Raw genomic sequence first — 72,089 nt, forward strand, 5'->3', positions numbered from 1 at the left:
AGGTGAGATAAGGGAGGTAAAGGCAAAAAAGGCCATGGTGGCGAAGTAAATACAATATAGCAAGTAAAACAGTGTTAATGTTGCGACAGTTTGTTTCTGGTAACAGAACAAAATAGTCAGCACATAGTAACTTCTGATTTAGCTGTACTTTAATTAATGCAAACACGTGTGTGGTATATGTGTGGTTCGTATATATACGGTCTCGCTGTTATACCTCGCAGGGCAAAACAGAGAAGAGAACGACACATCCTATTGTTCTCTCTTTTATACTGACAGAGATAGTTCCCGCTCAATGCTGGCCTGTCAGAGGGAGGAGGAGCGTGGTTTAAACTTGCTCCTCCTAACGTCGGCGTGTAGGCTGATCCCAGCGTCGTGACGCACTTCCTGTTGCCGGTTGTAGTTCTTGTCTTCAACAGTTAATTTACCCTTAGTTTATATACTTAATATTGTAGCATAGCTTCCCCGGTATATTATAAAGGTTATGCATAAAAATAGCCAGTTCAACCCTAACAACTGGAATGGTAGATTTGCAGTGGAAGAAAGTGCAAAGTAGAAATAATGGGGTGCAAAGGAGCAAAATAAATAAATACAGTAGGGGAAGGGGTAGTTGTTTGGGCTAAATTATAGATGGGCTATGTACAGGTGCCGTAATCTGTGAGCTGCTCTGACAGCTGGTGCTTAAAGCTAGTGAGGGAGATAAGTGTTTCCAGTTTCAGAGATTTTCGTTCCAGTCATTGGCAGCAGAGAACTGGAAGGAGAGGCAGCCAAAGGAGGAATTGGCTTTGGGGGTGACCAGAGAGATATATCTGCTGGAGCGCGTGCTACAGGTGGGTGCTGCTATGGTGACCAGCGAGCTGAGATAAGGGGGAACTTTACCTAGCAGGGTCTTGTAGATGACCTGGAGCCAGTGGGTTTGGTGACGAGTATGAAGCGAGGGCCAGCCAACGAGAGCGTACAGGTCGCAGTTGTGGGTAGTATATGGGGCTTTGGTGACAAAATGGATGGCACTGTGATAGACTGCATCCAATTTATTGAGTAGGGTATTGGAGACTATTTTGTAAATGACGTCGCCGAAGTCGAGGATCGGTAGGATGGTCAGTTTTAGGAGGGTATGTTTGGCAGCATGAGTAAAAGATGCTTTGTCGAGAAATAGGAAGCCAATTCTAGATTTAACTTTGGATTAGAGATGTTTGATGTGAGTCTGGAAGGAGAGTTTACAGTCTAACCAGACACCTAGGTATTTGTAGATGTCCACATATTCTAAGTCAGAACCGTCCAGAGTAGTGATGCTGGACGGGCGGGCAGGTAGCGATTGGTTGAAGAGCATGCATTTAGTTTTACTTGTATTTAAGAGCAGTTGGAGGCCACGGAAGGAGAGTTGTATGGCATTGAAGCTCGTCTGGAGGGTAGTTAACACAGTGTCCAAAGGGCCAGAAGTATACAGAATGGTGTCGTCTGCGTAGAGGTGGATCAGAGACTCACCAGCAGCAAGAGCGACATCATTGATGTATACAGAGAAAAGAGTCGGCCCAAGAATTGAGCCCTGTGGGACCCCCATAGAGACTGCCAGAGGCCCGGACAACAGGCCCTCCGATTTGACACACTGAACTCTATCAGAGAAGTAGTTGGTGAACCAGGCGAGGCAATCATTTGAGAAACCAAGGCTATTGAGTCTGCCGATGAGGATGTGGTGATAGACAGAGTCGAAAGCCTTGGCCAGGTCAATGAATACGGCTGCACAGTATTGTTTCTTATCGATGGCGGTTAAGATATTGTTTAGGACCTTGAGCGTGGCTGAGGTGCACCCATGACCAGCTCTGAAACCAGATTGCGTAGCGGAGAAGGTGCGGTGGGATTTGAAATGGTCGGTAATCTGTTTGTTGACTTGGCTTTCGAAGACTTTAGAAAGGCAGGGTAGGATAGATATAGATCTGTAGCAGCTTGGGTCAAGAGTGTCCCCCCCTTTGAAGAGGGGGATGACCGCAGCTGCTTTCCAATCTTTGGGAATCTCAGACGACACGAAAGAGGTTGAACAGGCTAGTAATAGGGGTTGCAACAATTTCGGCAGATCATTTTAGAAAGAAAGGGTCCAGATTGTTTAGCCCGGCTGATTTGTAGGGGTCCAGATTTTGCAGCTCTTTCAGAACATCAGCTGACTGGATTTGGGAGAAGGAGAAATGGGGAAGATTTGGGCGAGTTGCTGTGGGGGGTGCAGTGCTGTTGACCGGGGCAGGGGTAGCCAGGTGGAAAGCATGGCCAGCCGTAGAATAATGCTTATTGAAATTCTCAATTATAGTGGATTTATCAGTGGTGACAGTGTTTCCTATCCTCAGTGCAGTGGGCAGCTGGGAGGAGGTGCTCTTATTCTCCAAGGACTTTAGTGTCCCAGAACTTTTTTGAGTTTGTTGCAGGAAGTACATTTCTGCTTGAAAAAGCTAGCCTTTGCTTTTCAAACTGCTTGTGTATATTGGTTTCTAACTTCCCTCAAAAGTTGCATATCACGGGGGCTGTTCGATGCTAATGCAGAACACCACAGGATGTTTTTGTGTTGGTTAAGGGCAGTCAGGTCTGGAGAGAACCAAGAGCTATATCTGTTCCTGGTTCTAAATTTCTTGAATGGGGCATGCTTATTTAAGATGGTGAGGAAGGCATTTAAAAAAAATAACCAGGCATCCTCTACTGAAGGGATGAGGTCAATATCCTTCCAGGATACCCGGGCCAGGTCAATTAGAAAGGCCTACTCGCTGAAGTGTTTCAGGGAGCGTTTGACAGAGTGAGTGGAGGTCGTTTGACCGCTGACCCATTACGGATGCAGGCAATGAGGCAGTGATCGCTGAGATCTTGGTTGAAAACAGCAGAGGTGTATTTAGAGGGCAAGTTGGTTAGGATGAAATCTATGAGGGTGCCCGTGTTTACGGCTTTGGGGTGGTACCTGGTAGGTTCATTGATAATTTGTGAGATTGAGGGCATCAAGCTTAGATTGTAGGGTGGCTGGGGTGTTAAGCATGTCCCAGTTTAGGTCACCAATCAGTTCACATTTTGTGTCCAAAGCACAGCTGGGGGCAGATGGTGGTCTATAGTAGGCGTCAACGGTGAGAGACTTGTTTTTAAAGAGGTGGGTTTTTAAAAGTAGAAGTTCAAATTGTTTGGGTACAGACCTGGATAGTAGGACAGAACTCTGCAGGCTATCTCTGCATTAGATTGCAACACCGCCCCCTTTGGCCGTTCTAGCTTATCTGAAAATGTTGTAGTTAGGGATGGAGATTTCAAAAAAGTCGTAAAGTCGTTTTTGACTAAAATTAAAACGTGTGTCTGTCACTCACGAGGTTAGAGTAATAGCAAGCTCAATTACTTTAAACATTGGCTCGAATCTAGGTTTCACTTCTCTCATTTACTTCCCAAACCCCGGACTGGCCTGCTTGGGGTCTGTTTCGCAAGCGTTCCCAGAAGTCTCGCGATGTTGCGCCTCTGGGTTTAGAAAGTATTAACAATTGGGTGGCTGCTAAAATGTTTCGCTCGTAATTTGGTGATGAGTTGTTGTTTTTTGTGGCCCCTACCACCATCAAAGTTGTCCATCCCTGCCCTCCAGCAAAGCTTATATCCATCCGTAGCATAGACCATATAAAACCAAAGATTAGCTACATTCAAAAGTAAACAGATCTGTAGCTAGTCTCAGATTGTATGTATGGTCACGTGACCATACGTTCATAAACAAACCATGACACGCAAAAAAAAAAAAACAGTGACACAGTTTGCTAGCTAACGTTAGCTAATAGCCGCCTTTGCCAAATAACCGAACATGAAGACTGCATACCCGTAACGTTTACGAGAAGCAACGAAGAGTGTCAGACCGTATACCAGTAGTTATGTAGCTAGTTAGTTAGAGTAGCAGTCATTTAGCTAGGTTAGCTAGCGCTTGAACGGCAGTTCCATGGCATCCTCAGCGGGAAGCGAAGTCCGAGTCCTCGGCCCTAGCGAAAGGACTTTGGGAGCACTGCCCGGTGCTCGGCCACCACTTCGCTCGCACCACCTACACACCACAACCACCGCAGGTTCCCCTGGATCTCTGATGGTGGAGTCGGTGGACGACGCGGAGGGTCTGTATGTCGCGGTGGAGAGATGTCCTCTCTGCAACACCGCCAGGCGCAGACTGACTTGTGCCCGATGCATTCAGGCAGGGGATTTCGTGTACTTCGACGGTAGAAACCCCGAACGGTGCGTGTTAACATTTAGCTAACTTCATAACACGGCTCTAAGTGATGACAATTTATGCGGCATCATCAGCTAAGATTGATTTTAGTACTCAACAATCGAACAAACATGATAGCTGGCTAGCTGTATTTACAAGAAGCTAGCATTGCCATAAAGAAAACGTTAGCTCTTAGCACTAGGTTGTTGTTAGTTGGCTAGCTAGCAAGGTAGTTTGTTTACAAGAGAACCATGGAAGGTAACACCCAGTAGGGCTGTTTGGGGTACATAACACTAGCTAGCTATATGTTATGAATAATCAAGCCATTTGAGCACAAACCTTCTCACACTAAACCGTGTAGCTTGCTAGCTTCCTAACTTTCTAGTGTAGTGAAACTAAAAATAACTCATGACATGTGGTGTCATGGCTCTTTGTTAGTGAAGTCGTGAAGGGCCATTGGCCTAATACTTTACTTACATTGGCATGTTCTATCATGCTTTTGTGAGTTTTCAGAATTCAATGACTAGCTAGTAGTCTAATGGCAGTTCATTTAGTTGTTCTATAGTTAAATTAATCTCAACTTGTTTTTGTAAAGTAGCTAGTTCTAAGCCACTCTTTCTCGCTCATTCTGCTGAGCTGCAGTCAGAGAAAAAAATGAACATGCCATTGGGTTATTAATGAAGTCTTTTCTCTCTCTTTTTTGTTTTATAGATACACAGAAAAATTGATAAGACTTAAAATGCTGAAGGAGGAGAAAGAACTTCTTGAACAGAGGTAAAGACCAGTTGCAGTTAAAAGATAATGAATATGTTGAATAATATCTTACTACTTTGCTGTTATGTTCTCAACCGTTTCTGCATACAGGAATATCTTATTATATTAATCATATGAATAAATCTACACACTCTTTTCCCAGTGTCATTACTGCCATGGATAAGAAGGTCCAGGCAGATCAGCTGGTAAGTTAAGTTATGACAACACACGAGAACATGATAAACTTAATTTACTCTGCCCTACGCGATGTAGCCTCTGTCTGTCTGTGTGTTTCTATGTGTCAATATCCTGCCTATTCTTTTCAAATCTAATGTGTTCGGTTTCATTCAGAAATGGAAGATGATGTCATGCAAGATGAAGATTGAGCAGCTCAAGGAGGCCATTGGCTGTGGGAACGAAGAGGTGAAGAGTGGTGAGTTACATGGCCCCAACGGACATTCAAATCAGTGACGAGTGATACTAGATGTTTACATTTTAATGTATTGTCTTCTTTATACTTTCCGCGTTATGTCTTTATGAAACCTGGCATTTGAAATAGTGGAAGACATTGGATGCTTCCCAAATGGCATTATATTCCATATATAGTCCATGACTTTTGCCATTTGGGATGCGTCCATTAAACATATCAATCAACATAGTATCCGTCCCTCTCCCCCGCAGGTAAGGACCTGCTGCTTCGCTCCCAGGAGGAGAGCCAGAGGCTGCAGCGGCGGGCCAGCCGCCACCAGGAGAAGAGGGACAAGATAGAGAGGCACAACCAGCGGCTGGGAGAACTGCTGGAGAAGAAGGGCAAGGAGCTGCAGGGTCGTCAAGATCGCCTGGCTGAGGTCCGCAAGGGACACATCCTGGAGCTCACTGCTCACATCTTCCCCACACAGGAGGAGAAACAGGGCAGCAGGTCAGTGACGCTGTACCTCATGCAGCATATGTAAATATATTTCATAAAGGATTCCCAATTTCTTTTCTCAAGTTGAAAAATAATAATTAGTCACCTATTGGCTCTGCAATGTTGAAAATCCAATTTTATTTTTGTAAACTTAAGTTTACAAATTTTGTTTAAAAAATAAAGACAAATGCTTGGACAATTATTGGCACCCAGAGCTAGTACCCAGAGCTAGTACTTGGTTGTACACAGCCTTTGGCCAAGATAACTGCAGACAAACGCTTCTTGTAGCCATCCATTGAGCTTGTTACACCTTCCTACTGGCACACTGCTCTAATTATTCAATGTTTGAGGAGTGCCCTCCACCAACTGCTGGGTAAATAGAATACCCTGACATAATCCTTTGAGGGTTGAGAATTCTGACCACTGTTAAAGTGCTCACAATCTCAGAGGACCTGAGGAGGGGTTCGAGATCAGGGGTTAGGAGAAAGCCAATTCCTGCTTTGGCCGTCTCTCCTTCCAGTTCTCTGCTGCCAATGACTGGAACGAACTACAAAAATCTCAAACTGGAAACACTTATCTCCCTCACTAGCTTTAAGCACCAGCTGTCAGAGCAGCTCACAGATCACTGCACCTGTACATAGCCCATCTATAATTTAGCCTAAAAAACTACCTCTTTCCCTACTATATTTATTTTGCTGCTTTGCACCCCATTATTTCTACTTTGTACTTTCTTCCACTACAAATCTACCATTCCAGTATTTTACTTGCTATATTGTATTTACTTCGCCACCATGGCCTTTTTTGCCTTTACCTCATCTCACCTCATTTGCTCACTTTGTATATAGACTTATCTTTCTACTGTATTATTGACTGTATGTTTGTTTTACTCCATGTGTAACTCTGTGTTGTTGTATGTGTCGAACTGCTTTTCTTTATCTTGGCCAGGTCGCAATTGTAAATGAGAACTTGTTCTCAACTTGCCTACCTGGTTAAATAAAAATAAAAAGGTTGTGAGGGAGGGGGAAGTGGTAAAGGAAGTGATCCTGCGATTCCTCATCAGCAACATGGTTTCCCTCACTCCCCAAAAATAAGTGTGCAAGTGCATATGGCGACAGACACATACACAGCCCTAAAAAGAAAGGAATGCACAGAAGTCAAGTCAGTTATCCTCCCATTGTCTGTACCACTACTCCTCAGAGACCTCCCTGGGTTTCTTATAAACTCAGCAAAAAAAGAAACGTCCCCTTTTCAGGACCCTGTCTTTTGAAAGATAATTTGTAAAAATCCAAATAACTTCAGATCTTCATTGTAAAGGGTTTAAACACTGCTTGTTCAATGAACCATAAATAATGAATGAACATGCACCTGTGGAACGGTCGTTAAGACACTAACAGCTTACAGACGGTAGGCAATTCATGTCACAGTTATTAAAACTTAGGACACTAAAGAGGCCTTTCTACTGACTCTGAAAACACCAAAAGAAAGACGCCCAGGGTCCCTGCTCATCTGTGTGAACGTGCCTTAGGCATGCTGCAAGGAGGCATGAGGACTGCAGATGTGGCCAGGGCAATAAATTGCAATGTCCGTACTGTGAGACGCCTGAGATAGGACGGACAGCTGATGCTCAGACTGTCCACAATAGGCTGAGAGAGGCTGGACTGAGGGTTTGTAGGCCTGTTGTAAGGCAGGTCCTCACCAGACATCACCGGCAACAACATCGCCTATCGGCACAAACCCATCGTCGCTGGACCAGACAGAACTAGCAAAAAGTACTCTTCACTGACGAGTCGCGGTTTTGTCTCACCAGGGGTGATGGTCGAATTTGCGTTTATTGTTGAAGGAACGAGCGTTACACCGAGGCCTGTACTCTGGAGCAGGATTGAGGTGGAAGGTCCGTCATGGTCTGGGGCGGTATGTCACAGCATTGTCGGACTGAGCTTGTTGTCATTGCAGGCAGTCTCAATGCTGTGAGTTACAAGGAAGACATCCTCCTCCCTCATGTGGTACCCTTCCTGCAGGCTCATCCTGACAGGACCCTCCAGCATGACAATGCCACCAGCCATACTGCTCGTTCTGTGCGTGATTTCCTGCAAGACAGGAATGTCAGTGTTCTGCCATGGCCAGTGAAGAGCCTAGATCTCAATCCCATTGAGCACGTCTGGGACCTGTTAGGTTGGAGGGTGAGGGCTAGGGCCATTTCCCCCACCAGAAATATCAGGGAACTTGCAGGTGCCTTGGTAGAAGAGTGGGGTAACATCTCACAGCAAGAACTGGCAAATCTGGTGCAGTCCATGAGGAGGAGATGCACTGCAGTACTTAATGCAGTGGCCACAAGATACTGACTGTTACTTTTGATTTTGACCCCCCCCCCCCCCTTTGTTCAGAGACACATTATTCAATTTCTGTTAGTCACATGTCTGTGGAAATTGTTCAGTTTATGTCTCAGGTGTTGAATCTTATGTTCATCCAAATATTTACACATGTTAAGTTTGCTGAAAATAAATGCAGTTGACAGTGAGAGGACGTTTCTTTTTTTGCTGAGTTTAGTTTATATACTGTATTACTCCATGGCTGGCCGGAATATGACTCAGGGCTTTTAGTTTTCTTCAAGGACTGGACCAATAGTCTCTGTCCAGGGATTTGATGCTTTAACAATAGACATCAAGTATAGGCCTACATTAATTTATACTGCCCTCTCATCTACTGGTTGAAGAGTTTTAGAGATGTTCCTCTCTGCTCCTCTGTCTCTCAGGGACCCAGCGGACATGTTGTCAGAGTGTGACCTGGCTCTGACCTCCAGCACGGTGAGTGAGCTGGCTGAGGCCCGTCGCACCACCTACCTGTCAGGACGCTGGATCTGGGACGACCAGAATGGAGAAACCAGCATTAGCATCACGGGACCCAGGGTCACGCTGCCTAGCAACGGGGACTGCTCCCCCTATTACAGCTGGGTGGAAGACAAGAGCACCAATGAGGGGCCAGGTAGGACTTTTTAGCAAAATATGTTGTATTAATGATTACATTTGCCATTTAGTGCACGTTTTTATTCAAAGTGACCTACAGTACAGTTAGTGCACACATTTTAATATATATTAGTATACTTTTGTGGCGCCACACACTTACCAAAAAAAAAAATACTAGCTGATTGAGAGGAACATCTTGTCCTTAGAGATTGACAATATTTACTTGTACTGTGCCAAGGCTATTTGTGATCATTAAGAGCTTTCATTTCCAGAGCTGGACCACATCAACCCAGCCCACACCATCAGTGCAGCTCTCTGCTATGCTACCCAGCTCATCAACATCCTCTCTCATATCCTGGATGTCAATCTGCCCAAGAAGTTGTGCAACAGTGAGTTCTGTGGTGACAGCCTGAGCAGGTACAGGTTCACCCGTGCTGTCACCAAGCTCAACACCAACATCCTTCACCTCTGCTTCTCACAGGTACTACAGAGCATGGTTCCTCTACTTTTTTCCCCTTGCCATTGTTCCGCTGCTGCTCTTCTGAGTTCTAAGCAGTGTTCGGGATAGTTCACCCAAATTTACAAAATGACACATTGGTTTCCTTACTGTGTAAGCACTCTATGGACAAGGTATGACAGAAATCCATGCTTTGGTTTATTTTCCCTGGCATGGTTTCTTCATGCTAAAGTTTTAGCATTCGTGGCACAAATCCTATTCAACTCATGGGGACCGATATTAGCATCTTTTGCTCATGTCCAAACAATCCTAAAGTATCTATAAAAAAATATATATATTGTGAAACTCTACAAAGTCACTTATAGATGTTTTGAACGTGTGAAAACTGTAAATATCGGTCCTAAGACTTGAATGCGATTTGTGCCACAAATGCTAAAATGTCAAGAGGTAAGATGGGTATTGATTTTGAGACATGACCTAGTATTTTACTATACGTGTTTGATTTCATTATACCTTTTTATACATGCATACATAATGTGAAATTCCTGTTCTTATTTAGATTTCAAACAAAAACAAGCGTATCTCTGTGAAATAAGTGTACTGCAAGCTTTTTTACATTAATTCAGTGAGTTCATTTGGCTTTTTGCGATCTGCGGAAACAACTTTGCAGACGACCACCACAGCCATGTAAAATCCTCAAGTTGCTGCAAGAAAGCACACTGCTATGTCAACAGAGCTCAGCGCTTATTATCAGATGTATTAGGCCACGAAATCCAACTTTTGGGATATAATGGTAATATGTTATAGAAAGACCCTACAGAACCATTCAGAACATGAAGAATCATGTGTCTTTGTACAATGTATTTTATGACAAGGACGTGAGATTACATCACCAATGCATGTTTTCACCCACTCTGGGCTGAGTCGGTGGACACCCTGGACTAACCAGTTGTGTGTGTGTGTGTGTGTTCTCCTGCAGCATGTTGAGAGTGAGCTGCTGCACCCTCACCACACCCTGAGGAATATCATGTTCCTGGTCTCTCCCGACAACAAGAACCTGGGCAGGTAAGAAAATCCCTGGTCAAAAGTAGTGCATTCTATGTTGAATAGGGTGCCATTTGGGACGCAGACTATCTCCTCCCTCTGTGCAGGACGGGTCCATACGAGGTGACTGCAGACCTGGAGGACTCCATGGAGCTTGTTGAGCCGGAGGCGGCTGGCTCGGCGGAGGAGAGCGGGGACGAGATGGTGACGGACGAGGAGACAGACCTGGGGACAGACTGGGAGACGGTCCCCAGCCCACGCTTCTGTGACATCCCCTCCCAGCCCATGGACCTGTCCCAGAGCATGGCCATGCAGGTGTCTCAGCCTGTGGGCCAGGCCGGGGGCATGATATCCTCAGCAGCTGCCTCCGTCACCTCCTGGTTCTGGGCCTACACCGGCCAGCGCTGAGGGAGAGAAGCCTGGAGGCTCACTGGCCAGGGTTGTATTCATTAGTGCAAAAATATATATAAATAAATGTTTTGTAATGTAGAATAAAAACTAGGGTTTCTTATTGGACATGTTAATTGAGTCCCTCCTTGTTTTAGTCCATTTGGTTTCTAATGAATACACCCCAGGACAGGCTGGACTGCTGGAGCTATACAGAATACCACATACCCAAACACAGAGATGGTTCTGTTCCATTCTCTGCCTGTAGTCAACTCCTGCCCTGCTCTGCAACCACCAAGAAGGGATCTTTTTTTTTTTTTTACTAGAAAAGTTGTCATTGAAATAGCAGCAGTGATTCTTCTGGTGAAAATGTTTATAGTGAGAAAGACTGACTTTTGGGGAGGTTGTTGTTCAATGACTATTCAAAGAGAGACTGGACTGGCAGTTGCATTAACTTACGTTGATTCAAAATGTCAAGACTGAGGAATGCCACAGCATTGCACTGGATATGGGACATACAAATGTGGCTTCATTCTATCCTGTTATTTTCCTCCTGAGATCTGGACTGTCCTGTGTACCCATCCTTATTGTCAGTTCTTAATGTTTATTTTTTTTAATCAAAAGTAGTGCAGCATCTCAGTGCTAGAGGCGTCACTACAGACCCTGGTTCGATTCCAGGCGCCGGCCTATGAGACTCCCAATTGGCCCGGCGACGTTAGGGTTTGGCCGGGGTAGGCCGTCATTGTAAACAAGAATTTGTTCTTAACTGATTTGCCTGGTTATTCCCTATGTTTTCATTTATTTAGAGTGCCATTTGGGATGCAGTTGACTACCTTCATGCTGCATTAAACAAAATGGTTCATGTAAGGGTTGTGTTTGAGTACTGACAAATGCCAAACAAGGGGCATGACCTTCGTGTTCTTCTTAAAATTATGACACACTTTCTTTGTTTTACTTCAATTGCTATTTACTTACCGGTCGGGTCTGTGTGATGGCAGGAGAATGGGGCAAAGAACCCCACGGAAGCAGTTCACCCCCCCCATAAGAAGTACAGTTGACCTAGTGGTATCTTGTTTATTTTGTTATTTAGGGCTCTATTCAATCCATTTTGTGGAAATTTGGCACCACAGCCCAATATAAATTTTATAGGCAATGTTCTAGCATTGGCGGAGACTACATTCATGGTAAATGCTGCATATGTTGGCTCATTCAGACATTACCTTTAAATAATTTAAATCATGAAATCTGTATCGCTTCATTTGATATGGATTGAATGGAGCCCTTATTCTTTTTATAGTAATGTTGTGTTTGTGTGGGTCTTTTCTACTACAGGTGGACAATGACATAGGTGGCATAAATTAGAAGGATATCAAGGGACACCTCTTTGGCTTACTTCATTTGTACACTGAACAAAAAATAAACTCAACATGTAAAGTGTTGGTTTCATGAGCTGAAATATAAGATCCCAGAAATGTTACATATGAACAAAAAGCTTATTTCTCTCAAATGTTGTGCACAAATCTGTTTACATCCCTGTTAGTGAGCATTTCTCCTTTGCCAAGATAATCCATCCACTTGACAGGTGTGGTATGTCAAGAAACTGATTAAACAGAATGACATTACACAGGTGCACCTTGTGCTGGGGGACAAAAGGCCACTAAAATGTGCAGTTTTGTCACGACACAATGCCACAGATGTCTCAAGTTGAGGGCGCATGCAATTGCAAATTGAATGTTCATTTCTCTACCAAATGCTGCCTCTGTTTTAGAGAATTTGGCAGTATGTCCATCTGGCCTCAACCAAAGACCACGTGTATGGCGTCATGTGTGTTTGCTGATGGCAACGTTGTGCCCGTGGTGGTGGGGTTATGGTGTGGGTAGGCATAAGCTATGGACAACGAACACAATTGCATTTTATTGATGGCAATTTGAACGCACAGAGATACTGTAACTAGATCCTGAGGCCCATTGTCGTGCCATTCATCTGCCACCATGTTTCAGCATGATAATGCACGGCCCCATGTCGCAAGGATCTGTACACAATTGCTGGAAACTGAAAATGTCCCAGTTTTTCTATGGCCTGCATACTCACAAATGTCACCCATTGAGCATGTTCGGGATCGACATGTACGATATCGTGTTCCAGTTCCTACCAATATAAAGCAATTTTGCACAGCTATTGTAGAGGAGTGGGACAACCTTCTACATGCCACAAACAGCCTGATCATCTTGATATTAACGAGATGTGTCACATGAGGGAAATGGTCACCAGATACTGACTTTTTCTGATCCACGCCCCTACCTATTTTTAAAGGTATGTGTTCCCAGTCATGTGAAATCCATAGATTAGGGCCTAATGAATTTATTTCAATTGACCGATTTCCATATGAACTTTAACTCAGTAAAGTCTTGTTGCGTTTATATTTTTGATCAGTATAGAACCTGATAGCTGTATTCTACTACTGCCTGTTCTGTATTGGGAGACAATCTCTCTCCTATAGACGTCCATCATCCGTCTGTAAATCCATGTCTTAAGCGGTTGGTTTATTTTGTTTTTGGGGCTTGTGGAACATAATTTGGAAATCAACGGTAAAACATTATGCAAAAACGTCACAATAAGCACCACTTCCCTAGACAATTTGAATGAAGATCTCTAATGACATTTATAACATACTAGAGACAAAATAGGTTGTGTAAAAAAAAGGATTGTGATCTCTTCCATAAAAAGTCTGATTTGAACCAGAAGCATGTGTTAAGTGGAGTCAAGTGTGTTGTATAACTATGTTCAGATGGGCATAAGTGTTAGCTGCACTGCAAACCCCAAACTATTGTAACCAGTTGCTTTACAGAAAAACAGGTTCCACCGTTGACGAAGGCTACGTTTACACAGGCAACTCAACCTTTGCTTGCTGGTAAATCTATTTTGTATGGCAGGCAGGCAGACTACGGTGTACATGAAATACACAAGGCCTGCTAGTACTCAGATTTAAGAGAGCGCTAACAAGTTTGGATTTAGATGATCAGCATCAAAACCACTGGCAACAAGGATATTTTAATGCATTTTATTGCCAAGCCTTATTCATCCCCTAGTTGTTACTTAAGGGCACCTGAAATAAAATAAACAATTATTTCAGGAGGCAGACAAATCCAACCCTGGTTCATATGAGCACCCTTTGTTTGGTACATTGCTTACTCAGCTCACCTTCCCTTTTAAAATGCACAGTCCAGACCCTTTGAGAAAGCAATTTTTATATTAAATTATAAAATTGACAAGCAGTAAATCTCCCTCAACTGTTTGACATGACTAAATATCAACTTCCAGAAATTAATTTTCACAGCAAGGCAGATTTAGCTTTCATAATTGTGTTGTGCTGTTTTCCAACACACCTGGACCCTAACCAATTCCCCTCGCCCCAGTGAAAGGCAAGCATACCAACCAGCTCTACAGTACAGACCTTAAGTTGTGAAGAACACAACGTTGACAATTGAAGAGTGACATGTAAGGCTGGAGTCCCTCCATATATTCAGTAAAGAAAATTACATTTTGTTGTAACAGTTACACTTCCTTTGTTTAAAAGAGACAATGAAAAGGTAGGGAATGACAGTTAAAACCTCCGAATGAATGCGCTTTATTGGAAGTAAAATGCATTTACAGAGAATACAGCAGGAATATACAACAAAGTAAAAAATAAAAAAAAATCTGGGAGCAAACTACTTTTGGAGACCATTATTTTTCCCATTTGTCATCAATCCTGATTCTTTTTCTTTTAGATCATGTCCAGTTAAAGTCATTGTAAAGAACAGAGACACTGAGGTGACATTTCCCATGTTTCCCTTCAAGAAGTTATAGCAATATAAAAAGAGGGATATTAATAACAAACTCGTCCCAAATGGCACTCTTTTCCCTATATAATAACGCACTACTTTTGACCAGAGCCTTATGGGCCCTAGTCAAAAGTAGTGCATTATATAGGGAATAGTGTGCTATTTCCAACACACAAAAATAAAAATAAATGGTAGAGAAAAAAAACTGAGCGGCTAATAAGCATATGGGTTACAGACTGGGTTATACATCTGGGACCCGCTGCAAAAAAAAAAAAACACCCAATAATAATTCAGCAATATACACATGACAGGGTAAATACCTTTTTCTTTTTACCAAACTGAAGCTAATAAATGCATTCAAGTCAAGTCATAGATACTCGTGCTGCTTGTCACTCTTATTCTCCCTGTTTTTGATATAGGACTCTGTAGGACTATGTACAATGTAAACACAACCGGGCACAGAACAAACTAGTTTCAATCAGATCCAAAACCGACAACAAAGCCTCTCTGACCCGGAGCCTGATACAGTGGAGTGGGGATATAGATTCCGTTAACCAAATGGCACCCTATTCCCTATATAGTGCACTACCTTTGACCAGAGCCCTGTGGGTGCCTTATATAGGGAATAGAGTGCCATTTGGGAAGCAACCAGGATATGGAATAGGGTTGATTCACATTTTGCATAAACCGAGGACCTGCAGCCATGTATGTATTCACTTAGACAACATAATACACACACTGAGTAAATCACTTGTGGGTGGGATACACTACATAACGTTGATAGGCTTTACCTTGACTAAAGTATCTATTTCATGTAACGGTCAGTTGATGCATAAGGAAAGAGTTACGGTAAGGAAGGACACATTAAGCATCAACACTGAAGAGAAAGATTAATTAAAGCTCTTCTCTTCAACACACTTATCAGAACCAGAGTTTATGCTTCAACCCAAAACATTGAAGCAAGTAAATAGAATACCCTGACAGAATCCTTTGAGGGTTGAGAATTCTGACCACGGTTAAAGTGCTCACAATCTCAGAGGACCTGAGGGGTTAGAGATCAGGGGTCAGAGGTCAGGGGAAAAGGAAGAGATCCAGCGATTCCTCATCAGTATCAGCAACATGGTTTCCCTCAGACTCCCCACAAATAAATGCACATGCACATATGGCGACAGACAGACATCAGCCCTCAGACAAAATAAAGCACACAGAAGTCAAGTCACTTCTCCTCCCATTGTCTGTACCACTACTCCTCAGAGACCTCCCTGGGTTTCTTATAGATTGGCATGTTGATACTATGGAAGGCGGGCACCCAGCGGTTGTCATGGAGACCGACGTTGCAGCCGGGCGTGTCTTTGTGGGAGCCGTGGCAACACATCCAGTACCCGGGGCCGTAGGGCAGCGCCTGGCAGTAGGGCTTGTGGTGCCAGCGGCAGAGGGACACGTCTCCGCGCCCATACCGCTTTTTACACTGCTTGCAGGGATCGTCTTTGTAGCGGGGGTCGCACACCCAGCGGGAGTCCGCGGGGCGCACGCCGTAGCTCTCGATGAGGAACTTGAAATAGTGGCAGGTGCACTTGAGTGCGGCCAGGCTCTCTGTGGGCAGCAGGCAGAAGATCTTGATGATGATGTGGTGAGGCAGGAAGGACATGTACTGCTGGGGTTCCAGGAGCAGTTGGATCTTAAAGCGCATCTCCAGGAACTCGTGAGACACCAGGCGGCGCAGGGGGAAAGGCACGGTCTCACACCGGCTAACATCACTCCCCTCTCCCTCACTCACTGCCTCTTCCTCCTCTTTGGCCCAGTTCTCACTGTGTGATATGGGTTCAGGGAGGAGAGAAGTGATAGAAGGGTCACGGGGCTGAATCTTGGAGGGTTCTGCTGAGTCTCTGGTGGGTTTAGGGCTGGATTCCATGTCCTGGGGGGTGTGGGTGGGAGAATTGTCTGTGTGTGGGAGTGTGTGTTCAAGCACCACCTGTGAGGGCAGAGGGTGTGAGAAGAAGAGCATGCCTGGGAGGGGCTCCTCATACTGTAGTTTACTACTGCTCTCTGTTCTGCTGGCCCTGGCCTGCTCTGACAGGAGCTGGAAGTGCAGGTTCTGCCCAGACTCCACAGCCCTGTTCTTCTTCTGCTGCCCCAGGCCCTGGGCCTCACAGCTCTCCTCTGTCTCTCTGACGACAGAGGCGCCACACCCAGAGTCCACGCTGTGAGACGGAGAGGCTGAATCAGAGGTGCTGGAAGCCAACTGGGCAGCTTCACAGCAGCTGCTGGGAGCTAGTTTCTCCGTGTGGCTGGTGCTAGCAGAGGGATAGCCAGTAGAGGGACTAGCGTGGCGGTGCGGCACCCTGGTCGTCGTCTCTAGTCCATGGTGGGGCCCGGTGGGAGACTGAGGTGGAGGTGGCTGGGCTGAGATGGAGAAGGCATCTGCTCCTGCCAGTAGTACCCGGCCCACCCTCCTCCGCAGGCTGTTGTTGCGAGTGAGGCTGTTGTTGCGCGAGAGGCTGTTGTTGCGCGAGAGGCTGTTGTTGCGCGAGAGGCTGTTGCGTGAGAGCTCTCCCCCAGATCTGGACCCTTCCCTTCTAACACTCTGGTGCTTCAGGCACTCTGACTCCAGCTTGGCCACCATGTCTGACACCTTTACAAACTCTGCCTCCTCATCTGTCCCCTGGGGGTTCTGGTCTGGGGCTCTGGGCTGCTGAGGCTCCAGGGTCAGTGACAGCCCCCTGGATAAGGTAATGCTTGTGGAGCTCCGCAGAGACACAGGCTTCGAGTCCACCTGCTTGTCGCTGGCTCTTTGCTCCAAGAAGGCCACCAACTCCACCACAGAGAGAGCCTTGTCAGTCCCAGTCTCACTCACCTCCTCACCCTCTACCCTACACACCTGCTCCCCACCCACCCGTACAACCACCTCCCCACACTCAGGCACTCTGGGTCTCTCTCTGAGGCAGAGGGTCACCTCTACAGGGCTGTTCTCAGTGGGGCTCAGTGTCTCCAGGGCTCTGGATGACTGTCTGTCTCGGTCCTGGTGGTGCCCCTGTGACCCTGACCTCCTCCTGCGCTTGGCCACAGAGCCACCCTCGTCCTCCCAGCAGCTCTTCATCTTCACAGACACGGTCCTCACCGGGCTGCTGCTCACCAAGTCCTCACCGGCCTCTCTGACAGGCTCTCCATCCCCACCGTTCACCAGGCTGCCACGGCACTGGGGCGAGGCGAAGATGGCGATCTTCTCCTTGGTGTTGCCGGGCTTGATGACAGCCCAGATTTCCAGCGGTCCCTCTCTGTCCTCCCCTTCATAAGAGATGCTGAAGGAGGCCTCCTGGTTCTCAGAGCCCACTGAGCCTGTAGAAGAGGTGGTGCAGGAGGTGGTGGAGAGTAGCAGGGAGGAGGGGGTGTTGCAGGAGGTGGTCTTTGAGGTTTTACTCTGGGCCCAGGTGGCACTACTGTGGAATACATCCCCCTCGGACTCACTCAGCCTCGAGGTCTGCAGCCCACTGCCACTGTTGCCGTGGTTATTATTACTGTTGTTGAGCTGGTTGGAGCCACTGTTGTCATTACTGCAGCACTGCAGGGTGTTGGTGGATATGACACTGAGGGGGTAGCAGGTCGTACCCTGGCCTAGCCCGTTGCTTATCGGACCAACCAGGGCCACTTCCGGGCGGACCCCCCACACTGTCCTCTGTGACAGGACCCCCTGCTGGATCACATGAAGGCCTCTCTGGCTGTCTTGATTGGACTCCAGGTGGAGCTCTTTCTTCTGCAGTTTTGGATGTTGCTTGAGATGCATGGCTGCAACCCTGGAACAGAAGGAAATTAATAAGTTATTGTGGTGCATGTGATGTGACCGTCTGACCAGGGGCCTGTTCAGGAGGATGCAATGTCAGAGAATATTCATAGAAGGCAGAATAGATATTTAAGACGGCTCTAGTGATTATATTTGTATCTGACACATTCTGAACATTTTGCTCTTGGCACGGAGATGCAGAAGGAGAGGAGACGAGGCCAGGAGAACGTTTGCCGTGCCTGTGCCTAACAAACCCCCTGGCAAAACCTCCCTTAGGGAAACACTAACAGTGGAAAAGAGCTGGGCTTTCCTGTGTATCTGAGTTATTGGAGTTCAAGCAGGCAGAAATCCTTCCGGTATGACGTAGCACTGTGATAAAGCAATGCTCTGACTACACTGGAAGTTAATAGGAATAAAACTTTTAAATGTATGATAGACGTTTTCACCATGTCAGATTTCAATACCGGCCGATGTTATAACATCAAGGACTCATTCTCTCTCATTCCTTGATGATATTTTTGCGATATTCCTAAGAGAAGTTTGTAATTGAACAGAGGGTCTAACACATTTCTCCTGTCTGTCTGCCTCTTCAGTCCAGGGTGCATTGCATGGTGCCATTGCAAAATGTCAGACTCCACTGTGTGGTACATCGATCTGCAGGTTGAACATGGTGAGATTGTAGACTCCTAAATTGATTGTGCGGTTTGTTAAGGTGATTTTACAGCTAACTAGCTACAGTTTAAGTCAGAAGTTTACATTCGTTGGAGACATAAAAACTCGTTTTTCAACCACTCCACAAATTTCTTGTTAACAAACTATAGGTTTGGCAAGTCGGTTAGGACATCTACTTTGTGCATGACACGTAATTTTTCCAACAATTGTTTACAGACAGATTATTTCACTTATAATTCACTGTATCACAAGTCCAGTGGGTCAGAAGTTTACATACACTAAGTTGACTGTGCCTTTAAACAGCTTGGAGAATTCCAGAAAATGTCATGGCTTTAGAAGCTTCTGATAGGCTAATTGACATCATTTGAGTCAATTGGAGGTGTACCTGTGGATGTATTTCAAGGCCTACCTTCAAACTCAGTGCCTCTTTGCTTGACATCATGGGAAAATCAAAAGAAATCAGCCAAGACCTCAAAAGAAAAATTGTAGAACTCCACAAGTCTGGTTCATCATTGGGAGCAATTTCCACACGCCTGAAGGTACCACGTTCATCTGTACAAACAATAGTACGCAATTATAAACACCATAAGACCACGCAGCCATCATACCAGTCAGGAAGGAGACGCGTTCTGTCTCCTAGAGATGAACGTACTTTGGTGCGAAAGTGCAAATCAATCACAGAACAACAGCAAAGGACCTTGTGAAGATGCTGGAGGAAACCGGTACAAAAGTATCTATATCCACAGTAAAACGAGTCCTATATCGACATAACCTGAAAGGCCGCTCAGCAAGGAAGAAGCCACTGCTCCAAAACCACTATAAAAAAGCCAGACTATGCTTTGCAACTGCACATGGGGACAAAGATTGTACTTTTGGAGAAATGTCCTCTGGTCTGATGAAACAAAAATAGAACTGTTTGGCCATAATGACCATCGTTATGTTTGGAGGAATAAGGGGGAGGTTTGTAAGCCGGAGAACACCATCCCAACCGTGGGGTGGGGGTGGCAGCATCATGTTGTGGGGGTGATTTGCTGCAGGAGGGACTGGTGCACTTCACAAAATAGATGGCGTCATGAGGAAGGAAAATGATGTGGATATACTGAAGCAACATCAAGACATTAGTCAGGAAGTTAAAGCTTGGTCGCAAATGGGTCTTCCAAATGGACAATGACCCCAAGCATACTTCCAAAGTTGTGGCAAAATGGATTAACCTCTTTGGGTTAGGGGACAGTATTTTGACATCTGGATGACAATCATGCTCAAAGTAAACTGCCTGTTACTCAGGCCCAGAAGCTAGGATATGCATATAATTGGTAGATATGGATAGAAAACACTAAAGTTTCTAAAACTTAAAATGTCTGAGTATAACAGAACTGATATGGCAGGCAAAAACCCAAGGACAAACCATCCAGAAAAAAATAAATAATAATTCAGCCCACCATTGATTCCTATGGCTGTCAATTTTAATATGAAGGGAAGAGCTCCCAGATTGACATCTAGTGGAAGCCCTAGGAACTGCAGTCTTTAGAAAGAGTTTCAGGCTCGTTTTTGGAAAAATTAGCTAGAATTTATAGTTTTTCCTAAGAGGCTCCCATTTTGGCTGTAGTGTTTATTACGTGTTCTTGTGAATGTGCGTACTTTGCTGTTTATCTCCGGTAATGACAATAACGATTCTCCGTCTTATATTTTATAGTTTATTTACGTATTAGGGTACCTGCGGTTTGATTATAAACGTTGTTTGACTTGTTTGGAGAAGTTTATTGGTAATGTTTGGTATGCATTTTGAAGGAGGGAAACCGGTGGATTATTGCATGAAGCGCGCCAGCTAAACTGAGTTTTTGGGGATATAAAGAAGGACTTTATCGAACAAAAACGACCATTTGTGATGTAGCTGGGACCTTTTGGAATGCCAACAGAAGAAGATCTTCAAAAAGGTAAGTGATTTATTTTAGTACCATTTCTGACTTTCGTGGCGCATCTGCCTGGTTGGAACATTTTTTAAACAATTGCAAGGCAATGCTACCAAATACTTATTGAGTGTATGTAAACTTCTGACCCACTGGGAATGTGATGAAAGAAATAAAAGCTGAAATAAATCACTACTATTATTCTGATATTTCACATTCTCAAAATAAAGTGTTAAGAAAAAACATTGTTCTCACATGGTGTTATGTAACACTAAATTATAGTAATGGGTGGTTTTGGGTGGATTCTTCCTTTAATGCAACCTGTTTCCTAAGCTTATCTATGAGAGATATTTCATCCTAATGATGACGGGGAGAAGGAGCAGAGCTCCATGCCTTAGAATGGATGGCTCAGAACCAGGTGACCCTACTGTTCACACTGCAGACAGTTTTAGTCCCAAATGGCACCATATTCCCTACATAGGGCTCTGGTCAGAAGTAGTGCACTAAATAGGGAATAGGGTGCTATTTGGGACGCATTAAGTGTCTTGGTCATGGAGCGGCGTGTCACACTAAACCTCAACACAAGGACTGCTGTTCCCCCAGCCCATCCTCCCTCTGCTCTGACACAATGGGTGCAGAGCCTTCAAGTCAAGACACAGCTGGGCCCTTAAACAGGCCCTCTCAGCTGACCTAGCCCCTGATACACCCCTAACACACACACTAAATTCAAGGGCTTTATTGGCATGGGAAACAACATTGCCAAAGCAAGTCTCTCTCTCTCTCGCTCTCTGTCACAGACACACAGGACAGGACTTCAAGCAGCCGCAGTGGGACAGGACAGCAGACAGGCCCTAGCCCTCACAGCCTTACAGGCACAAGTGCATATAAGGCATTCTTCACTGCAGCCCTGGAACTCTGATAATGGGGGACAGAAGGGAGGGGAGGTGGTGCACCTCATGTGACCAATTCAGGGATGGCATGCAGGGATGGGGGAGGTGTTAGAGGGCAACAAGGTGACAGCAAAGGCACTGGCTGCTTCTCAAAATGGCACCCTATTCCCTATATAGTGCACTAATCTCGACCAGGGCCCATAAGGTATGGGATGCACACTGCTTTCTAGGGGTGGGGTTGGGTTGGCTTCATCTACTCATTGGCTAGCTGGTGAGTGTGTAAAGCAGTGTGTCAAGGAAAGAAAAATTGCAGCCTGTTGTTGTGTGTCCTTGAAAGGCCTGCAGTAGCCCCCCATCACTCTCCTCTCCTTTCTTCTCTCCCACCAGTCCCAGTGTTCTCACTGCTCTATGGAAACCGACAGAAGGAATTCATGTGTCAGGTCAGTATCACGTTGTGTGTGTACACACACACACACACACACACACACACACACACACACACACACACACACACGGGCAGTCACAGCAACAAGTTAAGAGTGCCACCAACGTCAACATGGCTCATATAATATCTCCATGGCAACAACTACACTAAGACTTGCACTACTGGCACAATACTCCAACTTTCACTTCCTGGTTTCAATGACAACACTGCCTTGGCAGCACTTAAGCAGGCAGGAGGCTCAGCTTTCAAGCCAGGGCAAAGATTGTGTTCCTCATTAACCCAGATAAACCAGACTAATTCACCATGTCCCAACAGTCTGTGCCATTGTCATGCCAACTCCTTATCATTCATTGTCATGGCAAACAAGGGGTGTATGCCTGGAGAGGAGCCAACTCAGGAGTGTATTATTCAGTGAGGTGAAACATTCAGAAACCTTGCAGAAAGAAATGTAAAGAATAGAGATGCTGAAATGACTCCCTATTCTAGATGACAGAATGATGTGTTGTTCTACACAATATATTTCCATGTGAATGTTTTGTAATGTCGTAGTTGCACCCTCCTAAACAGGCCCCTGGTCTTGCTCGCCAAGTTTTACTGTTGCTTATTATTACACAACCTGGCCAGAAGAGACACTTCCCCTTCCCAGCAGCACTCAGACCCTACACTACCCCTTCCCAGCAGCACTCAGACCCTACACTACCCCTTCCCAGCAGTGTTCAGACCCTACACAGAGGCTGCGTCTCAAATGGCACTCTATTCCCTATATAGGGGTCTTGTCAAAATGAATGCACTATATAGGGACTAGGTGCCATTTGGGGGACACCCCCTACACAAACTCTACTCTGACATTTCTCAATGCCTTAGACTGTGCCTAAAACACATCAGCGCTAATGGCAATTTGAGGGAAAAGTCTAACTTAGCGTTAGGTAAAAAGAAAACAAGCGGTCTGAAGTGAAAAGCACAACAGAGCTGGCCCTGGGTAGACTGGGGGGTGAGTCATGGGCTCTGATGGGTGAGCTCATGGATGAACTCAGCGATAGAGAGCAGCTTCAATTTAACAACCTTTTTTCACTCTCTCTCCTTCCCTCTTTCAAAAGTCCATGACTTCTTCAGCATGGGGTGCTGCCAGGGAACTGATCCAACTTCAAAAGTATGAAGTCACATGAGGGTCTGTGTCCCAAATGGCACCCTTCTCCCTATGTAGTGCACTACTTTTGACCAGAGACCTATGGGACCTGGTCAAAAGTAGTGCACTATATACGGAATAGGGTCAATTTGGGACAAACTCGAGCAATCAGAGTCTGAGGCTCTGCCTGCTGCAATTATGGTGTAACATCACATCATGTTCTTCCTGAGGCGAGGCAGGGAGCTAGTGGGCTTCAGACCTGGGTTCTAATACTACTCTTGGGCTGAGGCAGCCTGAAGCACAGCACGGGCTGTGTCAATGAAATGGCTCGTCATTTACATACGAGGTAAACACAATATACTTTTCTGGCAAGGTAAACAAACCCCAAACAAATAAAGCTGTACGATTTGGACAAAATATCTAATTTCTATTTTTTGGGCCAGATATTGTAATTGTGAATTGAGGTTTTCTAAAAACTTGGGTGACAACATGGTAATTCCATCCGACATGGATAAAACAAGTGTCAAGGTAGAGATCATCCCTTCTGACATGATCAGATGAATTAATACATTCTGTGCTAAATTAATACAAAGCCAAATGAAACAAATCCTTTCCAACATTGTTATTGGCTACAGATAAGATTACACACCTACATCCCCAAACATGTTGTTTGGGGGTACACCACTAAAAATTAGCAAATATATTTAACATGATCAAAGTATAGTGTGCTATAAGCACAGACATTATTAATTGATGAATAACATGAATTCTTAATTCCTATTTTAACAATATGAATTCTGAAATAACCTAAGAATTATTTATTCAGGCACCCATAGGCTGCAGATGGAATAGGAAGCTTATGATTGTATAATTATGTACAAATAAGCTCAATCATTATTATAATTGAAATGATAAAAGTCAAAGTGCCATAAACATGAGTCTTGTCCAGTCATTTGACGCGACATGTTTCAACTTCTCCCTTAATTTTGTTATAGTGGCGACTTGGGAGAAACATGTGCGAGAATGAATCTTGCATCTCCTGTCCAGCTTGTTTATCATCTTCTTGAAGCCGTCTTCGCTGGCTGTCAATAGGAAACATGTCTTTGGCTATGTGATAGGCTCAGTGATTTCTATGCGTCTACGGGATGTTTTTTCGTAGGGAGTTAACACTTCAAAATGAATTGGCAATCAATGGCTGTTCAACGCAGGTGGCTAGTTGTGGCTGATGGGCTTTGCTGCTATTGGACACTTGTTTTAACCATGCAATCAGGGTAAAGTAGGGGATGATTATACTTTAAATTATTGAATACATTTGTCGTATTGCCTCGCCGAGGCACTTTTTGCACAACACTTGCATTTGGTTGACATCGGTGTGCCTGTAGCAGAAATACTGTCATACCACTGAAGATGCGCCCTCCTTTGGCACCATATCGAAGATAGCCCATCTATAAATAGCCCAAACAACTACCTCTTCCTCTACTGTATTTATTTAGCTCCTTTGCACCCCAGTATTTCTACTTTGCACTCATCTACTGTCAAATCTACCATTCCAGTGTTGTAATTGCTATATTGTATTTACTTCGCCACCATGGCCTATTTATTGCCTTATCTCACCTCATTTGCTCACATTGCATGTAGACTTATTTTTCTACTGTATGTTTGTTTTACTCCATGTGTAACTCTGTGTTGTTATGTGTCGAACTGCTTTGCTTCATCTTGGCCAGGTCGCAGTTGTAAATGAGAACTTGTTCTCAACTTGCCTACCTGGTTAAATAAAGGTGAAATAAAATAAATAAAAATAAAGCTGAAGCATCCGTTTAGAAGGTTTTCTCACCACCAAATATGGTAGTGAGAGGAAGTCCAGTCGCAGGTAGTGGGAGAGGATGGAACTAGGTGAAACTGGGCCGTCATTCTGTACATTTTATCATCTGTGAAACATCTGACCAACCATTTTTTCTGTTCCCAAAACTAGAATCTGTTACAAACACAGTGCACTACGTTTTATAGACTTGACATTATGTCAAAGTTATTATTATTTGTTAAAGGAGTGTAAAGCCTAATTGAGTTTGTGCACACGCACACTTCAGAGGAGAGGCATTCCCTAACAGAAATATAAAAATACATGCTACAATGCGCCAATAGGATATCGCTAGCTTGTGCTTGGCCCACCTACATGCTTGTTCTGCCCACTATGCTTCATTTGCTCCTACTGTAAACGCCACAGATGAACTATCTTGGGTTAGTTATAAATGTCTTTGACTGTACTGTCTGTCTTTGGTAAAGGCCTTTCTCTCCTCACCAGCATCTAAGTGCACGCTCTAAGTGGGGACGCTTGTGATTGGTCAGCATCCTCTGTGCATGTAGAGAGTGAATGGAGTCTAGCGCATCTCATTGGAGGTACTGTAGATCTAGTTCTCTATTAACAGAGTGTCAAAGAACAAAAATCTCATGTCAATATCACAATGAATTTGATTAATCGTGCAGCCCTACAAACAAAGCATGAATTGTAGCCTTACTTGTCCATAAACTACTTTAAATATAAGGAGCCAGGTATGTCATTTGGGTGAGCTGTCCCTTTAACTGCGCAGTAGGTAAGTAGAGTGATGATTTGTGAGTGGGAGGGGGCGAGGTGAGGCTTACCTCCAGGCTGACTGCAGCAGGTTGGGTGGTGGTGGTTTCCTAGGTTCCCTGTGAGAGGCGGCAGTAGCGCTGCAGTAACTCATAGATTCACATCTCTCAGGCATTCCCTCCAGTCCAGTGAGACTGGTGTGGTGACGGACGATTCTCTCCCGTCTTCTCCCACAACCCCCTGGTCGTCTGCAGGCCACAATCTGATGAGCTTACAGCTCAGGGTCCCACCCAACACACTGTAGGGAAACAGGTACAGGATGTACAGTTTATTACACAGTTCAGTTTCAGACGACCTTGCCCAGGAAGGAACATGGCTGTGTTGTTATGCCGACATAACGACAATTAAATTATCCAACAATCATAAGTGAATAACCCTGGCCTCCCACGAACAATGATCTGAAGAACTGCCTTAGTCAATGAGCCCAGGGCCGATTCAGAAGCAAACACTTCATGATAGAACGCAGCCTGACAGATTGACAGACCAGTTGCAACAAGTAAATATACTAGCAAAATACAAAAATAAATAAATCAATTCCCACAGTTGTTCTACTGAATGAATGGCTTATGGGCAATTCCACAGTAACATAATTACACAGAGTCAGTAGTACTTTGAACAATTTACAAAAAAAATTTCAAAAACATTTACTGGAAGAACTGTGCAGATGCAGTTAGGTAACAGAATTAATGTCAAATCTCCCTCAAGTTTACTTATGCGACCACGTTTTCCAAAAACTCTGTTAAAAAAGGTGCACTTTGCAGAAATCGCGCCGCCATTTTGTGGTTGCAAAAATTCAAATAGTTTGCCTAAAACAAGCATAGAGAATGTAGATAATCATTGTACCATCTAAACTGGTGTGAAATATATTTTCAATAGCCAAAGATAGTATTTTCATCTGTTTGAAGCCGGTAAAAGAAAAAAAAGCATAAACTAAACTTAACAGGAAGCATAGAAATAAAGCACAGAACAGATCTACCACTTCTTAGACTTTCAATGAGATTTAAAGATCTAACTAAAATTTCTGTTAATTTGGTCTGGGTCACCCAAAAAGTTAGACATTGCAGCTTTAAACATCTACTCCGCATTAAGATTCAAAGATATTTGCAGAAAGAATGGGGTATCAGCTAGGACATGACACTCTGAGTTAGGAAAAAAATACATATGTTATTGAACTACGGTAGGTAAAGTGAATTTACCTCTAGTAACTGAATTACATCCGTACTACACAGAGATTAATCATTATGGATATGTATATAATTCTCGTCATGGTATCCTGAATAGGTATAAATATGCAATATCCTTCTGTATGTTTGGTTATTATTCTAAACACTGCCTATTTTTGTAGGACTATATTTGGTTGGTCCTGACCAGACCAAATCAGAATCAATCATAGATGTCTATGTTTGGACATCACATTGTTGGTTAAGGGTTGTAAGTAAGCATTTCACTGCAAGGTCATTTCACTGCAAGCTGTTGTATTTATTTTATCTTTATTTAACTAGGCAAGTCAGTTAAGAACTAATTCTTATTTTCAATGACGGCCTAGAAACAGTGGGTTAACTGCCTTGTTCAGGGGCAGAACGACAGATTTGTAACTTGTCAGCTCAGGGATTCGAACTTGCAACCTTTCGGTTATTAGTCCAATGCTCTAACCACAAGGCTACGCTGCCGCCCCTATTCAGCGCAAGTGACAAATAACATTTGATTTGTGTAAAGAACAGTAGATATTCAGTAAAGTACATTACTGTACTCTACAGTACTCAAATTCTTTACTTCACTGTAATGTTCTCTGTGCTGTACTTTTCTCTACAGTGCTCACACAATGCCAGTGGAAGGGAGGACAGTAGCAGGTGACCCAACTCTGGTTTGTGACTGCTATGATTTCCTATTGTAGCCAATTCAATTGCAGTAATTCCGTTCGATTTTTCAGTAATTCCATAACATTTGGTAACTGATTCACCTAATAATTCATAAACATAACAATTATCACACTAATTGGTAGGTCTACCTTTAATTGTTACTTCTGTAAACGTTCATTATCCTCCCTCATGAGGGAGAGAAATGTAAAAATATCCAAAAGATGTAGGTTTTTGGTAACGGAGTTACAAGGCAATGTTTCTTAAACTTACAGAAGGCAAATAATTTATCCAAAACTAAATATGTGTTGATATCAGGGGTCTTTCCTTCAACAGTGTTTTGATGTATTTCTAATACCTTTTAGACATCTACCAGAAAGTCTCAAGACCCTTTTTCCATCTGGTGTGTGTGAGAGATATCCATCCATCCACCCACCCACCCACCCACCCATCCACCCACCCACCTTTAAAAAAAAAAAAATGGGGGAAAAAAGCTTTCATTTGACAAACTCCTTCCTATAAACTTCATGTTAGAGCTCATGGCTCCTTTTAGATGGAAATGCCCTTATGTAATGCAAACCTGGCACTTTCTTCTAACAAAAACTGACAAAGGAAAAACAACCAGATGCCTTTACAATGCATTTCTGTGGTTTAACCACCTTCGTATTGAATTCCCTTCAGCCTCAGTTCTAAGACAATCCAATATGAATCTAATGGAGACAAATTCTAAAAATAACCCACCATCACTGATCTGTAACAAAAGTTAACCACAGTTGGTTAAAACAACAAAGATGTGGCAGTGCATCAAATTATTTCCCCCCTTCAACATAAAAGTCAAGATCAAACCAAAATGACAGTTTGTAATATTCATTAGCAGTCATAGATGACTTAAAAACACAGCAGCCTACATTTAGCCTGGCCTTGTAGTAAATACTGTAGCTTTGTAAAGACAAAGCAAAAGTATTGAATCCAGTCCAAATGCTCATACAGTATAAATAAACTGAAGGCATGAGCTTCAGTTCAAACTAAGCCAACATTGAAATTGAAACATGCTCACTCTAAGGTTGCATCCCAAATGGCACCCTATCTACTCTCTATTAGTACACTACTTTTGACCAGGGCCCATATGGCACTGGTCTAAAGTACTGCACTATGCAGAGAATGGGGATGCCATTTGGGACATTAAATTAAGCCCTTCCCCCATTCTAATTCGCAGGCTGGGGAAAAACAAGCGGCCAGTTTGTTTTCAAAGAGATATGTCAGCCATGAAGACCAGATAAGCCTGAACAAAAGCTGCTTTGGGAACAGTGGAACAGTGACCAGCCAGGGGACTGATGGGACGAAGGGACAGAGGGGAGGGGTACCATCCACTTGGCTAGCTAAAACACAAGACCATCAGTCACTGAGGGACATGCTTGCACCTCTTGTACACAATGATAATTAAGACTACTGGCCTCATTGCTTTATTCCAGTATTATTATTTAGCCCAGCACAAGTATTTTCAGCACCAATGTGCATATCGTATCAAATCACCCTCCTTTTCTTCATGGACTACTGTCACTGCCAGGGTGGCTGGATAAGGGTGGAAAAGGAGTTACATTCCTAAATGTTTGGTTACATTCAAGGGTCAGTACTGGACATGTGATCCTGCATGCTTGTACAATTGTATCTGTTGAGAACCCTGATAAAGAACTGATGTAGCCTAGCAAGCCTACAACATTTGTGTTCAATGTACAATAAAACATGTTCAGCTAGCATGTTAATCAATAACATCCACATATATCCATCACAAATGGCTGATGGATACGAGGCAGGCTGAGGAGACACCACTTTCAAGTTACGATTGATTAGACACTGGCCAATAGTAAGCAGAGAGTTAGGGATATATAGAAAAGAGGGAAAACAGAACACTGGTCCATTGAATGTTTTTCAGCACATCCCAGCAGAGAGAGGGGTCTGAGCTGGATACAGAAAGAAAAGTGCAACAAAACAAAAGTCTCTTGTCTGAGCAAAACATGGACAACAAACTAGGCTACTTCCACAGCGCGTTCCAGCAATGTCTGCTAGAAAATGCATCTGTACAGTTGTGGCCAAAAGTTAATAGAATGACAAATATTAATTTTCACAAAGTTTGCTGCTTCAGTGTCTTTACATATTTTTGTCAGATGTTACTATGGAATACTGAAGTATAATTACAAGCATTTTATAAGTGTCAAAGGCTTTTATTGACAATGACATGACGTTGATGCGAAGAGTCAATATTTGCAGTGTTGACCTTTCTTTTTCAAGACCTCATCTGATCTGACTGATGGCAGTCCATTCTTGCATAATCAATGCTTGGAGTTTGTCAGAATTTATGGGTTTTTGTTTGTCCAACCGCGTCTTGAGGATTGACCACACGTTCTCAATGGGATTAAGGTCTGGGGAGTTTCCTGGCCATGGACCCAAAATATCAATGTTTTGTTCCCCGAGCCACTTAGTTATCACTTTTGCCTTATGGCAAGGTGCTCCATCATGCTTGAAACGGCATTGTTCGTCACCAAACTGTTCCTGGATGGTTGGGAGAAGTCGCTCTCGGAGGATGTGTTGGTACCATTCTTTATTCATGTCTGTGTTCTTAGGCAAAATCGTGAGGGAGCCCACTCCCTTGGCTGAGAAGCAACCCCACACATGAATGGTCTCAGGATGCTTTACTGTTGGCATGACACAGGACTGATGGTAGCGCTCACCTTGTCAATCGGAAAGGGGATTCAGAGAAAATGACTTTACCCCAGTCCTCAGCAGTCCAATCCCTGTACCTTTTGCAGAATATCAGTCTGTCCCTGATGTTTTTCCTGGAGAGAAGTGGCTTCCTTGCTGCCCTTCTTGACACCAGGCCATCCTCCAAAAGTCTTCGCCTCACTGTGTGTGCAGATGCACTCACACCTGCCTACTGCCATTCCTGAGCAAGCTCTGTACTGGTGGTGCCCCGATCCCGCAGCTGAATCAACTTTAGGAGACGGTCCTGGCGCTTGCTGGACTTTCTTGGGTGCCCTGAAGCCTTCTTCACAACAATTGAACCGCCCTCCTTGAAGTTCTTGATGATTCGATAAAATGGTTGATTTAGGTGCAATCTTACTGACAGCAATATCCTTGCCTGTGAAGCCCTTTTGTGCAAAGCAATGATGATGGCACGTGTTTCCTTGCAGGTAACCATGGTTGACAGGAAGAACAATAATTCCAAGCACCACCTTCCTTTTGAAGCTTCCAGTCTGTTATTCGAACTCAATCAGCATGACAGGGTGATCTCCAGCCTTGTCCTCGTCAACACTCTCACCTGTGTTAACAAGAGAATCACTGACATGATGTCAGCTGGTCCTTTTGTGGCAGGGCTAAAATGCAGTGTAAATGTTTTTTGGGGATTCAGTTCATTTGCATGGCAAAGAGGGACTTTGCAATTCATCTGATCACTCTTCATATCATTCTGGAGTATATGCAAATTGCCATCATACAAACTGAGGCAGCAGACTGAAAATTCATATTTTTGTCATTCCAAACTTTTGGCCACGACTGTACAGTGCAGCCCTACTATTATTGAGAAAACATTAATATGACCTCATTTTCAATCAGACACACAGAATCCCTCACCACAGACGAACAATTCAGGACAAAGGGTGGGAGCTAGGGTTGCAAACCTCCGCAAACTTTCAATAAAATCCCTGGTTTTCACAAAATCCCGGTTGGAGGATTTGCAGAATCAGGGGGGGAATAAGCAGGAAATACAGAATTCTCGAATGTGGATTTCTGAAACCTGGGATTTTATTGAAAGTTCCCGGAATGCAGTGCTAGGAGTCACTACAGACCCGGGTTCGATCCCAGGCTGTGTCGCAGCCGGCCACGAGTAGGCGACACGAGGCCGGCGCACAATTGGCCCAGTATCACCCGGGTTAGGACGGCCGATGTCCTTGTCCCACCTCACTCGAGCGACTACTTGTGGCGGGCCAGGCGCATGCACGCGGCCTTCGGTCGCCAGCTGTACGGCGTTTCCGCCGACACATTGGTGCGGCTGGCTTCCGGGCTAAGCAAGCAGTGTCAAAAAGCAGTGCGGCTTGGCGGGGGTCGTGTTTCGGAGGACGGATAGCTCCAGAGTACTACGGGAGTTGCAGCGATGGGAAAAGAATAACTACTAATTGGATAACACGAAAAAGGCGTAAAAAGCTACCCAAAAAATTTGAGGTGAAAGGGAGACAGTAGGACTTTAAAGATCCAACCTTTTTAATTTTTACTGTTGAAAAGCCATCTCAAGTATAAATAGTGAAGTATACACACTAAGGGAAAAAAATTGATTTTAAACAAACTAGTGTTTAGACAACTGCAAACTTCAAGGAATAGGGCATTCAAGGAGTTGGTCTGATAGGAAGTCGTGATGTCATCAGAAAGGCCAGCTCCCACCACTTGTGCCATGTCATGAATTACCTGAACCACCTATTTTGATGTGCCTTTTGTTATGTAAATCAGCTGTTAAATGAGGTGAGAAAGAGACTGGAGTGCCACTAAGTTCACCACCTCCCATTAAACTGATTGGCTTAAAATGGCAGGTTTTTGAGGAAGTAAACCGCTGCTGCTTGTGGAGGTGCTAAAGGTTATTGCACATTACATGATTATACTCGTCTTGCAAATACACTTTTAGCCCAAACTTTGTACTTAGGACTGGCCTGTGATTAACAAGTCAATTGTCTGCGAGAGGAGCTGATGGATTCGAAGGCTCTGTTTTTACCATGTGGGAAGTAGGCTGTTCAAAGTGTTACAGCAGTGTTTTGCTAATTTGTAGTTAAACTTTTCATACGGTGCAGTCCCCACAACGTGTTAGATGATGAAGACCAATGAGCTAATTGGCTAAAAGCTTCTTCTCCAATAACATTCTGAATTGTGATTGTTGTATAATAAATGATTCTGTTGAGCATTGCTCTGGCTGCGTATTCATGTGGTTGTACTCTAACTAGATCTCCGAAGTGCTTCTACTCAACGGTAGGTTTTTCCTCATTTTGTCGGTTGTGGTTTGTGACCCAACTACCAGGCTAAGTAAATCAAATTACATTTGTTTTATTGGTCACATACACGTATTTAGCAGATGTTATTGTGGGTGTAGCGATATGCTTGTAAATCAGGTTTCTCAGAGTAGGAGTGAAAATCTAAGCTCAGTTTTGCCTTTTAAAATCATAATGAATAAAAGTAATGAAATCATAATCAATAAGACATGATCTTTAAATTAGCTCTTCTACTCTGTGCGGGCCAATAACAGAACTTGATAACACCGCACTATGCTTAAAATGCTCCATCAAAATATCACTGCATTGATACAGAATTTACAACCCAGATTAAACTGGAACTAGGCCTATTGTCATTTCACTGAGCAAGAGAGCCTTTCTATTTGAGAGAGAGACTAACTTACATGGTTCCTGAAGAGGCGTTTTCTCTTTAGCTAGAATCCTTGCAACTCAACGTTTCTCTGTTGCCCATTGCCCTGTGGTCTGCCTGCCTGGGGCACAGCACCAGTGTAGACTAGAGTATGTGGGTGTATGTATGCATGCATGCACAGGAGTTAACCTAAAGCTAGTGAAGTGCTAACTGAAATTCTTCCCAACCTTCCCCATACAGCACAGCATTGCAGCACGTGGTTAAAGAGAAAGCTTCACCTAAACAGCTGTCATTGGCCACCACAGAGCCAGGCCCCAGCTTCTCCACTTACAGACACATGTGGCTGTCAAGGAGCAAATAAAGCATTGTGATGAGCCAATTGGCTGCCAGGACTCTTATGTCTATATACGGCAGCTAGATAATCAATAGTGTTGTAGAGAGAGCGGGTCTCCTCTCCACTGACTCCTGATTATGTTGGGTAGGTGTCAGATTCTCTCCTGCTACTCAACATATGCAACATGTGCCCCCACGTACAAAAGTAGGACTACACACTCTACAAATACACAAACTCCCTACTGAGCCAAGCCAACACACCAGTCCCATGACTGGGACAAGACCAAAGGGGAAAAAGGACACCCTGAATGACATCGAAGCCCACAGAGAAGAGCAGAATCTCCAATGTCAGCAGCAGCAGGAGCTCAGACTGGCCACATTCTGATCCCGCTGCAGCAGCATGTCCCTATGGACACAGGGAGACACTAAAAAGTTACTACAAGCTCCACTCCATTGACCAACGTCAATGCGTGTTGGCTTGAGCAGTATACCGGGGTATTTGGAAAAAGCCACAAGATGGTTTTCAATACAGTACAAAGTATTTATTTGAAGTTTTTCCCATACATATTAATATTTGTAGCTACTTTAAATACCTGCAGTCAACTTGTGCAATACGTTAGGAGATAAAGCAGATTGTGTCCATTTCACCGTCACATTTTACATTATGAAGCTTACCTTAGTTCCCCAGAACAGTTGAGCCAGTCACGTGTTTGTAAATATCACAACGGGAGAAAGCGGGAGCTGGTAAATCCATAGTGTTCTATATGTATCAGCAGTCTGTTTTGCTGCACACATGTGATGAAGTTACACTTGTATGCAATTCGCTACTAAATGTTTGCCATTAGATACACTACATGACCAAAAGTATGTGGACACCTGCTCGTCAAACATTCATTCCAAAATCATGGCCATTAATATGGAGTTGGCCCACCTTAGCTGCTATAACAGCCTCCATTCTTCTGGGAAGGCTTTCTACTATATGTTGGAACATTGCTGCAGGGACTTGCTTCTACTCAGACCTCACTTTGTGCACGGCGGCATTGTCATGCTGAAACAGGAAAGGGCCTTCCTCAAACTCTTGCCATAAAGTTGGAAGAACAGACTCATCTAGAATGTCATTGTATGCTGTAGTGTTAAGATTTCCCTTCAGTGGAACTAAGGGGCCTAGCCCGAACCATGAAAAACATCCCCAGATCATTATTCCCCCTCCACCCAACTTTACAGTTCGCACTATGCATTGGGGCAGGTAGCCTTCTCCTGGCATCCGCCAAACCCAGATTTGTCAGACGTACTGCCAGATGGTGAAATGGGATTCATCACTCCAGACAACTGCTCCAAAGTCCAATGGCAGCGAGCCGACGCATGGCATTGTGAATGGTGATCTTAGGCTTGTGTGCGGCTGCTCAGCTATGGAAACCCATTTCATGAAGCTCCTGATGAACAGTTATTGTGCTGACGTTGCTTCCAGAGGCAGTTTGGAACTTGGTCGTCAGTGTTGCAACCAACGACAGAATTTTTACACACTACACGCTTCAGCACTCGGCGGTCCCATTCTGTGAGCTTGTGTGGCCTACCACGTCGCAGATGAGCCGTTGTAGCTCCTAGACATTTCCACTTCACAGTTGACTGGAGCAGCTATAGCCTGGCTGAAATTTGACAAACTAACTTGTTGGAAAGGTTGCATCCTATGACGGTGCCACATTGAAAGTCGCAGAGCTCTTCAGTAAGGCCATTCTACTGCCAATGTTTGTCTATGGAGATTGCATGGCAGTGTGCTCTATTTTAATACACCGGTCAGCAACGGGTGTGGCTGAAGTAGCCGAACCCACTCATTTGAAGGTGTGTCCACATACTTTTGTATTACATACTGTATCTTATAATGGTGTTTCTGTTAGAGCTCTTGAGTTCTGTACAGTTGCCATTTTTTCCCTGTGCTTCTTACTAGTGTTTTTCCCCTCCTCCGTTCCCCTCCCCTCTGCTCAAGGTACACATACTACTCTTCCTTCAGAAAGCATGTGTCACAACTTTGTTAATTTGCACAATTTCTCTCGTTCACTTTAGCTTGTAAATGTCCACACTCACCAAAAATTACATTTGGTAACTACTAGCTATATTTGTATAACTTTAGGAGCTGGATTTGCAAATAGTTTGTTTTCGCTTGTTAGCATTTAGCTAACAGCGTCTGATTTCATTATTAGTTTGTGCCAATTTTGTTTGCATTTGTTATTTTCTTGTATGCTATGCCGGAAAGTAATACAGTAAATCCTGAGATGAGAGAAGGACGGTATCTGGATACCACCCAAGCCTATGTGGGAGGAGTTGGATTTTTGGAGTAGCGGACATCTTTTGGTAACATGATATCCTCGCCGGTCCCATTAACAAGGGGGCGGGGGGAATAGCTTGCTGGCAGCCTGGCTAAAAACATTGCAAGCTAGCTAGCCTTTTTAGCTTGCCACATCTCCATGTGAAATAAATCTGATTTATATATATATTTTTTTAAATATGCCCTGTCAAATATACTTATTTTCCCAGTTTGATATGCTGCTTGTGTGTTCATTCCCATAGCAGCTAAAAATAGAACATGTTTGGTCAGAGAAAAAGCCACATGACTAGCTAGTTGGCTACAGCAGGTTCAAACATTTCACAATAGCCTGTAATCACTAGTTATTACTTCTAAACAAAATAGACTTTGGGGTTCTCTTGTTGTCTTCTCATTTGTGGTGAAAGCAAAAGAAGAGTCTCTGTCTTCCCTTGCAAGCAAGTTGACTAAACACTGCAAGCTAGCTAGCCCTTTAGCTTCTTACATCGCCATGTGAAATAATCAGATTTATAATTAAATATGCCCAAGCAAATATTCTTATACTTGCCAGCGTAAACCACAACATTATCCTAATTTAATATGCTGCTTCAATGTATTCGCTCCCATATCAGCTAAAAATATGTCATCCTTTTTAGTCACAGAGGAAAAAAAAGCACATGGCTATCTGTTTTAGCCTAAAGTAACATTATCACCTCAAAACAATATTTGGGAGGATTCTATAAGGCTAAAATGTTGTTTGGTTTATTATTTGTACAGTCGCTGAGACTCAAGGGTAGAAGAAAACGGCGTCAAATGCCAGAGCGTATTTTTTGTGTGACAAAAATGACATTGCGCTGTCTGTCCAGTCTACATATTCTCTGTAGATGCTTTAAGGAGACTTTTCTGACCAGGATCCAATTGACAGCCCAACTAGCCAAATCTAAAACTGACCCTTACATTAGGCTAACATTAACCAAATCTAACCCCATTTTAACCAATTTGGAAATTAAATATAGGTTTGCACATCAGTCACGTAGCCCTTCCCATAAATGCATGGCTGCCCTCTCCTTTCATTTTTTACATTTTTTACATTTTTTACATTTTACATCATTTAGCAGACGCTCTTATCCAGAGCGACTTACAGCAGTGAATGCATACATTTCATTATTTTTTATTTTTCTGTGCTGGCCCCCCGTGGGAATCGAACCCACAACCCTGGTGTTGCAAACACCATGCTCTACCAACTGAGCTACAGGGAAGGCTGTAGCTCAGTAAGGCACTTCCTTCACCTGAACCTACTGGGGTTTTCCATACAAATACAATAGCACTTTAAAACACACCCGGGAAGAGGGGTGCGGCTGCCTGACTGCCTGTAATTCGTATACAAAGCTACTTCCATACCCAAGCACTTGTGGACGAGCGCTGTTGAAATACCCTTTGAGGCGATTTTCTAATCTAGTGGTGTACAGGACAGTACATCCAAAACACTAACACATCTAGCCCCAACTATAAATCAGAACGCGACCAGAGAGAAAGCAGCTTTAGTTTAATATATTTGGACCACTAACAAATCAGTGCTTTCCTGCTCTTAGTATCAATCTATCATAACCAAAACACCTCGTAAAGAAAGAAGTTCAAACAACATTTCACTGCTCGTGACTCCATTGAATAGAGCATCCTGATCACTAACTGACCAGTAACAGTTGTGCAATAGCCTGGATGGAACACATAACAGATCAAGTACAGAGACATCCATCCATGATACTCTCAACATTCCACATTCAAATGCTGTGCAGCACACTAACTCAGTAACACAAGTGCTGTCCTGTCGGAAGAGTAACATGGCACACAAGACCTTTGATTTGGTGGTTCTCTCTCATAGCAGCATGAGTATGTCATAGCATATAGACTCAGAAATACCGCAAGACTTCAGCTGGCAACAACCCATTAACTTAACCTATTGTTGATCAGTTGCTACATGTTAGCTTTATTGTCCCAGGCCCCAGCTATCAGCTCGGTAAGGTCAATCTAAAAATAGGGAAATATTCGGTAAGCCAACACACAATTTGACTACTGTAAATCAGATCTCTCCTCAAAAGCTCAAACAAAAATATCCATATTTTTTATGATTTGGCTTCTCAACATACAGTAGATTTCTATTTCAATGTCAATGCTCTAGTTACACATGCAGCCTATCAATAACACCATTGCAGGCATACGTATGCCCACACAAACAGAGGACCTCTTACCTAACAGGTCTTGAATTCCACACCTCTACTAAGAAGTTCACAGCGATTCAGTAATTACTTCAGGAGGGCCTGTGAAGGGCCTATGAGTAGCTAGCTTTCCACAGCCTAAAGTGTCTGTGTATTCCCTCCATTGCCAAGCACAAGGCTTCAGCTCTGACACCTTACCAGCAGACCAGGTATGGCAACAGCCTCGTCTATCTCACCCTGCCCATTGGATAGAAACTCATCAGGGGAATGGGAAACGCATGCTGCCGAGGTACAGGCAGAGGATACGGACATGACCTACGCTACAAGACAGAGCAAACCAGTTGCGTTACGTCAAGACTGGGCAACTTCATTTTTTTTCCTACTGAGAAACTGGATATAGGCTATCAACACACCTTGTACAAACAACAACCATCCCAGTTTCTTTTGGCTTAGTGAATTCCTTCCTATCTAGCCCTTTGAGACAGTCACACACACCATCTAATCATTCACAGGTCTATGCTATAGCCTTTCTTGTACTACAGTAATCTGGAAGCCCACCATACAGTTGGTCTGTCTGTATGTCTTTGTTGCAATTGTGTAGCCTAATCTCAAAGCATGGTTCAAACTTTTCAGTCACACACCATTCAGTTCTTCTTACACTGAGCTTTTCTTTATTACAGTAGCATACACAGACAGCCATACAGTGTTTCTGTATGTCCCAAAACACAGGCATTCTCTGCCATGTCTTTGTGGCAATTGTGTAGCCTAACATCAAAGCAGCATGCCTCCAACTTTAGCATTGACCCAAATGAATCAGTGTGAAAAAGACCAATGCTGGAATGCACTGAGGGACAATGAGCATGTAGGAAACGTGCTTCACAGCACAAGGCAAACACACTGGATGCTGTATGAGCATTCAACAGGCCAGGCTGAATATAACATGTAAAAGGGACAAGCAAGGTGACAATTCAAACACCTAAAGACAACCTATCGTTTGTACTACAAAATGTGGCTTTCAATTGTTGTTTACAAGTAGTATGGCCAAGAAGTAGAAAACAAACACCTCAGCTTTTCTCAAGTTCTCAAGGGTGAATTATTGGGGCTCAGGCAGGTGGAAGGCTGAGAGCAAAGACAAGCCAACGCAGAGCGAGAGAGAAAGCAGTGGGAACAGAACAGGACAGGATTAAAAGCCACGTATCTTAAAAAACACAAAGGCTTGTCACAACCTGTTACACTCGCAGGTCTGGCCCTCCTCACCCACTCCAATCAACAGCTTGTTTTGTCAGGTAGGAAAAACTGTTGAACACAGGGCTCTAAATAGAATAGTAGCACTGGTGCTCCCAACTTAAAAGATCACATTTTGCAGCACCAGAAAATATTGAGATCCAGCCTTTATTTGGCCTATGCCTTTTATCTACTGTTGAAGCACATGTGCCCTAGAAACTATGGAACACTAAAGACTTCATTATACAAGCTAAAATGCCAATACCAGTCATTGAAATTACAAAGTAATTTGTGGAATATTACGGCGTTACATTGTGTAAAAGCAGTTTCCTGTTGAGATGCATTACATAAATTGTACACTGTCTCTTTATGAACATCAAGTTTGTGTGTGAAGACATGCAAATCTGTCATTCATTCACTGCTATGATCATTGATCTCATGAAGTTATCCCTTTACCATTCTTTCAGTGCTCCCAAATGTTTAGACTGGTAAAGTTAACAGGTTGTTAAGCAAGCTAGCTAATGAGGTAACATGAGGTGTCAGCGGGCCGCGACATGGTTTATGAATGTAAAACGCGGCATGCCAATGGAGATGCATCCAGCTGCAGCGCCAATGTGCAATAGAAGGAGAAAAAACGTAGTGCTGGTAACGGCTGGATGGTTTGGGTTAGAGACAAGCCGTTTTCTCTGTAGTAATGATGCAACCACCAGAGTCACGAATCTGCGTCTTAGAGACTATTTGCACTGAATCGCCACACATTCAACCCTCACACACTACCACCCTGCACAGCTGGTGTTCTACTATATCCATCTATTCAACTGACCTAGACACTAGCCACTTTATATTTGTAAATACAGTCATACTTATAGCACATTAATTATCCATTCTGTATATCCTATTGTTTACATACCAGGCTATTACTAGGCATACTAACTCTTCCTTTAATTATTTTTTTATTTGACTTTACTATTGTTATATTGATTATTGTACTGCAATTCTGAGGTAGCAAGCGCACAAGCATTTAGCTGCAGTTTTTATACCTGCTGTAATCTGGATGTGACAAATAAAATGTTTGATTACAACAACTAAATGGCTGATTTTTCTTCTAGGTGCACTGGTGCTCCTAAATTAAAATTCCAAGTCGCAAAGCAAAATATTTAGGAGCATATGCAACCAAAATGCCCGCACTTTAGAGACCTGGTTGAACACGTCTTTCTCATGCTACGCGAGTCTTATAGAGTGAACAAAGATGTTTTTGACACTGAGCTGTCCAGTTGTCAGGGTGCCTTGGTGGGACGGATAGGCAAATTCACCCCAACAGGTGGTAAAGGAAATTTCAGACTACACTAAAAGGGGTTCTCATCATTTGTTCATAAAAAAAGGTAGATCGCAAGGCCTGGGCTTGACGAAAAGAGATTCACCAAATGTGCACACAAATGTCTAAGCTACATGGCAACTGTTGCTCAATGCCCCCCAAAAGTATACGGATACAAGCCATGACCATTTCTGTCGATCTTTATTGACAACGCTGAAGCTGAGTGCTTGTTTTCATGATGTATTGTAGAGTCCAGGGTTCAACGTAAACTTCTCTCACTGTCCTGAACGGAATCCCTACTGGCCCAGATATTGGGGTCATACAGAGCCTATTGGCATGCTTTCTCTCTATATTCAGCTTGTAATATGTTGCATTTGGTTATTATGGTAAGTATTAAAAAGCTGTTTAATATCAATTAACAATGTGAGACAGTCTACTCTTTAGAACTGCTTTGTATTAATTACATACATTTGTTTGTATAATAGCCAGTCATTTTAAGATATCAATTTTTTAAATCTTAAAATAGAACGTTGCCCCAAGACAGCTGCTTCTCAAAAAAGATATGGATCTGGGTACAGTAGGCTATCCAAGACGAATGCTAGGCAACTTATTGTAGATGTATTGTGCTTTAACCACCAAACATATTGATCAAATACAAATAGCATTACTTTTCCACGTGCTGTCTTGTCTTCAAATGGTTTTCAATGGCAGACTGCAACAGAGCAGGTAAATGTTGAACTGGAATGCAAATTTTGCGGGAACGTTAGTGGCCCTGTTGGGTCAGTGACTGACAAGATCCACTGGACCAACACATTTTTACGTGGCCAGCGGGCCATTGTTAATGTCAGATCCTGGAGTCAAACTATTTCTCCCAGTTAAGTAAGATCGTAAAAGCATCATTGCACAATTTGGGCCTAGGCCTACATCAGAACCCCTTAACTAAGAGAGAAAACACACCAGACCGACAAATGATTAAATGCAGAGGGTGACCATCCTATCCCCTCTGACCACAGAATATTGGCTGTCATTTCCCAACGATTCTACATGTTGAATCTGTATCTTTTGTTGACACCCAGCAAGCAGGTGATCTACTTCGCACAGCTGACAATCATCATGGGGGCATGTACTGTCCATAAAGTCTTACAGTAGTTGGGAGGTGTTCAATATTAAAATCAATGGAGACAACATCCACCCATAAACATCTGCTTCAGTTCCATGGGAGTGCCAAAACCTTCTGACTGTACAATTAAATCAACCACTCAATACCATAAGTGGATCAGGCACTTAGCCTAGTGTATCAGCACAAACCACTACCAACAAAATGAGGAACAGCCTAACATTGATTAGAAACACTTTGGAGAACTAGTAAGTTGAATAGAGTGCCACCATATGAATACGTAGCAAGAAAAAGACTAAACAGATGCGCAACTCGGGCATTTTATTATACAACAAGCACAACTTACGATATCGTTAAAGAAAAATCCCATGGCATAAACAGACCCATGGAATCCATCAGCGCCTCTCACAGACAATTGACTTGTTAATCACAGGCCAGGTCTAAGTACAAAGTGTGGGCTAAACGTATATTTGCAAGACAAACAGTATGTGCATGCTGTGTGCAATAACCTTCAGCACCTCACAACATGCAGCGGTTTACTTCCTCAAAAACATGTCATTTTCAGCCAATCACTGTTTAATGGGAAGTGATTAACTTAATGTTGCACTCCAGTCTCCTCACTTCATTTAACACCTGATTAACCTAACAAAAGACATGTCTCAATAGCTGGTCCAGACATGTCAACATAGCACAAGTGGAACTTTTACTGCTTTTCAACAGTAAAAGTTAAAAATCACTGGAGGAGGTCTTTAAGCACAACCACAATCAAGGTTCTTCACTCCTATTAAGATGGGACATTAAAGGTAGTCAGTGATATGACATTGATGCACAAAGTAAACAGCACAGTGGGCCCATTTCAGCAAAAACTAGCAAGGCTAAACTTCTGCTGTTTTAGTCCAGTGGCTACCACAATGTAAGAGCATGATGTGAATCCATGCACAGATACCATGTGTGACTGAAAGAAGTATTGCTCATTGCAATATCTGCAGTGCTGCTCGTGCTACGTCATTTAGCTGACCTTTAAAGATGCCCATCATTTAAGCTAACACACTCAGGGAGGTTCTATGGCTAGGCCATCTACAATCAAGATGGAAGTAATCCAAGACAAAACTAAGGAGAGGTTGTTTTACACTTTGGACAAAGCTGAGAGTCCTCTTCAATCAGTAAAGACAAGGACCACTTTAAATTAACAATCATGTTTTGTAAATGCACAGCTAAGTGTTGAATGCAACTATTTTGTTTCAGGGCTAAGGGATCTGCAAGGAGGTTTCTGGGACTGCATGTCTGGTCAAGGAAAGGGACTGCTCCAAGTCCCATCCATCTCTGATTTTCTCATTGTATGCGCCTAGTTTATAGTTCATCCAAAGGGCAGGCAATAATTTACTCTTATACATATCAGAGCACCTAACGTTAATAATTGGATTATCCATGTTAATAAATTCATAATTAGGAAAGTAGCTGTTAGCGAAACAGTTAACACCGCTACACAAAACTATTCATACACAACGTAGCCACTTGGTAAGATTGCTAGCTTTTAGATAAGTGACAATGTATTCACACATTGCACTATTTAGATTTAGTAACGACCATGCGTGTTGTTATCGTGTCAATAGGATAACAAACGTGTGAGCTTGTGTTATGCCGAAGCGCTAGCGTAGTCAGCTAGTTTGCTAAACTACTGTGGGAAAAAAAAGTTGCCAGTGACAACGACATTGTTACCTACATAGTTAATTTATAGTTTTAAATTAGCTCGTTACATTTCAGCAAAACGAGATTGTAACGTTGATAAACGTTTGTTCGATTTGAAAAGGCCTTATCCACCCATGCAGCTAACGTTTGAGAAAAGCAACATCATAGTCAAGGTACTAGCAGTTAGTTATGTGGCGTAACGTTAATGCTAGGTGCACGCTAACACATTCCGTACAAAATAAGTCCATAACGTTAGCTAGCTAACGCTGGTTAACTTTGTGTGGCCAAATAGTTAACTAATCAATTACCTTATCAGATTCAAATGAATTGCAGTGCAATCTAAGCGAGTGTTTAAACGGACCCATCAGAGTCCATCTCCACTCCACCCACCTCGACTTTCCAGGCACGTTAACGTTATTAGCTAGCTAACGTTAGCATTGCTAATGGCTAGTTAGTTACACAACTTTTTTTTATTTTTTTACTTGTGTGCTGGGTTGGCAGAATGTCAACTCAGCTTAACAATATTAGCTAGAATGTGTTAATTTAATTAATGTAGCTAGCTACTTAACTGTACACACATATAGAGGAATACCAAAGCAAAGGCAAAACGTTCAAACTGACCTGTCCCGCTGCGAAAACTCGGAAATGATGAGGTCTCCAATCCGCTGCCTTTACTAGGAGCACTTGCTGGGCAAAGCAGCGCCGTGTTCGGTGTTCAGCAGTGACCTTACAATAAATGATAACCGCATCTATAATTATACGGTCTTCATAACTATCATATAAGGAGTAAAATCGTTATCATTTTCGTCCGTATTTGATGCTACGCTCTTGCTAACAATCCCATACTAGCTAGTCGTTTTGCAAAAGATATTCGCGAGCGAGCGACGTCCCCTGCTTGATATTATAGCGCTCAGCGTTCTGACGTGCTCGCATCTTCAACAATGATGTCCGCAAAACTATCACGCACGCGCAGAATCATTGCGTCAAAGACAAAACTGTACTCGGTAAATTGAACTAAGATTGATCATTTATATAGGTAATTGATATTTTAGGAATAGGCTTACTTGGAGGGGGGTGTAAGGGACAATATATGAAATGTTTCAAATAGATTAAAGCGTTATTAGGTGAACCAGTCCCCATGGTTTACGGGTGACCAAAATTATAGGTGACCAAACTGGTGACACAAATTATATTATATTACTATAAGAGTTCTGAAATCCCTATTACAAGCCATACCATAAACCAGGTGCAAAAGCGATTTGAGAACAATTCAAAGTTCCAACCTTTATGAAGTTCACAGTAGTTTATATGTAGGCATAGAAGAGTCATTGAATAATGAATCTCTTCTGTCTTCAGTTTCCATCGAGATTCAGTCCGTAGTCGGTTTCCATCATTAAAAATGAATCACTGACCTGACGTCAGGATACTAAGGTGTCTTTTGTTTATTCCAAATTACACCCTATTACCCTTTGGTGCACTACTTTTGACCAGGGCCTACAGTATAGGAGTCTGATTAAAATAAGTGCTATATAGGGAATAGGGTGTTATTTGGGATGTAACCCTTGTTTCCCGCCATAGGTCACAATAGCCACAACACACAGAATAGTGTCAGTCAGCTAAGCATGTGCCAGCCTCTTTTAGTAGCCTACTGTAGAGAGAGAGGAATGTGATCTCTGTCAGTGTTTCCCCCCACCCCCCCTCCCATAGCTTTAAACCATCTTCATAGTTGATCATTGAATCAGAGGTAAGGTGCTGACTGTTATCTTAAAGACATACAAGCTTTGAACTCTTTTAAGAGACAGGTTTCCTGTGTTGGTGACCCATATTCATGGTTCTGTGTTTTTGCTAGTGGAAGCCTTTAAAAAAAATTGTGTGTTGTATCTCAACCAAGTACCACAAAATAATAGGTACCATGGAGCTCCGTGTATTATCGTACACTATAGTATTGTAAACATGTGCACCACATCTGGCTGGCCACACCTGACCTTCTCCCCATGGCCCCTCTGTCTGTTCCTGTCTATCTGACACACAAACTTACACACACACTCTCTTAGAAAAAAGGGTTCCAAAAGGCTTCTTCGGCTGTCCCCATAGATGAACCCTTTTTGGTTCCAGGTAGAACCAGTTTTGGTTCCAGGGTTCTACATGGAACCCAAAAGAGCACTACCTGGAACCAAAAAGGGTTCTGAAAAGGGTTCTCCTATGGGGACATCCAAAGAACCCTTTTTGGTTCTAGATAGCACCTTTTTTTCTAAGAGTGTGTACACACACCTTCCTATCTGCCCTGTCTACCTGACACACTGTTATCAGTTATTGCTGGGGAAGTAATTATCAGGAGGAGACATGGTCTGGCTGGTAGATTATAGACAACAGCCAGAGGCATGCCGGGCTGGGGTGAAAAAGTTTATCATGTGTCTACATGCATCTTGTCAGTCTCATCTTGTGAGCTTAATAGTGCGATGGGCTCATTGCTGTGGGTTGGTGGAGGGCAGTAAATGTAATAAGCTTGTGAACATGGATTGAGAGGGCTGTTATGTGAGAGTAGCTGTAACAAGAGTTTGATTTACGTGTTCTTCCACATTGTGATGTAACTTATTGCTTAAGAAGAACATAATGGAGAAAAACACATTTGATGATAGACAGCAGCAGCTCTAAAATAGCAGTTCACTTCTTTTAAAGGGACTTCAAACAATTTAATCAGGAGAGTAATGGAATATAAATGATAGTATTTAGAGGTATCTCTGTGGTGTAAGTCTCCTCATAGTCCCCATATTTAGTTCAGTGGTTACCAGTGAAAAGATTCCATGTTGATTCAGTCAATGTGGTCTTTGTGTAAATAAAGTCACATTTGCTTAATTTGAGATATGATTGTCAACCGTAATATCACTCACAGATATTGACACTCTCCTCCCTGAATAAACATGTTAAGTGCTGACGGCTGGTAATGGAAATAAGATAATCACTGCTTATGGAAACACTACAGAAAGATAGTGCATGACATCATTACATTACCAACAAGTGAACTTGCTCATGATTGCAGGGTTAAGGAGAAAGAGCTTTGAAAATACAGTATGTTTACAGACATGGTCCTTCATTCACTAATGCAAAGTAATAATAGCCTATGTGTTAAGTGGTAATATGCATTGGTGTTTTCAAATTCATCTACTACTGGGTGGTATAGGTAGCCAAGGTAATGTTTATTTTGCCACAGCAAATACTAGGCTTGTTGTGGTTCTAAAACATTCAACATAGTCTCAACTGTGCCACCTAGTGGGAAAGGTTATACAACAATAACTCAAAACATACTGAACATCACCCTGTATCTGGAGGAAGAGATATCAGTCAATGAAAAAATATGTTTGAGTCTAACATTGGATTTTTATTGGATATAGGTGGTTTACATTAAAATGTATGTACCTATTCAGACTTAAAACCAATGAATTTGTAAGTTAAAGTTGTTTACTTTTTCCTCTTATTTAAAGACTAAGAAAATATATTTTTCCACTTGAGTATTTCCGCACAGAGAATATACCAGCTTAGTAGAAGTACAGAATATGATGGTAGTACTACTGGGTTAAAGCTTGAGACTCAAGCTACTGTATGTTTCTGTTGAAAGCCAATGATGGAAGGTCACTGGAACCATAAAAATAGAACCTGAGGGACTTTGGATATTCTGGTCATTCTATTTCTATGGCTGAAACCAACCCTGCTAGATCTTATAGTTTGCCAATCTCCACAGACGTGAGGGTGACATCATTATAGATGCCCAGGTGTTTGATGGAGTGGATGTCACGGATGCGGTGTTTGAACTCCAGGATGTGTGAGCTGTTCACTGCCACCTTGAACTCACTGTTAGTGCACATGATCTTCATCTGGAAAAACACAGGACCACAAAGTCATTATTATGCAAAATCAAAGAATGTGTTAAGATATGACTGAATATATTGATTGTAAACATGATCTATTGATCATGAATACCATTTTAATTTGTTTGACATTATTTAATTACCATAAAAATCATACAGCTAAAAATATCTTAAGATGAATACAGGAGTCTAAAAATATCTTCCAAATGGCACCCTAATCCCTTTTTGTGCACTACTTTTGACCAAAGCATGTTCTGTTCAAAAGTAGTAGGGGGGTGCCATTTGGGACCCCAGCCATCATGGTTTTAAAACTCTGATTGGTTGACATGAAGTAAACCAGAAGATAGATTCCTCACCTCGAAGGGCTGGCCCTGAATGAAGGGGAAGTGATTGTGCTCTCTCTCCTCTTTGCCCCATGTATTGCCTATCTGACTGTTCCGCACAATCGTTTTCTTTCCCTGGTCATTAAAGCGTGGGTTGACGTGCATGGCAATGTCATTCCCTTTGGTTAGATTGATGGTGAACCTACAGGGAGATAATAGCAGTGTTCATACCAACTCCTTGTCACTCATTTTCTTTTCAAACTATTTGTTCGGCTTGACAATGAGCAATGGAGTTTCAAGAGCACAAACATATTTGGGACGAAGCTAATAACAGTGGTAAACCTTGGATTTTGTGCCATTTGCGTCAATGTGTTTATCTAGTAGTGTCGATTACAAGTCAGAGAACAGCATTATGTTTTGTGATGAATGTGTGTGTTCTATGAGCCACATGCTCAACAGCACTCAGCGATGTTTTCCATGGTGATGTGAGAGCTTTTTGAGTTTGTGGCCATAGTTACTGTAGGCCTACTCTTGACTTTAAAGTGATTGGTATTATCTGGTATTGAATTCATCACAGATCATTTGTTCTATTCTCACCCATTGTCCTTACATTAGTTAAATTGTATTCAGTTGAGGATTGGAAATAATGATGTCAAGATGCTCTATTGGGATTACTGTCTGCCAACCTCCTTCAAAAGGGGCCGCATTGATTTACATTTGACAGTAATCTAGATTTGTTAACTACCCATAGCTTGATTATCTAGATCCTCTCGTCTAACTTCTATTAGTCTCTGTTTACATCCTGAGATAGATACTTATGCATCACACACTTTGAAGAACAAAGGAACAACCGTTTGTATTTGATAAGACTTTAGTCCTTATTAGATTGAGAGTAGCAGTAGAAGTAGCCAGGTCCCAGATCTGTTTGTGCCATCATGCCAACTCCTTGTCATCCTATACATGATATTTGGCATGACAAGTGGCAAGGAGTGGTATGATGGCACAAACAGACTAGTACTTAGGTTATGGTATAAGAAGTTTGCAGGCAACATATCAAGGAAAGGCATGCCTACTGCTGGCTACAAGACTGAAATAACTGAGCAACATTAAGAATCAAAGTGTGGAAATAGCTACAATGTAGATCTCCACAATTTACCATGTAAACTATATTTTGCTGTGAATACTGACATTTTGGCATTTTGGTTAATTGTCCCACGAATCGTGATGAGCATCTTGTCGTAGCATCCATTTGGCAGGTTCAGGTCATATGGCATTTTCTGTTGGGGAATTAAAATGGGTTTGTTGAAAACAGCAAATAAAAACAGCCAAAACCAGTTGAGTGTCATTAGGACAGGCTTAGAACAATGTCTGAGTAGAGGTCTTGAGGACTAATCTGTCACAAATATAGTTCTGAACCATGCAGAACCTTGCTCATGGTTTTTCAAACCGTCATAACCAACATCCTCAGGATTGAATGTCTTCTCTTACCAGTGAACTTTGTTGTGGAGCAGTTGGTTGGGCAGGGCCTGGACCGGGGCTTGGGCTTGGCCATCCGGGTGCAGTAGGTTGGCTAATCTGTCCTGGCTGCCCTGGCCATGTTGGCTGACTGGGCTGTCCCCCACCTGGTTGTCCGGGCCAGGTTGGCTGGCTAGGCTGCCCCCCTCCTGGTTGTCCGGGCCATGAGGGTTGGGAAGGGTTTGGTTGTTGTCCAGGCCACATGGGGGTGGGCTGGCCTGGTTGCTGCTGACCAGGCCAAGCCGGTTGACCACCAGGCTGTCCTGGCCATGTTGGCTGGTTGGGTTGCCCACCAGGCCACACGCCCCCACTACTCTGCTGGTTGTTCTGGCTTGGCCAGCCCGGTTCACCACCCAGAGCATCTGAAAGCTGTAGGGGAAGCAGAGCGGGGTGAGAGAGGGGAAGCAGAGCGGGGTAAGAGAGAGGATTGGTAATGTGCACAAGTGGATGTCTCTCCTTGCTTAATTTTTCTCACAGGACCCAGCTAGCACATAATGTTCTGAGAACCATTTGTTTCTTTGAGCTTGGTGAGAGCGTGGAGTCCTATGGTTATTTTGCACGCAACCTACCCACAACTTTCTGGGAATGGTGCAGGATAGTGGTTTGGCTTTGGAACATTCTCAGCACATTTAAGGAACTTGACAAAATAACAATTTTCTTGGTATTTCATTACTTTAACAAACTGTCTTAAAAGTTCAAACCTGGTTACCTTTCATTTCAATTTTGGTCATGTTCTAGGAACGTTCAACTGGTTTGACATTAGTCCATATTAGGCTCACTTGGACCGAAGATGTCTAACATTTTTTTGAAGGTATATGTCCCTAGAGTTGGAAAATGTGTGATAGCAGTGCAGCGATCATGCCAGTCGGTATAAGATAGAACGTTGCGGCCCGCCCACCTGTGGGGAAAACAATCTGTGGTTACCCCATTGACTCACAGCAAAAACTAGAATTTTTCAAGCGCAATTTTCTTGTTATCTGCTTGTTTTAGTCAATTACAAAACTACATTTAAGAAAAGTACAACATGTCATAAGATCACTTTTCAACATTGCCTGCTCGCAACTATTTTCTCACTACTTAGAAAAATGTAATATTGTAGGACTTCCCTCATGCCCCTTTTCATGATGCTGCTAACCACGTGAGTGAGTGCTAGCTACCGACTGGAACATTAAGCTGGCAAGACCAACAACACAAACAGACTACACAGCTACAAGTAGGTTTTACCTGAGATTAAATGTTTTCCCACACACATAGAGTAGCTACACATAGCCTACATGGACACCGGGCCCCCATTTCCCACGCTGAATAGCCTGAAGCCACAGGGCTCTTCTCGCAGGCTCTATTTCCCTACAGTTTCATTGACGCATAGGTCGGAATTTTTTACCTGGTTAACGAGCAGTTTTTTGGCATGTTTTATTATTTCTGTATAACAAAAAATTAACAATGAAGTTGGCTCTTTTACAATGGGAAAGAATGTTTGTATTCCCCAATTTGTGGGCGTGGTCGAGGGGAATTCCTTCTTATGACATGAATAACGACTCGGTAGCTTGCTGAGTGTTATCACTCTTTATTTCATCCCTCCATCCCATTCATTTTTTCCCCATAGGGATTTTACCCTGACAAACAATGTAATACAACAAGTTATTGCTCACTTACACACACACACACACACACACACACACACACACACACACACACACACATATATAAATAAATAAATAATTGGAAAGCTTATATTCACAGCTATCCTGCAGACAATTTCAAAATGTTCAGGTCAACAGAACTTTGACTTCTGTTAGATATCAAATTTACCTTTATAAAATGGCTTTAAAAAGGGAAAGCATGATACATTTAAAAATTTGACAAGTGATTCGGAAAGGTAAGGAAATTAGCTTTCAAATTATATATAATATAACCAACTTTGAAATGACCAGCTACAACTACTGTAAAACATGTTTTTTTTAAACAATCCCATATGTGCCATTGACATTAAAATGTTGAAAGCTCAGCCATAGAATTCCATGTAATTGGACAGCTATGTTTTTGTATTCTAACTTTGATAAGAGGCAGCAAATTGCACACACACAGCTAGGCCTGGTTATTAAAAAAAGATTTGTAGATACAGGTCCATCAGAGAATTCACACATTTACCCCACAGAAGCCTTTTTCCAATATTGCCACACCTGTTTGAAATGTAATTGTAGTAACACCAGAAATATCTTAAAATGTTCATAGTGATGTAGAATGCACAACCACATGACAGGTGTGCCAGATATACAGATGTTAAATTATTCACAGAATTGTGTTAAGAATGTGCCCAAAAAGGGTGGCTACTTTGAAGAATCTTAAATATAAAATATAGTTTGATTTGTTTAACACTTTTGTTTACTACATGATTCCATATGTGTTATTTCATAGTTTGTCTTTACTATTATCCTACAATGTAGAAAATAGTAAAAATAAAGAGTAGGTGTGTCCAAACTTTAGACTGGTACTGTATATTGAGGCAAACATTAGACAGTACCCTATTGGTAAAATAGAACTCAATTGATTGAACATTAACATTTCTTCAATATGATTTACATTGACAGTGAATTCGGAAAGTATTCAGACCCCTTCACCTTTTCAAAATGTTTGTTACGTTACAGCCTTATTCTAAAAATAAGTCTAAAATTGTATTAATCTACACACAATATCCCATAATGACAAAGTGAAAACAGGTTTTTAGAAATTTTTGCAAAATTATATATTAAAAAAAAGGATTACCTTATTTACATAAAAGTATTCAGACCCTTTGCTATGAGGCTCGCAATAGAGTTCAGGTGCATCCTGTTTCCATTGATCATCCTTGTTGTTTCTACAACTTTATTGGAGTCCACCTATGATAAATTCAATTGATTGGACATGATTTGGAAAGGCACTCACCTGTCTATATAAAAAGGTCCCACAGTTGACAGTGCATGTCAGAGCAAAAACCAAACCATGAGGTTGAAGGAATGTCCGTAGACCTCCAAGACAGGATTGTGTCGAGGCCCAGATCTGACGAAGGTTACCAAAAAATGTCGGCAGCAATGAAGGTCCACAAGAACAGTGGCCTCCATTCTTTATTTCATTTATTATTTATTTATTGTACTTTAACCCTTTTTCTCCCCAATTGGTAGTTACAGTCTTGTCCCATCGCTGCTACTCCTGTACGGACTTGGGAGAGGTGAAGGTCGATTGTCATGTGTCCTCCGAAACACGGCCCTGCCAAGCCGCACTGCTTCTCGACCCACTGCTCGCCTAACCTGGAAGCCAGCCGCACCAATGTGTCGGAGGAAACATTGTACAACTGGCGACCAAAGTCAGCATGCATGCGCCCCACCTGCAACAAGGAGTTGATAGAGCGCGATGGCATAAGGCCATCCTGGCCGTCCAAACCCTCCCCGAACAATGCTGGGCCAATCGTGCACCGCTCTGACACTGCCTGGGATCGAACATGGGTTTGTAGTGACACCTCTAGCACTGCGGCCTCCATCATTATTAAATGGAAGAAGTTTGGAACCATCAAGACTCTTCCTAGAGCTAGCCGCCCAGCCAAACTGAGCAATTGGGGGAGAAGGGCCTTGGTCAGGGAGGTGACCAAGAACCCGATGGTCACCCTGACAGAGCTCCAGAGTTCCTCTGTTGAGATGGGAGAACCTTCCAGAAGGACAACCATCTCTGCAGCACTCCACCAATCAGGCTTTTATGGTAGAGTGGCCAGACGGAAGCCACTCCTTAATAAAAGGCATGACAGCCCGCTTGGTGTTTGCCGAAAGGCACCTAAAGGACTCTCAGACTATGAGAAACAATATTCTCTGGTCTGATAAAACCAAGATTGAACTCTTTGGCCTGAATTCCAAGCGTCACGTCTGGAGGAAACCTGGTACCATCCCTATGGTGAAGCATGGTGGTGACGGCATCATGCTGTAGGGATGTTTGTCAGCGGCAGGGACTGGGAGACTAGTCAGGATCAAAGCAAAGATGAATGAAGCAAAGTGCAGAGAGATCCTTGATGAAAATCTGCTCCAGAGCGCTCAGGACCTCAATATGGGGCAAAGGTTCACCTTCCAAGAGGACAACGACCCTAAGCACATAGCCAAGACAACGCAGGAGTGGCTTCGGGACAAGTCTCTGAATGTCCTTGAGTGGCCCAGCCAGAGCCCGGACTTGAACCCGATCGAACATCTCTGGACAGACCTGAAAATAGCTGTGCAGTGACGCTCCCCATCCAACCTGACAGAGCTTGAGAGGATCTGCTTTGAAGAATGGGAGAAATTCCCCAGATACAAGTGTGCCAAGCTTGTAGCATCATACACAAGACTCGAGGCTGTGATCGCTGCCAAAGGTGATTCAACAAAGTACTGAGTAAAGGGTCTGAATACTTATGGTACCAGTCAAAAGTTTGGACACCCCTACTCATTAAAGTGTTTTTCTTTATTTTGACTATTTTCTACATTGTAGAATAATAGTGAAGACATCAAAACTATGAAATAACACATATGGAATCATGTGTATATATTTTATATTTGAGATCCATCAAAGTAGCCACCCTTGATGACAGCTTTGCATACGCTTGGCATTCCCTCAACCAGCTTCATGAGGAATGCTTTTCCAACAGTCTTGAAGGAGTTCCCACATATGTTGAGCACTTGTTTGCTGCTTTGCCTTCACTCTGCGGTCCAACTCATCTCAAACCATCTCAATTGGGTTGAGGTCAGGTGATTGTGGTGTGTTTTGGGTATTTATCCTGTTGAAAAACAAATGATAGTGGGGCTAAGTGCAAACCAGAAGGGATGGCGTATCGCTGTAGCATGTGGTAGCCATGCTGGTTAAGTGTACCTTGAATTCGAAATATATCACTGACAGTGTCACCAGCAAAGCACCACCACACCTCCTCCATGCTTCTTTTTTTATTTAACTAGGCAAATCAGTTAAGAACAAATTCTTATTTTCAATGAGGGCCTAGGAACAGTGGGTTAACTGCCTTGTTCAGGGGCAGAACAACAGATTTTTACCTTGTCAGCTCAGGGATTCGATCTTGCAACCTTCCGGTTACTAGTCCAACACTAACCGCTAGGCTACCTGCCGCCCCAGTGGGAACCACAGTCAGTAGGAACCACACATGCGGAGCTCATCCGTTCACCTACTTCACGTCTCACAAAGACACAGAGGTTGGAACCCAAAATCTCACATTTGGACTGATGAGGAAAATAAACTATTAAGAATAAGGATGTATTGTAACAAAATGTGGAAAATTAAAGGGGTCTGAATACTTTCTGAATGCACTGTATAGGCCCGTGTAGCCTATTCATATTTCAAGGCAGTCATCTCTGCTTTCATTTCAATCATATTTTTATCCTTCACTTGTTTGTGACAATTGCAAACACTTTGGCAACTTTGCATTTGAAGTCAACTTCGTTTTTAAGTTATCGGCAGTCACAGTCAGACAGATCAACTTCTTCATGCTATGTTTAGCTGAGATCTTCTTTGAATAAAGTGACTCGGAAGGGCAAAAAAACATCTAATAATGCACTTTGCTGTTCTGCGAGTCATCTGAGGTAAGTAACTAGCGTTTAAGTGCAACTATAGTAACGATGGTTTTGGGAAAGAGCTGGGAGATTGAATGATGCTTCTATGAAGGTTCTAACGATGAACTTAGACTTAAGATACCGGGCCCTGAACATTTACGAAAATGTGTCTGATGGATAGCTGTGAATCTAAGCTTTCCAATGATATATGACTAAAGGGCATAAGTGAGAAATTATTTGGTGTAAACTTACGTTGTTTGTCATAGGGTAAAATGAATGGGATGGAGGAATGAAAGAAGGAGTGAAAACACAGAAAGCTACCATTGCTGCACTGCTATCAGACATTTTTCAACAGGAGGGACAGAAACCTTAAAAAAAAAATATATATATATATATTATGAGACATCGTCGGCCCATGTGAGCCCAACACCCCAAATGTTCTCAAATAGTTCAGTGAACGTTCAGTGGGAATTTCAGTACTTCAGCATAGCGTTTCCTTATGGTTCTATTTAAAAGTAATGTTCTCAAATTGTTCCAAGAATGTTAAGAAAATGTTGCATAAAAACCACAAGAAAACATTAGAATGTTCTCAAAAGTTATTTAAAAAACATATATACATTCCGTTCTCAGCATAAAAAACTCACACTATCCTTTATCTTGTTAAGTGTGTTCAGGTGCGTTTGCTGCGCCCACTAACGGGCCACACCTGATCTTAACGAGTGCTTGTTTCCTTTGAAATGGGGTCTGTTTGAACAGACTAAAATTAACAGCTTTGTAGGAATAAAAACAAAATGGCATGCTTGCGCCATCCTGGTGGTGCAATGGAATAAATCCATAAATAGAGAACAGACAATTATAGGGTTGAATCTCACTGATGCCGTGTCCAAATAACAAACTGCAAGATTTAATGCCTAAGGAAATGAATTTACATGTGCTTGGAGTTAATAAACTAGCAGTGTTGTTAAAAATCTTGAAACATTCAGTGAAAGTTAAGGAAGTTATTCAAAAACGTCAAAATAACCTATAATTTTTATTCTCTGAGTGTTAATAAAACCTCACAGGAAAACTTAAGGATCCAGAGCAAAACGTTTGCATAATCTCCCTGCAATCTAAAAATAAACGTTCCCAGAACAGGCTACATTTTTACTTCCTGAAACCAGAAACGTACATTGCCACAACTTCCAAGGAACCAAATGTGCTAGCTGGGGAATACAGTGAGCTCTTTATTGCTTATAGTATTAAGTATTCTTGCAATTTGATAGAAATTTAGAAAAAGTGTTTACTTACATCCATTGTATCTGAAAAGGAGAGTGAAATGTTTGAGTTAAAATTATTGTATGTTTTAAATACTTCAACCATACAGGTCTGGAGAGGAAAGTATGCTCAAATGTTTATATGACAAACGTTAGCCGTAGTCTTTTCTGTGGAACCATACAGGTGAGTAATGTTTTCTGTACAGAATTATAAGAATGCATTCATGTCATAAGACTGTGTCAATCAGGGGAACACCTATCCTATCCTCACCACACCCATTTGGAATTTTCTTTCATATGCATCAGACCAGAGCTAATTTGAGTCAGGATATTGGTGGAGGTAAGGTGTTTATTTCAGCAGACAAAGCCATAATACCGGTCTGACATTCTACCCACCTGCCCCACACACACCCTTCACTCCTCCAGGTCCATCTCCCTTTAGCAGCTCTGCAGTAGCCTAAAAACCATGGGTGACAGGGCTTTCAGTTGCGCGGCTCCGCGACTGTGGAACGCGCTTCCAGACACTATTAGGGCTGCAGAGTCTCTGTCCTTCTTTAAGGCACAGCTCAAGACTGCTTTTCAGAAAAGCTGTCAAGGACCTCTGCTAATATTCTGGCAACACCTGTATATAACTTTGATTGTTGTCTGTGTTGTTTATATTATTATACATATCTTTTTTAAATGAATGTGCACCTTGGGTCTGAGAAAAGCACTTTACAAAGTAAAATAATTATCATTACAATAGCCTATAATATATAATAAATTATAGCCATGAACACACACACACACACACACACATATATATATATATATACACACACATAATATATGTATATATATTTCAAAAGTAAACTAAAAGTATTTATTCAAAATCTGCCTACTTCCTGGATTCTTTGTGTACCATGAGGCCTAACTAACAACTGTCATGATCATGAGGAGGGATGATTCTCTGCTATATTTAGATTCCTAACGGGATATGTACTGACTGCTATTACTATCCTATCAAACAGAGTATAAATGTGAAAACAGAGGGGCTGTAATAAAAGAAAAGCCAAAAAAAAATAATTGCACTTGTATTTTCCTAATAGCTCTGACTTTGCTTATAACTTCTTTATTGAGGAAAGATGTACAACTGTGATCCAGTATGTGGTTGTCTCACCTAGCTATCTTAAGATGAATGCACTGACCAAGTAGCTGTGGATAGGAGCGTCTGCTTAATGACTAAAATGTAAATGTAGAAATGAAAACATGAAAGAACACAGAACAGGTAGGAACATAAGTTGACTTAGGAGAGTATTTTTCAGTCTACCTAGAGCAAACATTCAGTCATATTGCTCAGTTTTGTGGAATGTTCAGTGCCTGATGGAAACTATACACTCTGAAAAACGAGTTCCAAAAGGGTCCTTTGGCAGTCCCCATAGGAGAACCCCTTTTTTCCAGGTAGAACACTCACTGGAAAGGGTTTTACACGGAACCCAAATGGGTTCTACCTTGCACAAACAAGGGTTCTTTAAAGGGTTCTCCTATGGGGACAGCCGAAGAACCGTTCTAGATAGCAAATATTTTATAAGAGTGTGGTTCACAACACATGAATCGCAGGTACTATCTTCTGTAAAAACCTTTCCGGTCCTCACTCGTTTTGCAAGGCCACTGATCAACTTAAGCAGCAGGAATCCATTTGGGATCGTTGACATTACATTTTTAAGCGGTGTGCGCTGTGATACAGAAGATATTATACTGCATATCCAGTGTGAGATACTGTATATCTAACCACCCGAAATTCAAATATCTCTTCCTGGTTATGTAATCTGCCCTCTATCTCCCTACACTGAAGCTGTCGTAAAATTCAACGTGAACCTTCCTTAGAACTAATATTAGTATAACAATGCACAAAAACGAATTTCTACAGATTACAGTACAAGCAGCTGATACACAATACAAAGCACTGGCTGGTGTATGACCCAAATGAAGACATACCTGTTAGTAGCTCCGTTCAGTTGGCAGAGATACAGTAGACAGGGAAGGCTGTGTGTCAGGGCGTATATAAACGGGTTTCCCCCCCACACAGCCACACCTTTATTTCCCGGTCTCGCAGAGACCACACCCGCAGAGTCATTTTCCCACCAGCATTAAAAGTATTTACAACAAAATGGCGCACCAGTTTCTGTGTGTTTATTTGTGAGTTTCTTTCTTAAAAAGCACAGTTATGAATAATAGTAATATGAGGTTCTTACAGTTATCTGTTAAATGTTTAGTTAGGATGAGAGAAACCTTTCCACGGAAAGTGTCCATGTGTATATGTTGCGCCTCTGGAAGGGTGTGTTTGCAGACTGTCCAAACCACAAAGGTCTAATGCGCAGCAAAAAAAAACATAGTCCGTTTCTATGGTTTGTGGGTGTGGTTGGAATGCTATCAAGCATACTTTAAGGGTGCGTTGTTTGTAGAATTCAAACCCACTTCGAGTCGAAAATATACAGGTTAGAACAAGACGATTTTAATATCCCATAACGTTTTGCCTAATTGCGGAATAATTCTAAACAATGGGACCAGCAATGTGAGCGAAAATAACTGGAAGTTAATGTTAACTGTACAGAAAATTCCCAATCAAAGTGGAAAATAAACACAATCATAGTGAATTTGATCTAATTACTCAGCAAACACATAGTATAACTGTTTTACTGTCATTCTAATAATTTATCTACAGACACTTATTACTTGATTTCCTGACTGCTGGGCACTTTTTCAATGCAAATACTCTAGCATCAATGGCACTGGCCCTGGGTTTGTTTTCAAACGCTTCTGCATGGACTTAAGGGTGCGTTTGTAAATTGCCTCCAGTGTGTGAGAGTGCACTCGGGGTGGTAATTACAGAGCGTTGTCAGATTGCCTGTTCATATATTAAGAGCGTTTTGCTCTAGGAGCGTTCAGAGCGCACTCTGGACGTAAGGTTGATGAGGAGTAGGGTTGATCTGAGTGTTCTGATCTCACAACGACAGTCAAGTTAGCCAAGCTAACTGGCTGAAGTTGGCTAGCTTGCTAGCTACTTCCAGACACAAATGAGAAAACACCTCACTCTGACCATTTTACTCACCCTAGCAGAGCTGGTTATGCTGTTTTCATGTTATCTAAAGCGTCAGTGACGGTAACTGTGCTGCTGGCAACAATTTAATTACTTTTTTTGCCAACATTTACTGACACCGGTCCTATTCAGCGGGTGATGTGTGTTAGTAAATTGATCAGTTATTTTGCGGTCTGGCACACTCAGAATACTCAAATCGGAGCAGATAGCCAGAGTCAATTTACTAACTCACTCTACACATCAAAACCTTGCCTTGTTAAATAAAGGTTAAATAAATAAAAAACATTTTGGGTTAACTTGTTTGAACTCCAAGTGTAACAGTGTAGGTTCCGTCCCTCTCTTCGCCCCAACCCGGGCTCGAACCAGGGACCCTTGCACACATCAACAACTGACACCCCACGAAGCATCATTACCCATCGCGCCACAAAAGCGGCGGCCCTTGCAACGCAAGGGGAAACCCTACTTCAAGTCTCAGAGCGAGTGACATCACTGATTGAAATGCTATTAGCGCGCACGACCGCTAACTAACTAGCCATTTCACATTGGTTACACAAGCACAGTTAGAAATTAATTTCCTTATATATTAATCATGCAAACATTTCTTGTTTATGATGACACAGCATCAGTGAGATTTGAGCTTATGATCTTCTGTTTTCTATCCTTGGAATTAGTCCACTGTGCCAGGAAGAATGGAGCGAGAATGCCATGTTTTATTACACATACAAAGCTGTTCATTTTGGTCTATTCAAACATCACCTAATTTCAAAGGAAACAAGTCATCTAGCATATAACTTTCTGAGAACCATATATGTCTAAGACATTTGTGAGATTGTGCTTGTCCAATGGTTATTTTGCATACAACCTTCCCACAATGTTCTGGGAATGGCTCAAGATACCCATCTAGCATATAACGTTATAAGAACCTGAACCATATGTTTCTTAGGTGGACATTTCAGTAATTCAGCGTAACGTTTTCTACAGGTTTCCTCATGGTTCTATTTAAAGTTATGTTCTCAAGTTGTTCAGAGAACATTCAGAAACAACTTTCTTCTGTGAGGAATTTCAGTACTTCAGCATAATGTGTTCTGCAGGTTTCCTCGTGGTTCTATTTAAGTTCATGTTCTCAGAACATGAAGAAAACGTTCCATAAAAAAAAGAGAAACATTAGTAATGTTCAAAGAATGTTATTTAAAAACATACGTTTCGTTCTCAGCATCAACAAAACTCTATCCTCTTCAGTGTGTTGGCCGCGCCCACTAATTGGCGACACATGATCTTAATTAGTGCTTGTTTCCTTTGAAATGGGGTCCTTTTGAATAAACTAAAATGAACAGCTTTGTATGAGTAAAAAATGATGGCATGCTTGCACCATCCTGGTAGCACAGTACTAATTCCAGGGATAGTGTGAATCTCACTGACACATGTCACAAAGTGTTTGCATGATTAATTCTTAAGCAAATTAATTTCCATGTGTCATGTCTGTGCTTGGAGTTCAAAACAGTTAAAAAAAAAGATCTTACTGAAACGTTCTCGGAGTGTTAATTATCTTCAGGGCCTCCTGAGTGGCACAGTGGTCTAAGGCAGTGCTAGAGGTGTCACTACAGATCTGGGTTTGATCCCAGGATGTGTTCTTCTGACGAGTTTCGAAAGCGCTTTGTTCTGGCCATTTTGAGCCTGTAATCGAACCCACAAATGCTGATGCTCCAGATACTCAACTAGTCTGAAGGCCAGTTTTATTGCTTCTTTAAATCAGCACAACAGTTTTCAGCTGTGCTAACATAATTGCAAAAGCGTTTCCTAAAGATCAATTAGCCTTGTAAAATGATAAACTTGGATTAGCTAACACAATGTGCCATTGGAACAAAGGAGTGATGGTTGCTAATAATGGGCCTCTGTACACCTATGTAGATATTCCATAAAAAAACAATAAGCTGTTTCCAGCTACAATAGTCATTTACAACATTAACAATGTCTACAATATTTTTGATAAATTTGATGTTATTGTTGTGGACCAAAAATGTGCTTTTCTTTCAAAAACAAGGACATTTCTAAGTGACCCCAAACTTTAACGGTAGTAGATGTATTCCTTAAAGCTTTAGATTATGAACCATAGAGAAATAGCTGCTAATTTGATGGAAATTTGAAAGAGTCTGTAAACTGTGTTATTTTTAAAGTTGTTTGTTATTTGGCAACCTCTCCAGCACATAATGATGTGCCTTGTGCTCTTAACTCAGTTACACTTTAAACAAGTTAGGCTTCTCCTAGCACACACACACACACACACACACACACACACACACACACACACACGCACACACACACATGAATGCGCACATACACATGAATTGTTACGAATCCCTTTGGCCCTGCAGTCCAGGGGGGATGGAAACAAGACCTGTAACATAATTTATGCAAATTATAACAGTGAAAAGAAACAGTGAGAACTAATAACCACAGACAACTTAAATTTACCGTCAAACACTAATGGTTTATTTCTTAAACACACGGTAATGGGATGTGGGAAAAGGGGCTGAGCTGGACCCAAGGAAAGAAACAATAATCCAGAAACACCCCTAAGATAGACTAGCCTACTTCAATACAGCTAACTAACCAAAAAATACAGTGGGTGGTCCACCCAGTTCTAACTAGTGTACTTAGACAAAGTATTCCTACAGGTATTGTATGCCCATGGGTGACTTGTCTTGGTACCCCCTTTTCCCACCATCAAACAAACAGTCAACACTAACAAAACAATACTCACAGGTACCGGATAAATGTGACATGTAGGTGCAAAACCAAAAGACAGCGAGAGACACAGAGAGAGAGACACAGACAGAGAGAGACACAGAGAGAGAGACACAGACACAGAGAGACACACAGAGAGAGAGAGAGAGAGAGAGAGAGAGCGAGAGAGAGAGAGAGAGAGAGACACACAGAGAGACAGAGACACAGAGAGAGAGACACAGACAGAGAGACACAGACAGAGAGACACAGAGAGACACAGAGAGACCAAAGTATTTACAATGAATACCCACAATATCGACCTTACAAAACATACAAAAATCATTTTTAAACACGAGACAAAGCATCTGCCAATACATTATCAGAACCCTTTTTGTGGCGGATCTCCAAATTATATAATTCTGCACAATAAGTGCCCAACGCATTAGGCGCTGGTTCTGGTTGTACATCCGGTGGAGAAACACTAAGGGGTTATGATCAGTATATACGATCACTGGTAGGGCACTAGAACCAATATACACTTCAAAGTATTGCAGAGCTAACAACAAAGCTAGAGCTTCTTGCTCGATGGTTGCATAGTTTGCCTGACATTTGTTAAATTTTCTGGAGAAATAACACACAGGATGATCCACTCCACTCTTGTCCTGCTGCAGTAGAACAGCACCAGCACCTCTGGCACTAGCATCTACCTCAAGTTTAAACAGTCATTCAAAATCCGGAGCAGCAAATACAGGGGTATTACATAAGAGTGCATTCAAAAGCTACCTTACAATCCGGGGACCACTGAAATGATCTTGCCAGACTGAGCAAATCGGTCAATGGAGCAACTACCGCAGAGAAGTTTACAGAAACAACGGTAGTAGCCAACCATCCCTAAAAAACGGCGTAGCTCTCGTCTGGTGGTAGGTGCGGGGAATGCAGTGATAGCCAAGACCTTGGCATCAACAGGGCGCACCTGTCCATGGCCGACCTCTTTGCCGAGACAGGTAACAGTAGCCTTCCAAAACTCGCACGTTGCCAAGTTCAGGGTTAGAGAAGCAGCTGCCAAACGCTCACATACTACCCTTAGAGATTTAACATGATCTGACCACTCAGACGAATAAATCGCTGGATCATCAATTGGAAACGCCAGATAATACAGCGTTAACCAGTCGTTGGAAAGTGGCTGGTACATTCCGCATCCCAAAAGCCATGACAGAGTATTGTAGGAAGTTGTCTGGGGTCACAACCACATGAGGTTAATGGAACCTGCCAGTAACCTTTTAAGAGGTCCATCTTTGTTACATAAGTAGCAGCACCAACAGTGTCGATACCGTCGTCCAGTCTGGGTAATGGGAACGAATCTGGCATTGTGACAGAATTTACCTTTCGATAATCAGTACATAACCTGGACGTACCATCAGGTTTAGGAACCAGAATGCAAGGAGAACTCCAAGGGCTTGAACTTGGCCTAGCCAGGTCATTCTCCAACAAATATCTCACTTCATCCCTCATCATCTTCCTCTTAGAAGCGTTGACCCGATATGGGTGTTGCTTGATAGGGGCAGCATTTCCAACATTAATGTCATGTTCCAACACGTTTGTGCGAGTAGGAACGTCATTAAAGAGACATGGAAAACTGTGGTAGCCTCACAATATCGTCAGCCTGTCCGTCCGTTAAATGAACCAGACCTGACTGGAGAGACAGCAGCATTTCTGAGTTGGGCAATTTAACACATTGCTGCTGAGTATTGCGCAACTCTAATCCATCTCCATCAACATCATCAATATGACAGCCCACTATCATAGCAGTAGAAGCAGAAGAGACAGCAGTACCTTCTGCTGTTTTTTAACTAACTGGGTGATGGGTCAGGTGTGGTATGCCTTCAACATGTTAATGTGGCACACACGAGATTTGCGTTTTCTATCAGGAGTTTGAAGTACATAATCAGTTTCCCTTCATTTATTTTCAATTAAATAAGGTCCAGAGAAACGAGCTGACAGTGAAGATCCTGGAACAGGCAATAACACCAGTACTTGGTCACCTGGCTGTAGTGGACGAGAAACAGCCTGTTTATCATAGTGTCTTTTCATACTCCTCTGTGAGGAAGACAGAGCTTCCTTTGCGAGAGGACAGGCTTGGTGTAGGCGCTCACGAAAGTGACTAACGTAGTCCAACACATTCTCATCTCACGTACACAACTCTTGGGACAAAAACTGTTCTTTAAGGACTTTCATTGGTCCTCTCACTGTGTGACCAAACACTAGTTCAGCCAGGCTGAACCCTAGGGACTCCTGTACAGTTTCACGAGCAGCAAACAACTAGAGGAACTCCCTCATCCCAATCTTTCTCAGATTCCAAACAATATTTACGTAGCATAGACTTCAGTGTCTGATGCCAACGTTCAAGCACACCCTGAGACTCTGGGTGATATGTGCTTGACACACGGTGCGTAATTGACAAGGATTTTAACACCTGCTTGAAGGGCTTTGATAGGAAATTTGTATCTTGATCAGTTTGTACAACCTTAGGTAACCCAAATGTCGTGAAGAATTTAATTAAGCCTTTACTCACCATCGTTAACAGAAACTGTACATAATCGTTAACAGAAACTGGTTACCCGATTTTGTCTTCGGTAACGGTCCAACACAATCAACCACCACATGTTCGAATGGTTCACCTATGACAGGTATAGGACAAAGAGGAGCGGGAGGAATAACCTGATTTGGTTTTCCTGTTACCTGACGTGTGGCATGTCCGACAGAACTGAGCCACATCTTGTTTTAAACCTGGCCAAAAGAAATGTCGAAGGACCCGATCATAAGTCTTTGTGATTCCTAAATGACCAGACCATTGGTGATCATGAGCAAGGGATAACACATTTTGTCGAAAGGCTGTAGGAATCACTATTTGGTAAACAGCATTCCAATCTCTGTCCGGGTCAACATGGGATGTCCATTTACGCATGAGGAGATTACCATCAATGAAGTAAGTCACGTTTTTCTTCTTTACCTCTTCCAATGAGACAACACTAGAAAAACATTTAGCAAGCTTGTTGTCAACCTTTTGGTTAGCAATCAGCTGCTCACGAGTGACTGGTAACTGTATTGCATCAGCAATCAGTTTAACATACTTTAATTCTTCCCTGGGCTGTTTGTCAGAGGTGATCAGCTTCCCAGAGGTAGCACACAACCCATCCTCTTGAACAACCTCTTTGAACAGAACAGTGTTCGACAAATCTATCACGTCACCCACTTGTCGTGCCTGAGCACGAGTGACAGCACAAGCGGGGAACACATGTGGATAACTCTGTGCCAGCTCATTGGAGAGAGAGTGGTCACTTTTATCCAATACGGATACTACCTTTCCTCCGGCAATATCGTTACCCATTATAAAGGTCACACCGTTTACTGGCAACATAGGATGTACACCCACTCTGAATATCCTACTGATTAACTCAGAGTGTACATTCACAAAGTGCAATGGCACTGGGACAAAACCCATTTCAATACCCTGAACTAACACACTGGAACCACAGTATATATTGTCCGATAAGGGCAACACATCAGACAATATAAATGACTGCGCCGCACCAGTATCTCTAAGGATTTTAACCGGACGCTGAGACGCTTCGTCATTTGTTAGGGACACAAACCCCTGGAAAATGAACGGTTCATAACTGCGGTCGGGGACTGAGACTTTCAAACTACATTTACCCAGAGGCACCTGTTTCGTTTCAGACCTCACAACCGTACGAATTAGCCCAACACCTGTTGGCGGCTTGGCACGAAGAGGCATCCCTTGTTTGCATTTTAGCAGGAAGCAATCATTAATCATATGTCCCACCTTATGACAATAGAAACAGGAACGCTAATTTTTTCTGCCGTGCTTGATGTACTGCTGGCCGACTAGGACTAAAAGTAGGCAATTCAGTAGCTCTACTCTCAGTATGAGCCGAAAACACACTCTTGTGCGTCAACACAAACTCGTCTGCCAACACAGACGCTTCTGACAAGGAGGATACTTTCTGTTCGTTTAGGTAAACTACAATGCGTTCAGGTAAGCAATTTTTAAACTCTTCCAACAAGATTAACTCCCGGAGAGAGTTGAAATCAGTTACCTTGCTAGCAGCATGCCATTTATCAAACAGATTTCCCTTGTCTCTAGCAAATTCCACATAAGTCTTACTAGAAGTCTTTCTATGAGACCTAAATCTCTGTCGGTATGCCTCAGGAACAAACTCATAGGCGCGAAGAACAGTAGCTTTGACCACTTCATAATTCAAACTGTCTTCAAGAGGTAGCGCTGACAAAACCTCTTGGGCTTTACCAGTTAATTTACACTGAAGTAATAGGCACCATACCTCTTCAGGCCATTTCAATGCTACGGCTATACGTTCAAAAACACAAAAATAGGAGTCAACCTCTGACTCTCTGAACAAAGGTACCAAGGCAATCTGCCTACTAATGTCAAAGTGTTGGAAGCTACAGCTGGTGAGGACACCTCACTAACAGGCACAACAGGAACGAAGGCCAGCCTAGCTGTCTCTGCCTCCAGTTCTATCTGCTGCATTTTGAACTCCATCTACCGCTGTTCTCTTTCTGCCTCAATTCTACACATCTCCAACTCTAACTGCCGCTGTTCATTCTTTTTCAAGTTTACACATTTCCAAATGCTGCTGTTCTCTTTCTTTTTCTGCCTGAAGTTTACACATTTCCAACTGGAGATTCTCACCTAATATGGGCTCTCTTCCGCCTCCAGTTGGAACTGTATTGAACGGACATCCCTCCTGGCATCACCGGTTGACAGTGGGAAGAGTGGATCAAAAAGGGGCAATGTGGCTGGAGCTTTAGCCTCGCCCTCAGACACCGACGGGCTTACAGGAGCAACAACATCCCCTACAGGGGTAGTAGGCTCAGGCAGCGGTAATACTAGCACTTGTTCTTCCAACAAAACATTTAACACCAGTTTTTTAACCTCCGCCTTAACTAAACTTTGCGAAATAGATAATGAATAGTGGTCAGCCAAGGTCAATAAATCAACTTTACAACATTTGTCAAAATGTAGGGTTATCCAAAAAGGATCTCAAATCAAATGTAGTCATTTTGAACTACTACACAAGAGCCAAGAAACAGCAAACACTAATGCTACATCAGCTATGACACTCAACACTGAACTAACCACTACAATAAGTTGCACGAGCAGCATGGGTGTCAGTAAAGACAGATCCCGGATGAGCCCCCACTTATGTTATGAATCCCTTTGGCCCTGCAGTCTAGGGGGGGGGGGGGGGGGGGGGGATGGAAACAAGACCTGTAACAACTCATGCAAATTATAACAGTGAAAAGAAACAGTGAGAACAAATAACCACAGACAACTTAAATTTACCGTCAAACACTAATGGTTTATTTCTTAAACACACGGTAATGGGGTGTGGGAAAAGGGGCTGAGCTGGACCCAAAGAAAGAAACAATAATCCAGAAACACCCCTAAACTAGACTACTTCAATACAGCTAACTAACTAACCAAAAATACAGTGGGTGGTCCGCCCAGTTCTAACTAGTGTACTTAGACAAAGTATTCCTATGGGTATTGTATGCCCATGGGCGACTTGTCTTGGTACCCCCTTTTCCCACCATCAAACAAACAGTCAACACTTTAACAAAACTCACAGGTATCAGACAAATGTGACATGTAGGTGCAAAACCGAAAGAGAGATCTGCATACAGAGAGGGAGGGAGATTGCGCTAGAGAGGGAGGGAGATTGCGCTAGAGAGGGAGGGAGATTGCGCTAGAGGGAGAGGGAGATTGCGCTAGAGGGAGAGGGAGATTGCACTAGAGGGAGAGGGAGATTGCGCTAGAGGGAGGGAGATTGCGCTAGAGGGAGGGAGATTGCGCTAGAGAGCAAGCGAGAGAGCTACACAGAGCTTGAACTGACAGGGTTTTTAAACCAAGGGAAAGGGGATGTGATAGGGTAATGGAAAAGGAGCAGGTGTCTTCGGATTACTGACTGATTGGTGACTGATTGGGGAATGATGATTGTCACCTGTGTGGGGAGAAGGAGAGAAAATAAATACACACACAGCATACACACTCAGGATACCTGTATCCGTAACACGAATGCACACACATGCAAATGGCCACGCAGCATTGGACACACACACACACACACACACACACACACACACACACACACACACACAATCATAAGTATCATTATTTGATGTCATGCATGGGACATAAGTGAGTGCCTTACATAGAAAGTGCAAATTATAGGATTGTAAGGATACTCATACACTATCCAATGGTCTGTCTGTGGCTTCTTTCTTCCTTACCCCGTCACAAAGCTGGCATATGATTCAGATAAGGTAAAATTCACTGACTGAAAGGTCAATTTACCCTGAATGGCTTCAGAACTCACAACTGAACTGACTTGCCTAGTTAAATAAAGGTAAAAAAATATATAGAAAATCAACATTTCTAGGAATGTGACCAGTGTTGAGCCAGACTCCTACACCTTGGATCAAAGAGAGAACCAGGCAGAAATGCTGAAATTCCCACAGAATAACAGAGTTTTTACTATTCTCCCAAACATTAGAGATCTTTAATAGACACTCTTATCCAAAGAAACTTACAGTATTGAGTACATACATTTTTATACTTTTATTGAGTACTGGTACTGTGTGGGAATTGAACCCACAATGCTGGCATTTCAAGTGCCATGCTCTACCAACTGAGCCACATGGGACCACCTATGTCAAACCAGTTGGATAACATTTCTAGAATATTACCAAAATATTACCACAATCCAATTCCATGTATTCAGTATAAAGGTTGGTTTGCTCATAGTTTTGTAGACTTTCCATTGGCGCACAGAAACACAATACTCAATAGAAATAAGGAAAGGTGAGTAGAATGGAGGAACATAACTGATATGAATGTATTGGCCTAAATCCATACTAAAGCAAAGCTCTATAATGGAAGGTCAGAGCGTTGGAGATGATGACTTAGGAGTAAGCCAAAGTGACGTAAAAGTTACCCTACTTCATTCTCTGGGAAGCAGCTCATGGCTAAAAGCAACGGGCAATAAAACATCCCTAAAGAAACATGTTGTTCTCACCATAACTCTTCAAGACAGAGCAGGTGATTCCAATAATTTGGAAATGATTTGTGTTTAGATGTAATCTATATCTTGTACTTCAGTGTGTTGTGTTCTAGTGCTGGAAGTAAACACTAAGCAGACACTGGCTTGTTCAATTAAGGAGCCAGAGGAGACAGCCCATCCCACAGTAATAACTATGTTCCTACTATGGTACAAACAAGACACTCCATCTTTGAGACATTTGTGCTGTTGGTCTTGGTGAGCTAGTCTTAGGATATGGTTGCGGCTGAAATGACAACCTTTTACCTATACAGTGCACTTGAGAAAGTATTCATGCCCTTTGACATATTCCACATGTGTTGTGTTACAACCTGGATTCAAAATGAATTAAACAGCTTTTTTTTACCCATCTACACACAAAACCCCATAATGACATATATTGAACATGAAAAACCAAAATATCTAATTTGCATAAGTATTGACACCACCGAGTAAATACTTTGTAGAAGCACCTTTGGCAGCAATTACAACTGTGAGTCTTTCTGGGTAAGTCTCTAAGAGTTTTCCACACCTGGATTATGCAACATTTGCCAATTATTATTTTCAAACTTCTTCAAGCTGTCAAATTGGTTGTTGATCATTGCTAGACAACCATTTTCAGGTCTTGCCATGGATTTTCAAGTATATTTAAGTCAAAACTGTAACTCAGCCACTCAGGAACATCCACTGTCCTCTTGGTAAGCAACTCCAGTGTAGATTTGGCCTTGTGTTTTAATTTATTGTCATGCTGAGAGATGAATTAATCTCCCAGTGTCTGGTGGAAAGCAGACTGAACCAGGTTTTCCTCTAGAATTTTGCCGGTGCTTAGCTCCATTCTGTTTCTCAGAGTTTGGGAAACCCTGGTGTACAGAATCATTGTACCATCTAAACCGATGTAAAATGTATTTTCAAAAACCAAAAATATAGTTTTTTCAGCTGTTTGAAGCTGGTCTACAAAGACGAAAGTAAAAGACACAAAAACTAAACTTAAGAACGAAGCATAGAGAAATAGTGCACATAGCACAGATCTACCGCCTCTTAGACTTGCTTTCAATGAGAATGACAGATCTATAACTCACATTTCTATGTGAATTTGGTTGGGTCACTCAAAAAGTTACATATTTTTGCTTTAATTGCTTTGCCACATTTTTGGCAGAATTATTTTAGTGCCTTGTTGCAAACAGGATGCATGTTTTGGAATATTTTTATTCTGTACAGGCTTCCTTCTTTTTACTCTGTCAATTAGGTTAGTATTGTGGAGTAACTACAACGTTGTTGATCCATCCTCAGTTTTCTCCTATCACAGCCATTCAACTCTGTAAATGTTTTAAAGTCACCATTGGCCTCGTGGTGAAACCTCTGAGTGTTTTCCTTCCTCTCCGGCAACTGAGTTAGGAAGGATGCCTGCATATTTGTAGTGACTGGGTGTATTAATACACCATCCAAAGTGTAATTAATAACTTCACCATGCTCAAAGGGATATTCAAGGTTTTCTTTTTTTAAATCTACCAATAGGGGTCCTTCTTTGCGAGGCATTGGAAAACCTCCCTGGTCTTTGTGGTTGAATCTGTGATTGAAATTCACTGCTCGACTGAGGGACCTTTCAGATAATTTTATTTGTGGGGTACAGAGACGAGGTAGTCATTCAAAAATCATGTTAAACACTATTATTGAATGCATTGTTCATACAACTTAGTATGTGACTTGTTAAGGATATTTTTACTCTTGAACTTATTTAGGCTTGCCGCAACAAAAGGGGCAGAATGCTTAGTGACTCAGGACATTTCAGCTTTTCATTTTTTATTAATTTGTTCAAAAAAGTATAAACATAATTCCACTTTGACATTATGGTGTGTTGTGTGTAGGCCAGTGACATTTAAAATATATATTTAATCCATTTTAAGTTCAGGCTATAACACAACAAAATGTGAAAAATGTCAAGGGGTGTGAATACTTTCTGAAGGCGCTGTACATACAGAGTGAATATTTCCCAGACTACATAAATAACTTGAGTTGGAACAGACATGCATAGATCCTATTGCACATAGCCTACTGTGGTTTGGTGTATTTGAATAGAGCTTATCGTTCCTATTTGTTTAATAGTTCTGAAATTAAGTAATTAAGAGCTTTCAGTGGTTACATTGCGGGAGTAACACAGTTAACACACAAAGGCCAGTGGCAGTGGTGTTAGTGTTTAGACACTGGTGTGAATAGCTGAGTCTTGGATTTGGGTAAGTAGGATAATGTTTGTACTGGGTGGGCTTCTGTGGTATTATTAAAATGTATTCTACTGTATTCTATTGTTCTACTGCAAATTGTCGCTGTGCAATGCATTGTTCTACTGTACATATAGGCCTACCATAACCCTTTTTACCATGTAGGCTATATGCGTATTGGTAACGCAAGATGATGATGATGATCTGAAGTTCTATAAATGTATTTGATCATTGCTGTTCTGCTATAGATACTGTACATTTAAACACAGATCAAAAAATGACTTGCACACGATTGAGAAAAACTGTAACCTAACCTTACCTCAACCACCATAACCTTACCTCAACCCCATCCCCTGGGGGAAGGGTCTTGCCATAGATTTTCAAGTAGATTTAAGGGAAATAGGATTTTCCCCCTAACCTAACCTTAGCCATAACCCTCAACCGTATGCTCAAACATGGCACAACCCTTAACCTAACACCTCTAAATAGGGATCCCCGAACTCACAATTTAACTCCTGAATGTGACTTTAGTTGTCAATACAGTGAAAGGTGTGTTACATTCCCCGGTTTCTGTGTTGTTGTGGGTTTGTATGCATGTATGTATGTATTTCAGGAAATGGCTATCCTGGATTCCCCCAAGCAACTGATTGGTCGGCCTCATGGCAGATTGGAGCTGACCCCGCCCTCTCGTCAGGGGATACAGCTGTCTGTAATTACAGACTCCTTCTCCAGCTGTATAAAAGCCAGTGTTCCTTTGTGCAAAGGGGGAGCTTATTGGTATGTCCTGTGTTGGTTGTTGCTCAGAGAGAGCTTATTGGTATGTCCTGTGTTGGTTGTTGCTCAGAGAGAGCTTATTGGTATGTCCTGTGTTGGTTGTTGCTCAGAGAGAGCTTATTGGTATGTCCTGTGTTGGTTGTTGCTCAGAGAGAGCTTATTGGTATGTCCTGTGTTGGTTGTTGCTCAGAGAGAGCTTATTGGTATGTCCTGTGTTGGTTGTTGCTCAGA

At 42.5% G+C, this 72,089-nt stretch overlaps 3 protein-coding genes across 7 annotated transcripts; 1 reads left to right on the forward strand and 2 right to left on the reverse strand.

The window, feature by feature from the left end:
* The first annotated feature begins 3,711 nt into the window (after window positions 1–3,711).
* Window positions 3,712–12,152, forward strand: LOC115162066 (beclin 1-associated autophagy-related key regulator). Its single transcript, XM_029713003.1, has 9 exons — window positions 3,712–4,215; window positions 4,901–4,963; window positions 5,106–5,148; window positions 5,294–5,375; window positions 5,624–5,861; window positions 8,602–8,831; window positions 9,085–9,293; window positions 10,249–10,334; window positions 10,421–12,152. The coding sequence occupies exons 1-9, from the start codon at window positions 3,932–3,934 to the stop codon at window positions 10,719–10,721; spliced, it is 1,536 nt and encodes a 511-aa protein (XP_029568863.1). The 5' UTR covers window positions 3,712–3,931; the 3' UTR covers window positions 10,722–12,152.
* A 2,146-nt stretch (window positions 12,153–14,298) lies between these two features.
* Window positions 14,299–44,360, reverse strand: LOC115162067 (F-box only protein 34). 4 transcript variants are annotated; one of them, XM_029713004.1, is made up of 3 exons: window positions 44,039–44,352; window positions 25,983–26,209; window positions 14,299–18,315 (listed from the first exon to the last, which is right to left on the reverse strand). In XM_029713004.1, the coding sequence occupies exons 2-3, from the start codon at window positions 26,084–26,086 to the stop codon at window positions 15,768–15,770; spliced, it is 2,652 nt and encodes an 883-aa protein (XP_029568864.1). In that variant the 5' UTR covers window positions 26,087–26,209; window positions 44,039–44,352; the 3' UTR covers window positions 14,299–15,767. The 4 variants fall into 4 exon arrangements, 3 of the variants coding, with proteins under 3 accessions (XP_029568864.1, XP_029568865.1, XP_029568866.1); XM_029713005.1 differs by lacking the exon at window positions 44,039–44,352 and adding an exon at window positions 43,726–43,825; XM_029713006.1 differs by lacking the exon at window positions 44,039–44,352 and adding an exon at window positions 33,259–33,363.
* A 2,230-nt stretch (window positions 44,361–46,590) lies between these two features.
* On the reverse strand, window positions 46,591–58,000 carry LOC115162068 (galectin-3). Of its 2 annotated transcripts, XM_029713008.1 has the most exons (7): window positions 57,904–57,943; window positions 56,323–56,383; window positions 55,961–55,971; window positions 49,095–49,490; window positions 48,795–48,883; window positions 47,640–47,808; window positions 46,591–47,289 (listed from the first exon to the last, which is right to left on the reverse strand). In XM_029713008.1, the coding sequence occupies exons 3-7, from the start codon at window positions 55,964–55,966 to the stop codon at window positions 47,134–47,136; spliced, it is 816 nt and encodes a 271-aa protein (XP_029568868.1). In that variant the 5' UTR covers window positions 55,967–55,971; window positions 56,323–56,383; window positions 57,904–57,943; the 3' UTR covers window positions 46,591–47,133. The 2 variants fall into 2 exon arrangements, with proteins under 2 accessions (XP_029568868.1, XP_029568867.1); XM_029713007.1 differs by lacking the exon at window positions 56,323–56,383 and having other exon boundaries at window positions 57,904–58,000.
* Window positions 58,001–72,089: the final 14,089 nt, after the last annotated feature.

This window comes from Salmo trutta, chromosome 25, assembly GCF_901001165.1.
Source record: "Salmo trutta chromosome 25, fSalTru1.1, whole genome shotgun sequence".
In the NCBI taxonomy this organism is placed as follows: Eukaryota; Metazoa; Chordata; class Actinopteri; order Salmoniformes; family Salmonidae; genus Salmo; species Salmo trutta.

Bases quoted from the DNA above. Each gene is read 5' to 3' on its own strand.
- LOC115162066 (XM_029713003.1), top strand. From the start codon at position 3,932: ATGGCATCCTCAGCGGGAAGCGAAGTCCGAGTCCTCGGCCCTAGCGAA. The intron at 4,964-5,105 runs GTAAAGACCAGT...CTCTTTTCCCAG, and splicing joins AAAGAACTTCTTGAACAGAG to TGTCATTACTGCCATGGATA. The intron at 8,832-9,084 runs GTAGGACTTTTT...TTTCATTTCCAG, and splicing joins GAGCACCAATGAGGGGCCAG to AGCTGGACCACATCAACCCA.
- LOC115162067 (XM_029713004.1), bottom strand. From the start codon at position 26,086: ATGCCTGAGAGATGTGAATCTATGAGTTACTGCAGCGCTACTGCCGCC. The intron at 18,316-25,982 runs GTAAGCCTCACC...CTTCTGTTCCAG, and splicing joins CTGCTGCAGTCAGCCTGGAG to GGTTGCAGCCATGCATCTCA.
- LOC115162068 (XM_029713007.1), bottom strand. The intron at 48,884-49,094 runs GTAAGAGAAGAC...ATTCCCCAACAG, and splicing joins CTCCACAACAAAGTTCACTG to AAAATGCCATATGACCTGAA. The intron at 47,809-48,794 runs GTCAGTATTCAC...ATCTCCCTGTAG, and splicing joins ATTAACCAAAATGCCAAAAT to GTTCACCATCAATCTAACCA.